The sequence below is a fragment of the Mercenaria mercenaria genome, chromosome 11 (assembly GCF_021730395.1).
Source record: "Mercenaria mercenaria strain notata chromosome 11, MADL_Memer_1, whole genome shotgun sequence".
Lineage (NCBI taxonomy): Eukaryota > Metazoa > Mollusca > Bivalvia > Venerida > Veneridae > Mercenaria > Mercenaria mercenaria.
In genome coordinates this window covers 68250711-68322799 of record NC_069371.1, presented here as the reverse complement: position 1 = coordinate 68322799, position 72089 = coordinate 68250711, and the positions used below count along the sequence as shown (strand labels likewise).

The 72089-nt window shown below is 35.8% G+C and overlaps 3 protein-coding genes across 3 annotated transcripts; all 3 read right to left on the bottom strand.

The window, feature by feature from the left end:
* Positions 1 to 24873: 24873 nt before the first annotated feature.
* On the bottom strand, positions 24874 to 58856 carry LOC123531078 (uncharacterized). Its single transcript, XM_053518172.1, has 45 exons — positions 58699 to 58856; positions 57994 to 58115; positions 57368 to 57622; positions 56638 to 56936; positions 55829 to 56416; positions 54965 to 55361; positions 54236 to 54534; positions 53427 to 54014; positions 52635 to 52959; positions 49325 to 49473; positions 48391 to 48525; positions 47671 to 47806; positions 47235 to 47336; positions 46730 to 46956; positions 45715 to 45853; positions 44471 to 44676; positions 43410 to 43526; positions 41905 to 42061; positions 41619 to 41713; positions 41118 to 41187; positions 40719 to 40877; positions 40104 to 40247; positions 39126 to 39281; positions 38426 to 38476; positions 37759 to 37923; positions 37457 to 37535; positions 36998 to 37149; positions 36462 to 36570; positions 35786 to 35832; positions 35274 to 35438; positions 34399 to 34569; positions 34052 to 34171; positions 33347 to 33479; positions 32884 to 32927; positions 32154 to 32229; positions 31347 to 31543; positions 30600 to 30767; positions 30147 to 30305; positions 29687 to 29839; positions 29023 to 29225; positions 28373 to 28477; positions 27799 to 27859; positions 26319 to 26487; positions 25516 to 25649; positions 24874 to 25136 (listed from the first exon to the last, which is right to left on the bottom strand). The coding sequence occupies exons 1-45, from the start codon at positions 58854 to 58856 to the stop codon at positions 25111 to 25113; spliced, it is 7710 nt and encodes a 2569-aa protein (XP_053374147.1). The 3' UTR covers positions 24874 to 25110.
* Positions 58857 to 59352: 496 nt separating this feature from the next.
* LOC128546815 (uncharacterized) lies at positions 59353 to 60342 on the bottom strand. Its single transcript, XM_053518171.1, has 2 exons — positions 60157 to 60342; positions 59353 to 59700 (listed from the first exon to the last, which is right to left on the bottom strand). The coding sequence occupies exons 1-2, from the start codon at positions 60340 to 60342 to the stop codon at positions 59353 to 59355; spliced, it is 534 nt and encodes a 177-aa protein (XP_053374146.1).
* Positions 60343 to 65025: 4683 nt separating this feature from the next.
* LOC128546814 (uncharacterized) lies at positions 65026 to 69478 on the bottom strand. Its single transcript, XM_053518170.1, has 4 exons — positions 69184 to 69478; positions 68376 to 68962; positions 67512 to 67908; positions 65026 to 65318 (listed from the first exon to the last, which is right to left on the bottom strand). The coding sequence occupies exons 2-4, from the start codon at positions 68625 to 68627 to the stop codon at positions 65026 to 65028; spliced, it is 942 nt and encodes a 313-aa protein (XP_053374145.1). The 5' UTR covers positions 68628 to 68962; positions 69184 to 69478.
* Between the last annotated feature and the right edge of the window lie 2611 nt (positions 69479 to 72089).

Below are 72089 nucleotides of genomic sequence, written 5' to 3'. Positions count from 1 at the left end.
TAAAAATGTTTTGTACTTTTATGAAACTAGAAATTACCCTTTGAAATGTTCTGTAGATCTATGCATGATTTATGGTTTTACTTCTTGTGATGGGTGGAAATATTCATTATTTTGGTTATAAAAGGGACTACAGACGATGGGCGTGAGTAAATCGATTCTGATTTCAATCACTGTAGCAAATTTCTAACCTAAATTGTGGGTTGGCGTTGTAAAAAGACATAATTAGGTAATTAGTATACCAGACATTTAGTTATGCAGAAACTTTACGTAATTTCTTTAACAAGCAAACGCATGTGTCAAACGGGATCGGAAGCAGAATTTATAGTTTACGCATGGTTTTGAATTATATTGTCATTTATAAATTTGAAAATGAAGTGTTAAAGTCGCATGATATATTATGTTGTAAACCAATACAGATCATCTTGTACGATTACTCGTTTTGTCACAACCATCCCCCACCACTCCGCCACCATCCTCATGCCCCCAACACCACCCCCCCCCCCACACACACACACACACACCTTACTCACCTACCAAAAAAAACTATTTTGGCATGGATTATCTCTGACTCATTGTTACGAGTAAGAGCAAAGAATATTTATATAAACCTTAACTTCAACGCGTTTGTTTTTCTGTTTGTTATATGTTAAACGCCGTTTTACAACAATGTGCCGGTTATGTAACGGCGGGAAGTTAACATACCAGTGTTTCCTGGATTCTGTACTACCTTAAACCTGTTTTCCATACGTAATTATAACTCATCCGCATAAATCAGAGGTGGAAGAATGATTTCGGACACAATGTATTTTAACAAATTGTCACTGAAAATATATGCCTCGCTCGGGAATCGATCTCATGACCCCGCGATCCGTAGATCTGCGCTTTCCCTATTGAGCTAACCGGGCGAGCTTCATTGAATGCGTCGTTATGTACTTTCCCCGTGTATTTGTGTTTATATGCCAACAGATGGTTCATAACATTTGCTTACAGGTTGAAATGCATCTGATATTTGTTCTGTTTTACCAAACACTATTATACAACAATAGAATATAAGATATGACATTAGGTAAATAACACAAATAAATATATAAATATGAAACAAACTGAGCTAATACCGAGTAAATGTATATGGCAAGTTCCCATTATTGCAAGTTATATCGAGACTATACAAGACTTTTAAATTAGTCATACATAACTACACACGACCTTTTCTGATTTCATGGCTTAAACTCTGATGCTTTCGAAATTCAGGGTTAAATGAAAATCTAGAAAATGGTTTGAAACTATGTAATTGTCTTACGGTAACTCGAATATTTCATAATATCCAAAAACGAATAATTGTCATTAGTTAAGTCATTTTCTATTGGCTTTATTGCTTGTCCTCTGGCAGAGGAGTTGGCCTTCGGCTATGTGTCTGAGGAGTCCGTTGAAGTGTGGTTAAGATCAAGGTCTTGCCCCTTACCGATGTTGGTTCGAGCCTAACTCAGGGCGTCGCGTCCGTCATGTGAGGAAGCCATCCAGCTGGCTTACGGATGGTCGGACGTTCTACCAAGAGTGAAAACTTGCGTCTTCCTCCAACATCAAATATAGAAAGTCGCGATATGACCTATAATTGTGTCGTTGTGATGTTAAACCTAACAAAATAAAACATACTTGCTTTAGGCCTAGACGACAACACTTTGATAAGTAACAATGCCAAATTTCAAATCACTATGAGGACTATGTTATATCTCGTTATGGAGTTTTGATATTTAAACATCTTATAGCTTTTTTCTGAAATTGCAAACCTTGATGTTCAATATTATTCATGCATTTCGATGATAAACAAAATGCCTACAGGAGATGTAATGCAATTTCAGATGCTTCATTCATAGATCTTAAATTTTGTCCTTCCTAAATAAATTATTTGCCGCAGTTTCTGTGTAACTAAATCATTTTTCTCGACATAAAATAGAAAAGCTCCTAAGCAATTTCTAAAACATTATACATTTTAACCCGACTTCTGAGTCACCAGTTCCGTTTCGTTTAGCTTCATGAATACAAAATACAATAGTAAGATGTGAATGTATTGCAGCCAGACCATACTTACTTATTGCAAAAAAAATATTCTAGACTTCCTTTTTGCTAATGCATTTCGGACATACGCAGTTTGCAAATATCTCTCTTGGGATATTACTAATTTGTCTGTATATTTCTGTTGTCAAAAAGTCTGATTAATGTGTTCATAGTAATATTTACGGTAAAGGTAAAGGACTGTTAGACACCTTTTCGTGGCAGCACAGACAGTTTATGTTTAAAAAAGAATGCTCTAATGTCTCTAAAGAACTTGTTTTTAAGACAACAAAAACACAAAATATGACCCTGCCACTGTTTGCGGAATATCGAATAGCATAAAAGATATCTTTATTGCCCTGCAGTATGATAGAAAAGATTAAAAATCATATGTTGCCAACCAATACTAGGAAAAAAACAAAAAAAGATATTATTATTATTGATTGTACTGCAGTATAAGGAAAAGCGTAAAATATATCATTTTTCATTCTGCAGTGCGATAAAAACATAACAGAATATCTTATCATTGCCATGTAGTACTATGAACAGCAAAATAATGTTTCTTTATTACGATCTGATAAAAAGCAAAAATTAAGAGCATTGTCCTGCAGTATTATGGACGCCACAATATATCTCATTCCTGTATTGCAATTTTATGAAACACACATAAAATCACATTATTGCTGTGCAATAAGATTGAAAAACATAAATGATCTTATTATTTCAAGGCAGTGGAATAAATAGCAAAACAAATATTACTAGCACTGCTTTGTTGTATAATATATATCATATACCAGTTGTTTGTTCAACATACACGTTTCCACATAAGCCAAACAATTACTTGATACTGTCTACGTCAAACGAAGATTATTTTGAAATTCCCGACTGTACGACTGTTTCACAACGCATAATATTAAATTTACTAAAATAATTGAAATAAAAGATTCATAATAAAGTCAGAAGGGACAGTAAATGCGAGTTTTAAATCTCAATTATAGAGATCAAAATGTTTAAATGGAGATTGAAATTATCCATATAAGACACTTAATGAGTTTTTAGAAGAAAATGAGCATTTGCTCTTTTTATTATCTGCCTCCCTCTTTTAATCGTTCCATTAGCTGAAACCTTAAAGCAAGGGCGGTTTAACTGCTGTTTTTGCATCCATGTTGCACAGTGTTTTTGACAGTTTTTGTGTTAAATTACTCTTTTGCAATTATAAAAATGCAATTAAAAGTACTTGAATGTGATATCAAAATTAAGATTCAGAAAAGTTGTATCAAATCAAGATAACTCTGTTATGTCACAAATATTCATTAGTTTAATTAAACGATTTAAGATCTTTCTCTAATGTCATTTCCAATCCAAACAAACAACGGTCCTCTTTGAATAACTGATTACTGTTTTCAAAACCCTGAGAGAGTACGCCGAAAGAAAAATTAAGGGGAGCGACAATTACGAAGGTCGTTACATGTCACTCAAGACCCTTATTCTTTGCTCTTTTACAAACAACTTTGTTTTAGGCTTTTGCTGTGCATTCTGCTTCCGGGAAATCTATTCTTACCTTTTAAGGCTAAATATCTAAATGCTAATAATAAAACAGTGTGTGGTAATGTTGCTAAACGATCTTGAAATCACTCGATGCATGTCACATTAGACAAATATGTTTATGTTGCAGAATAGAGAGCTATGCAACACGCATGATAGACAATCTTCTATCTAAAGACTTTAATGCATACTAATCTAGTACATTAAACCTAAGTGCTAAACGTTTAAGTGACAAACAAACCAATCAAATTAACAGTGGCTCGATACAACTCAGACAGAATAATTGTAAAATTTAAATTGGAGGCATTTATTAAGCCATATTTCGTAAACATATTCTTATACTACATGTGGGAGGACGAACAATTGATATGAAGTACGGACTGATTAGTATTTCAACTGGATCTAGTAATTGACTAATTGAGAGGTCTTTATAAAAGAATAATCTAAATCTTTGTAATGCAACAGTGAGTCAGCTAAACCTTTAAGTTCTAGCAAATAACGTTCTACTTGTATTATGCTCTTTATTTTTTGCTTGATATGAACCTATAACTAAAATAAGTGCTGTTTATATTTTTAATACTGTCTTGTTTTAATTTTTAAAACATCTTATGAAATTTGACAGGATAAGTACTAACAAACGGTGTTCACTGAACTATTTCGCTCTACCTTGCAAGAGAAAAGCTGGTACTATTTTTGTTATTATTATTTATCAGATTTTTATAGCGCTCTTTACATCCATAAAGTAAACGTTTAAAAGCGCTGTACAAACTACATATCACAGAATGATATGGACATACAATAAAACACAAAAAAAGAATATACCAACAATAAAAGGTATTTAGCCTGAATCAGATTTTACTCTACATTTTAATTGTACTAGATATTATAAAGAATAATAAACAACAGTAAATAGTTTCTATTGCAAAGTCATATACTGCTTGTTTTCCAGTGCAAAGTGCAGCTGATGAAAATCTACGATCACCGTTCCTCACAGTTTTGCTTTTTGCATGATTAATTATATATATATATATATATATATATATATATATATATATATATATATATATATATATATATATATATATATATATATATATATACATGATTAATTTACCGTACTCAATAGTTAAAGTTCAAGATATACACACTAAAAAATTCTGTATGAAACAAGGAATTAAAGAAAAATATGTCTGCTTTCATATACATGTGTATCTTTCGTAAACGAAAGTACTGTAGAATACAAGTAAGAATATCTCAAGAAAGCTCGACAATTTATTCCTTATACTATTCAATATTTTACACGAGTTTTGTTATATTGCTTATTTATCTGATAGAATAAAGAGATGCACCGGTTTGCTTATCTATTTTATCAACACAAATACTGGGGCAGTATTAATCGATATTCATTTCAGATTATTAAACATGTAATGATTTCAGGTATATACATTATAACCCGACTTCCTAATTCAACAGTATTTTTTCGGTATGTTTCATTAAAATTTTTGCATTACAGCATGTGTTTTCTTTCCATTTTTCAAATCCTTATCTGAATTCGAAAGCGCACGAATACAGAATACAAAAGTAAGTTATTTGTGGGACTTTATTACAGGCTGACTGTAGTTGCTTCTTGCACAAAGGCATTCTAGACTTACATATTGTTAATGCATTTCAAACATATATACGTTTGCAAATATCTTTCGTGAGGCATAACTAATTTGTCTGTATATAGCAGTTGTCAGAAAGTCTGATTAATGTGTTCTTAGTATTATTTGAGCCGTGCCATGTGAAAACCAACATTATAGGTTTGCGACCAGCATGGATCCAGAACAGACTGCGCATCCGCGCAGTCTGGTCAGGCTCCATGCTGTTCGCTTTTAAAGCCTATTGGAATTGGAGAAACTGTTAGCGAACAGCATGGATCCTGACCAGACTGCGTGGATGCGCAGGCTGGTCTGGATCCATGCTGGTCACAAACCCACTATGTTGGTTTTCTCATGGCACGGCTCATTTACAGTTACTTCTTCGTAGCTTCACAGACAATTTATGTATAAAGAGGATGTTCCAAAGCCTCTAAAGGATGCGTTGATCAGAAGAAAAAAAAACATAATCCGGTTATTGGTTTGCAGTATGAGGAGTACCCTGCTAACAATCGAGTGGGAAAAAAAGAACTGCTTAAAGTTGAAGGTAAAAACTGAATGTTAAGAGCTAAGTGTTTGCTATGTTATATATTTTTTCAGATGTTATCTGCAATGCTTTCAGCATACCGTGGTTTTTAAAGTGAATGTAAACGAACTCCTGAATAAATTTCAGTGTAGAATACAATGTGTAGTTGATTTGGCTTATACCGAGGATAACACACTTATATGAAGCCCTTTCTACGACTTTTACCGAAACTGGGTAACAAAGGAAAACGGCTCTGCGAACGAAGCAAAAATACTCAATTTTCAGTTTCTTGATGAAAAATCTTCTGATCAATTATGCAAGCGATATCTTGTGTCCAAGTGTTTCGGTGACGTGAAAGGTAAATGTATATACACATAAATACTACTTCACATGACAAGTATCTTATTTAGACCTTGTTATACTGCACCTTGTCATACTACACTGTGAAATCTAACAGGAGAAAGGTATGAAGAGCGGCAAAACATTTACTTTGATATATGAAGAGAATTGACGGAACAGCACGACGTACAAATGATCAAAATTCATTATTTTCTTGGTAATAAATTAGCAATTTCCTAACGTTCAAAATCTTCTTTACCTAAAAGTCATAAACAGCGATTATTTTGACAGGTGAAGCATTCTGGATTTAGATTATTTTTTACGAACCCATTTTTATCAAATATGAAATATGTAGTGAGAGCAAGTGGGGGATAAATTTCGATTATGATGTCTGGAAATACTGTCTATATGTGAAAAAAATGGATCATTTGGGAAGTTGTCTAAACAATATAATACACAAGAAAACAACAGTATGTATTCGATAAGTCATCAGCATACAAAAAATTACTACATTAAAATGTAATTGTAAATAATAGATAATATTTCACTATATACAATGTACATACAGTTTTATGTTCTTTTTTACTTAATATAAACCTAAAACCTAAACTAGTGTTGTTAATATTTTAATACAGTCTTTTTTCTTGTTAAATCGTATGGAAATGTTCTTTCAGTTCAGTTGCAGAAAAACGAATCACCGGCATTTGGGATCTTCTAAATACCTAAAGCTATGACTGTGTTAGAATTTAGCCTTTTTAGGTAAACAAATACATTTCTTCATAACATCAAGCTAACTCCCTGAAAACAACGCATTATAATTACTGACATGACACTTTGAAACTTTTTTAACAATTTAGAAATGAATAGAATCAATAAAAATAAAGCTAGAAGGAGATTTCTTTAAAGTATATAAGGCAACCAATAATAGCAGTCTGCTCATTGAAGGCAATGGAATATGCAACACACCTAGCATCGACTTAAGTGGAATTCTGTTACAAAGACTAGAAAATGTAACAACACTTCCAAGACTACGAAATCGACGAATTGTTTTCAAGATGTAATGTTTATTCACTTGATTCGATTTTATAGATTTGACCTTAAAAAAAGCTTTTTTATCTTCAAATAAAGTTACATGGAATTTTTAATCTATTTCTCTGGTAGATTGCTGATGTTAAATAAACTTATCTTCTTAATTTGACGAAATGAGCTACTCTGATGAATGGTCACGGTAGATTTTTGTAAATTTTTAATTGCAAATTCCACAAATTAAGACCAAACCATAGTCATAAAGAATTATTTATCCGGTGTATTTGGTAAATGTATTCTCCTGTTATAATAATATACACTTCGTTGTTTGTAGGAGTACAGTGAGTGGAGATGTTCTACATAAATATGAATGTCGTCAATAATATAAATGAAGATGACAATGTAGTCGCGATGAAAGAATAAGAAAGTTTATAATAATAGTGATGATTCTAGTGATAAAGATGATATAATGACGGTGATGATGATGACAATGAAAAATTATAATGGCCGAAATTATGCTGCTGACTGTGCTTACAATCAAAATGATTATATAACAAACGTCGATGCTGATAAAGCTGATGGCAATGGTATTCATGATGATGTAGGTCATAGTCATGATGACCATAAATGAAGATAATGATAATAAAGATAAAGACGAGTTTGATGATGACGATAAAGATGATGCAATTCTCAAAGAATCTATGCAATACATTTTGACTGTTTGCAATAGCTTTGACTGTACCTGACAAAATATGAAATAAAACTTTGAGGCGTCACAATGTTTCGTTTTCTATTTTCAAAATTCATGATTGTTCTCTTTTTGAAACAATTAAGTGTTTTATAAACAATTTTATCAGGATTGAAAAGATTTTAACTATAAACATACAGTGTAAGAATGTTCGTTTGTTTTATTATAAAATTATAAACTTACATGTAAATTAGCCCTTTTCTGAAGTATCGTTAAATGTGATTTGTACCAGGAAGAGCAAGATGAATATGGAAATGCGATTTCATCAATTTACACAGTTAATTTAGCAGTTTACGTTTGATACCTGATTGTAATCCTATGTTACCAACAAGTACTGTATGAAATAAAATGTCATATGACATTGAATTGGGATTTCTTTTGAGAAAAATGTAATGTGGAATGAAATGAACAAATAAGACTTGAACTGGCTCTCTCTTAGCATACTGCACATACCGTAAAATTTGCATGTATAATAGTCTCTCTCCGGCTTTCAGTCGTGCTTCTGTTGTTGTTATATTAGCCATATAGCTATATTCTAGTAATATGAACGAAGCGTTACGGGCACAATAATAAGACTTTAACTATAAATGTAAAAATTGTTATTTAATTGGATCGAAACTTATGACAAAATTATGTAACCAGCTCGAGTTCAGTACTCTTTCTTAAATAAATACGTGGTAACAGTTTGACGAACTAATCATCTGAGGAATCTAACACTGACAATGAATAGACTATGAGAAAGATCGATTGCGATTAAATGATAGATGGTGTTCGTAATTGAACTGTTGAAGAGAAATACAGCAAAGATGCACAATGATTTATGTTAATATCAAACGTCACTTTTTTGGCGGATGTCTTGAGCATGAGAAAAGCACTACCGAGACATCACGCATTAGGATATGAAAACATTGGTGTATTTTTCATCAAAAAGGAAAGACTGCTGTATGGAACACTTACCACCTCCGCAAATTTAAATGTGTAGTCTCAGAACCAAAATAACAATGCACCGACAGAATCTAATTCCTCAAATCATGACAAGTGATAGACAGAATATTACCGATATATTTGGAAAATTGTTCATCTTCTACTACATCAAATATATCTATATCGTCATAACTACTTGATAATTTTAGACGCTTTGCTTTCTGGAGAATTTCAAAAGGGATTAGAGAGCAGTAAACCCGTCCGTCTGTCCGTAAATTTTATGTCACAAAGTTAAGGCTTGGGTTTCTAAATAGCGTAAGTAGTCAACTTACCAATTTCAGTCAATGCTTGTCAAACACATTGAATTTCTTAGTAGCAAAATAGCTTACATGTCTCTTTTATAACTAGATGCATGGTCATGGTACATAAATGTTAAGAACTAAATAATTGTAGGAATAGGAATACATCTATTCTCAAGTCCATCATCTTCTTGGCAAATCCATCTCCCATCAGTAATGAAGAAAAGTTTACAATTTCAGTAAGAGATTATTAAATAAATACGAGTTCCTCTTCGTAATAATAAGTTTATCCGGTCTCCTGTTTCTTCTAATTTCGGCACAGATTTAATAATACAGTAATGGTGTGCATTATTGCGGGCGACACAGACAAAACATCCTAATGTAGCTTTAGTTATTATATTTGGCAACAACCATACTCGCTGCACTTCGTTAGAACATTCATAACTAGGGTCATATAAGGAAAACCAAAACTACTTTTATGTATGGGCTTAAATTAAGTTTCGACTGAAATGAAAAAGCAATCATAGCTGTACAGATAAAAATCTACAATCCGTGAAGTTCATTACTACAGTTCATTTAACATTTGAACATACATTTAGAAGAAGTAAAGTTTTGTTTATGTTATTAATGGTCTTCATCAAGAAACATGAGAAATCTATACAGAACAGATGCGTGTGCAAGTTAACAATTAGCAAGCTATAGTGAATTAAAATGCACACGTTTTGTAAAACATGACCGGGAAAAATGACAGTAACGTTTGACGTATTTCTATTTGATCGCATTGCCTCTGAAAATAACTACCTGACAAGTGAGATTCATAGTATTCCGTCCCTAGCAAGATAAACCCCAGTTCTCCAATTGGATGACTACATTTGTAATAAAATAACGAATTAATGTACACTGAAGAAAGTCATCTATTTGTTTGTATGAATATTATGCTCAATATGTGTTTACAGCTGATCATTCATTCCTCCTATACCGCATATGACTCATACTATTCTGCAATATATGTAAGTTCCGCGGCATTGTAATTGGCAATGACTATGTATATGATTTGGCGTAATAAAGTTTGACTTCACTCGCAGTTTGACTATTGCCTCTTGGTATGATAAAAAACATAAACTTTAAGGCGATATCATTTTGTCAGTCAATATATGGAACAGTAAAAAAAAGATCTCATTATATTTTCAGATTGTATGAGGAACAACGTAAATCTTCTCAATATTATACTGCAGTACAATAAAAACATAAAGGTGATCTTATTGTAGCCCGCTAGTACTATGAACAGCATGAAATTCTCATTATTTCCAGGCAATATAATGAAAGCAGAAACAGAGCATATTGGTATTCAGTGTGGCAAACAGCATTAAATAACCCATTATTATCATGCAGGATATTGAAACGAAAACATAAAATATCCCATTATTGCAAGGCAGTGAGTCGAATATAATTGCTTGATGTACAACATATATAAAGTGTCTATACACTGTTCGCGTCCCCACAAAAGCCGATCCAGTAATTCTATGTTTAGTTACGTTTGCAGGGTTATACAACAATAACTTATGCAAAATTACAAGACTGCTCCGGAAGCAGATAAAAACATTGATAACAAAAAGGTAAGAAGGGGCACTAAATGCGCGTCTTTCATCTCAATTATTGAGCTCGAAATGTTAAAATAGAAATTAAAACTAATTAAATTCCAAAAACCAAAACTCGTTTTGTCAAAGATGGGTTTTACAAGAACAAGAATTAAATTTTCCATTTCAAAAATTTCGAACTGAATCAATCAGCTTTTTAGAAGAAAATGAGCCTGTGCTAGTTAATTACCAAGTTCTTTTAATCATTCCATTAACTGAAACCCTGGCTTTAAGATGTTTAAATTTTGTGTTAATGTTGTGCAATGTTTTTGATAGCATTTGTTTGAGTTCCCCGTTGGAAATAAATTGATATGAATATAATATCAAAATAAAGTACATTATATAAATTCAAGATAACTCTGTCTTATGTAACAAGTATTTCATTTAGTTTGCGAAACAATCGGCATGGAATAACAGATCAACGTTTTCAAAACCCAGAGACAGTATGCCGAAAGAAGAAACTTAAAGTGAGTGGCAAAAACAAAGGTCGTTACATGTCACTCCACGTCCATACTACATTTGTATTTACTCTTTACAAATTTTACGTTAGGCCTTAGCTGTGCTCTGTGTTTCCGGGAAGTCTAATTCTCTATAGTATTGTTGCAAAAGGTTTTGAAGTCACTTGATACATTTCACGTAAGTTATGTTTATGTTGCAGAACTGAGAGTTACGAAACACGCAATACTTAAGTTTAAAGGACATGATAGTCAATCAAGTGCATACAAATTACCAGGAAACGCTCAAATCAAATAATTCTAAACAAGCGTAAACTGACAAAACAATTAATCAAACAAGAAGTGACTCGATTCAGTCGGCATGATTGCATAATTTAAATTGAAATGGAATGCAACTACTTCATTAATCAGAGGTTTTTATAAAGCTACGATCCGTTCAGAAAGGAGGAGAAAAACTACAGCATGAAGTATTGATTAATTAATATTGCTTCAACAAAATGCATTTTGTAATTTACTGTACTAATTGAGAGACTTTATAAAAGAATTCTGTCAATTTGAAAGCTAAATAATGCAGGAATGAATCATCTCTATAATTACGTTTTAGCAAATAGGGTTCTTTATTTAGAAATTTTTAAAACCAGCACTTAATGTCAACCTCCATAATTTTTCAGACTTCTTTATGCAATTGTCGAATTTTACGTTCTGCAGTTGATGCAGAAGTATTGATGTGTCATCCTTTTTTTTTGTCATGTTTGTCCTTCAAGATGCATACATTATTTGATTTGCGTTAAAACTTATCAGAAAGGAGATCTTAAAATATAGATATAGTCTGTAAGAAAATAAAATGATAACAGTTACGTTGGTATGAAACAAAATTTCCAGAGATTCTATAAATCACAGTCCACGGCTAGTGCTATTTGACTACAATTTTATTCGGCTCAAAAATCAAATAATGAATAAAAATATTAAAAAGTAGTCTTTGATATAACAGTTCATTTAATAAGTTTAATAAGTTTATCCGGTCTGCTGTTTCTTCTAACTGCAGCTCAGATTTAATTATTCAGTCATGGTGTGCTTTAATGCGGGCAACATAAACATTAGGTAATGTAGCTTTAGTTGTACTTGACAAAAACCATACTCGCTGCACTTCGTTAGAACATTCATATGATTATGCTACATAAGGAGAGACAAAACTATTTGTATGGGCTTAAATTAAATTTCGATTTAAATGAGAAAGCAAAGCTGTATGTATAAAATTCCACAGACCGTGATGTTCATAACTACAGTGCATTTGGCATTTAAAAACAATGCATTTAGAAGTAGAAAAATTTTGTTTATCCCCATAAGTAACAAATGATAACTATACAGAATGGATGTGCGTGCAAATTAACAATTTGCAGTTTCGTTTTAGATATCATGTCTAAAAGCATACTGAATTAAAATGCACATGCTTTGTAAAACATGACTGGGAAAGCTGATCGCAATGCCTCTGAAAATAATTACCTAACAAGTGCTATCGGAGTCATTAGAATCCCTTCCCGAGTATGATAAATCCCAGTTTGCACTTGGATGACTACATTTGTAATAAAATAACTGAATGTACACTGAAGAAAGTCATTTACTTGTTTGTACTTATGTATTTATATTATTATGCTAAATATGTGTTTACAGCTGATCATTCATTCCTCCTATACCGCAAATGACTCATGCTTTTCTGCAAAAGATGTATGTTCCGCCACATTGTAATTGGCAATGAATATGTATATGATTTTGCGTAATAAAGTTTGACTTCACTTGCAGTCTATTGCCTTCTGGTATGATAAAAACATAAAGGCGATATAATTCTGTCAGTCAATATATGGAACAGCATGAAAAAGAACTCATTATATTTTCCGGTTGTATTGGGAACAACGTAAATCTTCTCATATAATACTGCAATGCAAACAAAACATAAAGGTTATCTAATTGTTGCCCGCTAGTACTATGAACAGCATGAAATTCTCCTTATTTCTAGGCAATGTAATGAAAGCAGAAACAGAGCTTATTGCCATTCAGTGTGGCAAACAGCATGAAGTACCTCATTATTATCCTGCAGTATCATGAAAAAACGAAACAAATATCCCATTATTGCAAGGCAGCGGGACGAACAGCAAAACGAAATTATAATTGTTTAATGTACAACATATACAGTGTCTATACACTATTCGTGTCTCCACAAAAGCCGATCAATTCATTTTATGTTGGGTTATTCAGCAATACCTTATACAAAATTACTCGACTGCTCGAAAGCAGAAAAACATTGATAACAAAAAAGTCAGAAGGGACACTAAATGCGCGTCTTTCATCTCAATTATTGAGCTCGAAATGTTAAAATAGAAATTAAAACTATTTAAATAATAAAAAAAATAAAACTGGTTTTCGTCAGAGATGGGTTATACAAGAACAAGAATTAAATTTTGCATTCAAAGAATTTCAAACTTGATCAGTGTTTTAGAAGAAAATGAGCCTGAGTGTGCTAGTTAATTACTTTTAATCATTCCATTTACTGAAGCCCTGACTTTTAAGATGTTTAAACTTTGCGTCAACATTGTGCAATGTTTTGATGGTATTTGTTTGAATTCCCCTTTTAAATAAAAATGAAAATATTGCTATGTAATATTAGAATAACGTACATTTTATCAATTCAAGATAACTCCGTCTTATGCTACAAGTATTTCATTTAATTTGATATGAAGAGCTTAATCTTCATATCAAATCCAACAGAAAACGGCCAGCATTAAATAACAGATCACCGTTTCCAAAAAAACTGAGACAGTATGCCGAAAGAAGAAAATTAAGGTGGCGACAAAAGCAATGTCGTTACGTGTCACTCCACGTCCATACTATTTACTCTTTTACAAGCAATTTTGCTTTAGGCCTTAGCTGTGCTCTGTATTTCCGGAAGTCTAATTTTCTATAGTATTGTTGCAAAAGGATTTGAAGTCACTTGATACATTTCACATTAGATACTAGATATGTTTATGGTACAGAACTGAGAGCTACGAAACACGCAATATTGGAGCTTGACGTGCTCGAAGGACATGATGCATACAAATTTACCGGGAAACATCAAATCAAATAATTCTAAACACGTGTGAGACAGACTGACAAAACAATTAATCAAGTAAGCAGTGACTCGATTCAGTTGGAATGACTGCATAATTGAAATTGAAATTGAACGCAACTTCTTCGTTAAGCAGAGGTATTTATAAAAGCAATGATTCAGAACACATTCAGAAAGGAGGAGAAAAAACTATTACATGAAGTATTGATTAATTAATATTGCTTCAACAAAATGCATTCTGTAATTTACTCTACTAATTGAGATGCTTTATAAAAGAATCCTCTCAATGCTAAATAAAGCAGGAATGAGTCATCTTAATAATTACGTTCTAGCAAATTGGGTTTTTTATTTAGAAATTGTTAAAACCAGCACTTAAAGCCAACATCAATAAATTTCCGACCTTTTTGTGCAATTGTGTAATTTTGCGTTCTGCAGTTGATACAGAAGTATTGATATGTCATCCTTTATAAAGTTTGTCCTTCAAGATGCTTACATTTAAAACTTATCATGAAGGAGAATGGTAAATTGCTTAGTACAAGAAACTATCTTCAAGTTTATTTATGGTCTGCAAGTAAATAGTTGATAATAGTAACTGTGGTATGAAACAAAATTACTTCAGGTTCTATAATTCACTGTTGCATTCTTGACTTAGTGGTACATGTGAAAAATGAAACATTAAAATAATACATTCACTGATTTATTGCAATGATAATATAAATTGTATTTCATTGATATAATCCAATATTCCACTTAAAATTATCAAATATATAGACATCAAAGACAAAGACCAAATAAAGAATCACATTGGGTTGTATCCTCTCTGAACTTGATAAAGAAAAAACATAATTATATGATAACTTATGCTGCGTTTACACATAGCCACGATGTTCACGATGTCCACGATTCGAGTGAAGCGTGGTAAGCGTGGGGTCGTGGTATCGAATAGCGGTGATCTTGAGGGAACTTGGTGGAATCGTGATGATCGTAAGGATCGTGACAAAATTTTTGGCAGTCAAAAATTTGTCCACGATTATCTCGATTTTCGTTAAATCTTGAGAGAGCGCGATAGAACGTGGAAATCGTAGTAGAGCGTAGTACAGCTTAACAGACCTTAACATAGAGCATCCGACCTTGATGCTCCATCGTAGGGGATCTTGGTGAACTTGGAAACACGATTCCTTAAGTTCAAATAGATCTGGAGGCATCCTTGCATAGTTGACACAGGAACCATCATCTTCACACCTGAGTTCTCTTTTGAGCAGTAGAGGGTATTATCCCAATTGGTGCCTTCGGTTTACAATTACTCAAGGTCTTACCCTGCAGGTCCTAGGCCTTCTATTTCTTCGTCACCTTCCTCTTTCACGGGGGAGGAAGTGTTACACGAAGGGCGGGGTTCTTCTGACAACCTGTCATGTTTTCTTCTGATACCTGTTACGGAGTTCCTGTAAAACGTTACTTCTGATATCTGTATGACAAAACAAGGAATCGGTCGACAAAATGGTAATTATTTATCTTTAAAAAGAGAGAATGGGGTGTAAAACTAAAGTTTGATGATCAAGGTTGCCTAATGTTTTGTGCTATGCGTCAGGAAAAAAACAACTGTTTAGTCTACTAATCAGTGCAACTTCTTTGAAATCAAGACATTTTGAGTAAAATATCCAAATAGTTTGATTATTCATACATAATAATCTACTCATTCACGTTCTTCATCCTCACCACACGCAATAGCCTAATTTTAGTGTAAAGTTGCAAACATAAACTACTATCTAACAATTTTATGCCTGATTTTTCAAATGTTATGGAGTTCAGGTGATAATTCTGAAGATGTCACAGAGTTCTTATGATAACTTTTATTACTGCCAGGGTGTTTCTTGAGCTATGTTAATATACTTTTTAGCTAATTTTATTATTTAGAAAGGGTGTTAATCATGTTCTAACGTAAGATATTTATACAAGGCACAGTATTGTGGTTATATAATGTATGATATGAGTCTTTTGTAAAGTTTAAAACTATGTGCAGTATAATGACAAAAATCGTACAACATCGGAAACAGCAAAAACATCTTCTTTGATTTATGACACAGCACAAAAAAAAATTCCTTTCATTATTGTACAATTGTCATTTCCTAATGCAAATTTCACAATCTTCTTAGGTTAAAAGTCATAAACAACGGTCATTTTGACAGGCAAAGCATTGTATATTAGTCGACTGTTGTTTTCCCGAAGTCTTTTTTAATCGAATACTACAGACAGAACATGGGATTGGTAGTGAGATCCACTTGAAGCTTAATGTTAAATAAATGGATGCCAGAACAATATAATACAAAAATAAGCATCAGTATGTATTCGTAAGTTATCAGCATAGAAAACAACTTAAATGTGTGTTACAATATGTAATGATATAAAAAAAATTAAAGTATAAAACAATTATTAGTATTGTTAAAATATAGTCGAACCTCGGCACCTCGAGTCCCTAGGCGTCGAGATAATCAAAATTCGACTTAAAATACTATTTTTGAATGTGTTTTAAGAGGACTTGAAATGTCTTCGTCATAGCCGGATATGGTTTGGATAGCGAGTTCCGAGATCCGCCATTTCAACGATTTAGTAAATGATCCGACGCATGAGTAAACAACTAAGTTGGGTTTGCGACAGCATGGATCCGACCAGACTGTGCATCGCGCAGTCTGGTCAGGATCCATGCTGTTCGCTTTCAAAGTCTATTGCCATTAGAGAAACTGTTAGCGAACAGCATGGATCCTGACCAGACTCGCAAAGCCACTATGTTGATTTTCTCATGGCACGGCTCAAATGTGTTTTTCTTTAAATAGTGTTTTAAAATGGAAAATGTTCTTTCAGTTATGTTGAAGAAGAAAAAGTCCTCGGTACCTGCTATCGGATAAACCACTGTACATTGATTTTTGTTAAGTTTTATTCACTTTGATTACGAAAATTTTTTTTATAAGGAGAACATAAATACTGGAAAGAAAACGAAATTATAATTACTTAAACCACACAATGAAATTCTGTTTACAATTTAGAAATAAACAACATGAATTGAGAATAAAATTAAGAAGATCCCATTGAAGCACATATCACAACCAAAAATAAAAATAAAATCTATGAGAAGGCCCCATTGAAGCATATATGTCAACCCAAAAACAGAATAAAATCTGTACCATGGTGGTTCTTATAGGTAAAATAAATCTTGTCGATTTCCTTAATTGGTAGACTAGTCTATAAATTGCACGCTGAAACGTCAAAATCAAGCTATATTTTATAGCATTTGGCCTTTCTAATCCTCGAATAGACTTCAGGAAGATATTCAATTCATTTCTCTGGTATATATGTTACAATACCTTAAAGTTACTTTCTTGTATGATCGAAGCTATACAGAAATTATATAATAACACGCATCTGAAAAGTAAATCCCCGCCACTGATATGGATCTGAAGGGTAACTTTGATTTTAGCTGTGGCTTGACCTTGACTGACATGGCTGATCATGATTCTGCCAACGTTTGATAGTGATCATTTGCCAAGTTTCATGAATAATCCTTCATAGGGTTTAGGAGAATGACCGAACAGATTTTTGTTACGGATCGGAAGGACGAAGCAGACCATTCCTATAATCTCTCCGCCACGGCGGGGATTAATAACGCGAAAGTGGGCAAGTATTCTGTTATCATCTTCAATTAATTGTTCTTTCCTAAACCAATACGGTTATGAGCAGTTTGACAAACCACATATTTGAGCAATTAAGCACTGGATGTGAATAAAATATCTCCTGTGATATTAATTAGAGATGATATCCGTAAATGAACTGAAGGAAGGAAATGCATTGACGAACGATTTGAGCCGTGCCATGAGAAAACCAACATAGTGGGTATGCGACCAGCATGGATCCAGACCAGCCTGCGCATCCGCGCAGTCTGGTCAGGCTCCATGCTGTTCGCTTTTAAAGCCTATTGGAATTGGAGAAACTGTTAGCGAACAGCATGGATCCTGACCAGACTGCGCGGATGCGCAGGCTGGTCTGGTTCCATGCTGGTCGCATACCCACTATGTTGGTTTTCCCATGGCGCGGCTCATTTATTTCTGTATATGATAGTTGAAGCAAACATCACTTTTTGACAGATAACTCAAGCATTCGAACATATCAAGATGCAATATTTTGAGGATATGAAAACTAAATTTCTTATGTCTGTTTATTTATCTTTTCTTTCTTCCTTTCTTTCAGAAAGGACAGGCTGCTGTATGGAACACTTGTTTCTTTCTTAAAGTAGGTGTGCAGTGTCTCAACATTAACATAGCAACAACTCACAGTTGGAATCTAATTCATCAAAATCTGACAAGTGATAGACACACTATTACTGATATGACTAGACTTTTATTCATTTCCTACTATTATATCAGTATATTTACTTGATACTTTTTGACGGTTTGCACGTATCACTTAGTACATGAACATACAAAATACAAAATTTCAACATGATATCGTGGAGATTTAACAAGTTTCGCTTAGTATATAGCTTCAAATATTGGACACCACATTTGACAGCCGTACTTACATAGGTACAACAGAAGTTTTATTTACATTCACTTATATATGAGGCTATGAGGCTATGAGGCTTTTACCAAACTATATGAAACTACTGATTGTTCTGTTATTACGTATGCATCATCTGTAAGGGCTACTGAAACATTTACATGCATAAATGCAGTTCAGAATAGAGCTGCCAGGTATTTTTTAAATGTTGGTAGATATACCCCCAAATACAGCGGTCTGTGGGGATATCGGATGGAATCCAGTTAAAAGTTTATGTTGGAAAATTATTATATTATATTGGTGCTAAATAATAAATATGGATGAGACAAGATTAAATAGAAAAGTGTTAAGTTGGCCAAATAGCAAAAGTAACAATAATGTAAAAATTGTAACTTCCGGATGTGTCAAAGATGGAAAAATATAACTGTGATAGGTCGTATGACATTAATGCTTTTGCTAATAAAAGTGATATCTTAAATGTAATTTTACCTAATATTTTCAATGAATTTGTAGAACAATGACATTGTAATGTAAATCGTGATATTGCACGTAATGATGTAGGTGGAAATAAGCTTAGACTGTATTGTACCTTTAAACAGAATTTTGAAGTAGAACAGTAGGCCTATTGTAATATTGTTTTAAATAAATCATATCGAGGTGCATTGCTAAGTTTAGGATTGGTACTGCTCCAATACAGAAACTGGTAGATACAACGGTCTTCCTGTAAGTGACAGAGTTTGTTTTAATTGTTTTGTGTCGATTCACCGTAAAACCCAACTCACTCACTCACTCCACTACAGTTGAGGATGAACTTCATGTTTTATTACATTGTCCTTGTTACAATACTATTCGTACAGATTTACTGTTAGAAGCCTGTAGAATCAATATAAATTTAACAACTTTAAATGATACAGAGAAAGTAGCCTTTTTGCTGACAAATCCAGAAATAGCTTAACTATGTGCCAAAACCTGTTTTAGTATTTTAAGTAGGAGAAATCTTTTATATCATTGAATAAGTATAAATGTATAAATACGTATATATAGTGTACTAACTTGGTTGTACAGTTTTTTGTTTTTGTTTTAAATTACTAACACTTTTTATGCTTATAAAAGTTAGTATGAAATTCTTAAATATTTTAGCTACTTGTGAATAGATTATAGTCTCTCATATTTCTGATTAGAAAGGTTTGCATGTTTTAATGTCTGATGTTGTTTTAATATCTATGTGTATAATTATCATGCAAAGTGAGACTTAAATAAACATATCTTATCTTATATATATTATATTGCATCGTTATGAAGACCTGCAATTACACCGCTTCAGATTGCAATGATAATGTTAATAAATTAAAAGAACTTGTTCATTAGGTACACAATACATATTTTCAGATTATGTTTGTAGCATGTTTGCAAATTCAAGTTATAACGTGATGCAAGATTAATTCGAAGTTGTAAATTGGCGTTGTCTCTAGTCCCTGTGTGTGCAACCTGTAATAGATTACTTGTCTGAAGCTGCCGGAATTGTCTAAGTACATATACACCTTAATAGTCCTGTTGGAACATGTTTTCCAAAAAAAAAAAAAATGAAAATAGAGTTAGTCATTTACAAAGGTAAAATGTGAATTTTAAACATTGGCAGCCCTGTCGTCAGATACCCAAGGGACGGAAAAGATAGGTCATGGGTACCTGGCGATGAGGCAATCTATGCAAACAGATGTACATAATTGTGATGACACTTGATTACTGAGTCAGCAAAATTTTGTTAAATTTCAGACCCTTTTCATGAAATACTTGCTTAAAAAATTGTCACCGGAGTTGTCGAGTCTGGAAGTTTACGACTGCCTAGTATGAATTCAGATTAGACTTTTAACCAAACAGCAGGAAATGTGCAGTTTTATCTGTAAATGCAATAAATTGCAGAAAAATGTCTTTGAACATCAGTAAACCCGGCTATTCTTTATTTTATACAAAATCCACTAACTTAAAAACGTTAACGGTATTTCGACATTTTTAGAATATCACATTTTTAGAGACTAATATTCCCATATACCTATATCACTTCTATAAGATTATAAAAGAAAATTGAGTGTTAACCGTTATATAAGACAGATAATTATTCTTTATAAATTTAACTAACATAATTTATTTCAAGACGTTAAGTTCTTACGCCACCAATTTTTATCAAGCACGTGACTAGAGTGTTTGCCGATTTTAACAGATACCACAAAATACATACTAAAACGCATCTGGGTAAAAAGAAACACGATGCTATTGAGAAAGAGCACGAAGACAGGAGGAAGGATTCAGACTATTTATGCTTGGATGCGTATGGCATTGCTTACATTTACTTTGGTAGTAATGCGAATATAAGTATACAAATGTAGATATATTTAGGTGTAATAATTACAGATACACCAACGTATGTTGTAATTCTGCCTCTAATTACTCAGTTTCTTTTCCCTTTTTTATTTTTTTTTTTGTCTGCGTTATCTAATATGTGATGGACAATAATCTATATAATACATTAATATGACAAAATTGAAGACTAATGTATTACCGTCTGACACAGTAAGTGAATTACAGCCCAATTACTGCAAGTACCCGAACCCACAACCTTCCCAACTCAAATCGGGCGTTCTTCCACTAGGCTACCTAGGCAGCATTCGTCAGTTAGAGGTTTGTATGAGTTTATAAACACATGTGTATACACAAGTCTTGCAAGTGTCTTGCTATAAAGCTGTGCCTGTAACACAAACTAGAAACGACTTCATTGAAATGAAATATTATAATCTGTCTTTGTATATATATTCTAGCATAAAACTGCTGTTCTGGTCACTTTTCGGGAGGTAGTTTTAACAAGATAGAAACGTGTGCTAAAGAGAGATTATTTCGCGTCTGCACGTGCTGTTAACTTTAGAACTTTTGCTTTTTTTATATTGCGCTTCCGTTGGCCAAGCGTCAACGTTTTTTCGGCCCAAAATTACGGATAATTCAATTGGAAATGACTGTAGCGTGAAAACAACTCAGATTATTCCCTGCGCAATTTCTTGAAAATTTAATGACCGTTTGCGGTAGAAGTTTAATAATTTATTAGGGTTTTTTTTTGCGTTTTATCTGAATGGCGTTAGCGCATGTTCATTTGTTGTTTTATAACATTCTTCATAATCCCTCGGATAGTTGGTACCCTCGCCTAAGGCTCGTGGCACCAACCATCACCTCGGGATTTGACAGGACGTTATTACACGTCAAAACATGCGTTTATGCCTACATCATTAGCACTCCCAGTGCTATAATCACTTTGAAATGCTTCTGTTGCGCGCTGATTGATTTACTGCAATGGTTTATTGAATATATAAGCGGCCATGAGAAACCCAACTATGTGGTACTTCGACCAGCATGGATCCAGACAGCCTCGCATTCCGCGCGTCTGTCAGGTCCATGCTTGTTCGCTTTTAGACCATTTGCAACTGAGAAACTATTAGCGAACTAGCATGGATCCTGACAAACTGCGCGGCATGCGCCATGCTGGTAATGGAATCCATTGCGGCGTCGCATATACTCACTTGGTTTTCCATGAAAGGCTCCATTTATTACTTGTTTAAATGTAAAACAGTTTAACTTTGATAACGACTGGTTCGTCCGTTTTTCTGTACAAAACGATATTTGTTTGCTATTAAATTTGAAGAAAAGTCTATCAATAAAAACTGTCAGCAACATGTTCACAATCATTAGAATTTTTGAAAGGCTAAGTTTTATCAGAAAAAATATACCTAAAATGTAAGCCATAGCACATTTATGCTGAACTTTTTAGATATTTTATTAAGCTTTTTTAACATATATGCAAACGGCTGTTTTCTCACAACATTTTGTATGTGATGGTCTTCATGTGGCACCCGTTTAATCTGTCTGTCCGATAAAAAAGGTAAAATCTTATTGTTCATAGTGTTCAATAAAAATGTTAAAAAACATGTATTTTGGTTTCTTTAAAAAAGAGCCATCTGATGTCTGCATCAATAATTTTCTGTGATTTTCCGTCTCATTCTGTTCAATATTTACCTATTGCATGAAACAATTAGGGAATCGTACGCTCGTAAGAATGATTTTTGTTTTACCATCCCAAAGATTCTTGCATTTTATTGGTTTAAAGGTGGTCACGACTGATGACCCCTACATTTCTGTGGAAGGTCACTATATATTCATGTCAGTCTAAGCTATAATTAAGTGTTTGTTAGTGGTCCTCCACGGAAATATGTGGGGTCAGTATGATAAATATTGGGACTCGGCTAACGCCTCGCTCCCCATTATTCATACTGACCCAACCTATTTACGTGGAATAATGAATGAATGAGTTGGGTTTTACGGCGATATTTACGTGGAGGGTTACTAATAAACCCAATAATTCATAGTGTCTCTCCAATGATTGTTCGTCAATACCTAGAACATAGAATTGTATTGTGTGTCTTGCATTTGAAAGAAAATGTTTAACTTCATTATGAGACAGAATCTAATATATATTATCGTCAGTATATCCATAAGTTAAAGGAATTCACGCGACTGTCAGTTGCCGCTATTTCTTTAAATGACACAAACAACTTTTTTTAAATAAACGTTTTAGCTAACAAAAGCAAGATAAAAGAGGGTACTTTTTTGTCAAAACCAAAGACACACCAAACAATCTAAAGTTCTTGTGTTTCATAGGCATTTACTGTAGAAACATTTAAAACAATCATCTCGGGAGACATAGATCATTCTAACGCACGACAAAGTAAGATATGCTGTTCACGAAAAGTAGATATTTTAAACATGCATGTAAATTCATTTATAGAACACCAGAAAGATACAAAATTGTATAAGCTTTATAATTATTCATTGCCCAGATAGTCCATAAAGTAAATTAATCCCCAGAGATACTTATATTCGTCTACAAATGACATTTGATTCAACGATTAGCATATATATTGGAGTGAGTACGCATTTTCCTTTTCTTTCGCTTTTTCGCTTTATTTTCCGGCAAACGCATGTTTTATGGCCTTGCTGCCGTGTTGTATGCTTAAAATAATATCAAATCCATTTGTTTTAGTAACACTGTTGGTTGGATGAGAAAGGAGCTTTTACTGATATGTGAGCCTCAATTTTTATATTAAATGCGCCACTGACACCAGTAATACCAGATTTAACAGCGCCATTTTCTTGTTAAACACGTTCAAAGGGCGCTTAACATAGCGCAAAGGCTACCACTCATGGCGCCAAATTCATCATGTACTTGTCAGAGGGGCCTCCGTGGCCGAGTGGTTACGGTCGCAGACTTCAAATCACTTGCCCCTCACCGATGAGGATTCGAACTTCACTCGGGGCGTTGAATTATCATGCGAGGAAGCCATCTAGCTGGCTTACGGAAGGTTGGTGGTTCTACCCAGGTGCCTGCCCGAGATAAAATAATGCACGGATAGGCATCTGGGGTCTCCCTCCATCATGAAAGCCGTCTCTCCTGGGAGAACCAGTACTGGTGTCTTAGGGTGGGAGAAACTCAAGAGCATCTATGAAATTTCCGGTGCCTGTGCCGGGATTCAAGCTCCGGACCTATGGATTGAAAGTCAATCGTGTAACAACTAGAACAACGTGTTAAAGGTGACAAGGTGACCGTGACTTAGTCACTCATCAAACTTTAAATACTGCACTTTGTGATAAATTGAAACTGTCTGTGAACTGTTTCCGTTTTGTGCACAGGGTGCGAGACCTCCGGTTGTCTATTTCTGCCAACATAGTCTGTTCTCACCTCTTTTCGACGTTTTCAAATGAAAATTAATTTCTCATGTATGTCATAAAATGCTTATTGATTGGCTTGCCGGTCATTGGTAAAACTAATGGTCCTTTTACCCTTTGGCTCTAGGGACAATAGTTCAGATTGGCCGGCAAGCCAATCAATAAGCGTATAATATATAAAGACTATACAGTTAGAATGTTTTAATGTAAGATGCCACGATTGAAAGCCAAGAAAAAATAACAACAATTCTTTTATTTTTTTATTTTTTATTATTTTTTTAAATCATTTTTATAATGCCATCTTTTCATTTGTATTTTCTGTAACATTTTTTTTTCTATTTACACAGTTTATTTTTATCACGGGGGATTTTTTTTTTGTATTTTTTCATTTTGCAAGGGTCTATTTACAGGACAAAGTTTTTCGCATTTCATTTGGTCGGCATCAATAAAGTCATCATAATTATAAAATTGGCTAAAATCGTCGTCGGTTAAACGTTCCGAGGTTGGTCTATCGTCCTTTGACAATCGGGTTTTCTGAAAAAGAGAAACAAATGACGTCATACATATCTCGCAAAATGTTATTACATGTACATTAAATTGTAAATAAAACGTGGCGTTGCTTTCGAGGTTTATTGGTCTTATCTTTTATTACTTTCTTTGCGGTACATTCATGTACATGTATCGAAGACAAAAAATACAAAGAATAAAAGGGAGACGACATACACAATGAACAGTTTTACACAAAATCTTGTCACATTAAGAATAATGTAAACGTACTAGTACGTAACGTAAAACAAATTTAACATGGTACATAGTGTATCCTCAGTCCAAAAATACGGTTCTTTACGTCAATTCAGTTAACCCATTATTACGCTCAGGTGAAGATCTATTGAATCTGAATGCAGTGACTTACCTGTAACTTCCTGGCACGGCTGACATCTACAACCGACTATGACTGGAACAAATGCTGTCTTTAAGCTCTGGTTCATTCCCTCGCCACACAGAACATTCACCTCATCATAATGGCTTACATCAGCTGTACAGCATCTGTGTAAACAAAACAAAAAGAACTAAGATACGTGCTTAGATCGTAATGATTCGTCCATTTAAGTAACAAGCTACTGATGCCTCAATGTGTGCGTCATTAACAACAACAAAACTCTTAGGTGGATATTAATGGAAGACAAATTAAACCACCAATTTACAGTTACATGTATCTACTGTTTGAACCACTAAATATGTGGCAAGGTTTATTTCTGTTAATTCTGGCTTTGTTTGAAGCTGGAACTAGATACATCTTAAATAAAGTCAATTTTATATCCTTGTGGAATTTTTTTAATCATGAAAACATTTCAAAAAAAAAATATTCAAGGAAATTTTGCTACTAAGCTAAATAAGTCAAGATATCATGTAGGTTCTATAACAATCAAACAGACTGAAATAGAGTCAATACTGAAATGTAAGCACATTTAACGTACATTGGAAAATATCAAATTAAAATTTTTGGCGACAAAATTTAAAACCAGTCAAGAAATTTTTAAATTAAAAACAAATCTTTAAAGACCATTCTAAACCTTTACAATAATTACCATATGAAGTGTATTGTCTCATAATTAAGAGAAATCGAAGAAAAACTTTACTACGTACATATAACGTAATCAGAATATCAAAGGAAAGTTTTTATCCACGTAGTATTGTTTTTTGTGTTTTACCCACCTGCAGTCATTGTCTAGCATGTTATTGTTAGGCTTGGAGAATAACATAGGCATGGATGTACTGTTACCGCAGGAGCCCTCACAATATGAGAAGTCTATCTTGGATACAGAGCGACATTTATGGGCAGAATCCTGCAGGAAATCTTTGCGTGTGTACCGTCGGCAAGAATCTGAAATAATAGACAATACATTAGAACAAAGACAGCGAATCTGGGTTTTAACTGTAGATTTTATACGTATTATGCTGCTTACATATACTGAAGTGATATCAAATGCTCATTTTTTTCCCAGACAAACTTCTACCAAATGTGAGTGCTTACATGTTATTTTTAGCTCATCTGATTTTTTGGGGAAAAAAGTGATAAGTTATTGTCATCACTTGATCGGCGTTGGCGTTTGTGTTGCCTGGTTAAGTTTTATGTTTAGGTCAGTTTTTCTCCTATAAACTATCAAAGCTATTGCTTTAAAACTTGAAACACTTGTTCACAATCAACAGCTGACTCTGTAAGCAAGAAACATAACTCCATCCTGCTTTTTGCAAGAATTATGACCCCTTTTGGATTTAGAAAATATCAGATTTCTTGGTTAAGTTTTATGTTTAGGTCAGCTTTCCTCCTAAACTGTCAAAGCTATTGCTTTGAAACTTGCAACACTTAAAACATAAAAGTAAAAACAGTAAAAAACATAAAAAGCCTAGACTTAGAAAATCAGATTTCTTGGTTCAGTTTTATGTTTAGTTCAACTTTTCTCCATAACGGTCAAAGCTATTGCTTATAAAACTTGGAGCAGTTTTTCGCCATTAAAAGCTGACTCTGCACAGCAAGTACCATAACTCTTCATTGCTTTTTGCAAGAATTATGGCCCCTTTTGGACTTAGAAAATCATGGGTAGGACAATATTTCTATTATACAGAGACAAAAAAATCAGATGAGCGTCTGCACCCGCATGGCGGTGCTCTTGTTATAATATATAAAGATTGCTAGGACAATTATGTCTTGCAACAAGTAATATTTAGGTGTAATGTCCATCTATCATTAGACGACATTGCTTCACACGTCAATATTGTTAAATGTCTTTTTCTACACTTGAGCCGCACCATGAGAAAACCAACATAGTGCGTTTGAGACCAGCATGGATCCAGACCAGCCTGCGCCTCCGCACAGTCTGGTAAGAATCCATGCTGTTCGCTTTCAAAGCCTATTGCAATTAGAGAAACAATTAGCGAACAGAATGGATCCTGACCAGACTGCGCGGATGCGCAGGCTGGTCTTGATCCATGCTGGTCGCAAACGCACTATATTGGTTTTCTCATGGCGCAGCTCATTTGTTCTTCCGCGGAATAATATTCAGCTCATAAAGCTGCTGCAGAGCTCATGCATATTTCTTGACAAAAAATCTAATAACCTATAAATTAATATGCTTCAAAAATTCCAATTGATACTAATGAATATTAATTTTAAAAAAGTCAAGCCACGCCCTACCTGTACGTTTGACACATCTTGGACAGCAAGGGTTTGGTCCTTCGTAGCTGAGCGTTTCATCCTAAAATTAAAATTAAAAAAAAATGATATTACCTTAAAAGTATCAACACAGAACCTTTTTATAACATTGTCCTATGGATATTTTCTATTATTTTATGATGCGCCAACAGTCCTTTCTTAATTATTGACATTTCATTTATTGGCAGCGAAATTGCCAATGAAACGTACAAATTTTGAACATTTACAGAGATATACTATTTCCCATTAAATATATAGGGCATTCCTTAATGGTTAGAAGTTTAATAAATCTGATAAGTATTTACAAGTTGAGCCGCGCCATGAGAAAATCAACATAGTGGCTTTGCGACCAGCATGGATCCAGACCAGCCTGCGCATTCGCGCAGTCTGGTCAGGCTCCATGCTGTTCGCTTTTAAGCCTATTGGAATTGGAGAAACTGTTAGCGAACATTATGGATCCTGACCAGACTGCGCGGATGCGCAGGCTGGTCTGGAACCTTGCTGGTCGCAAAGCCACTATGTTGGTTTTCTCATGGCCGGCTCATTTATATTTTACCTCTTCACATGTAGGTATTTCACAAACTGGTGAGCATTTTACAGCTCCAGCGATACACTCGCATGCAGAACACTCATTCTCTCCGGAAGTCCATGTTTCGCCAGGCTGCAACACAAAACATTTATTAAAAGGACGTTATATAATATATACCATTTCTATCTGTTATTCTGAAAAGAGGTATCTTTTATATTTTTAACGCAGCACCTTAATCTATTTTGACAATTTCCGGCTAGTAACAGGGCCGAGTGGTTAAGGTCGCTGACTTCAAATCACTTACCTTCATCGATGCGTGTTCGAAACCTCGACTATATGTCTTCCATGTGATGATACAGCCGACTTATTTAAGTTCGGTTCTTCCGAAATAATGCTTGGGGACACTTTGGTTCTTCTTTCACCATCAAAATTATAAAGGGCAACATCTCCTATTATTGTGTCAGTGTGACGTTATACCTAAGGTGGCAAATCATGGTTCCCTGGGTCGTCCAGACATTATGACGAACTCCTCGCGGATAATAAAATGCAAAACCAAATGTTGTACCCTGTACATTAAAGAAACCATTAGAGAGCATACGTTACTTAAAATAAATAACATGAACGCACGTAATTCTATGATTTTTTATATATATATATATATATATATATAGAATTACCTTCTTGTATTCGCCGTCGACGTAGCATTTATCACATTCGTTCATTTTCACGCAGTCGCCGTTTTCATCTCTGTAATAATCGTCTTCGCAGATACACCCGTCTTTGAGTTTCTCCTCACAATCTGCTGGTGGTCCATCAAATCTGTTAGCGCAGGTGTGCTCACATAGGGTGTGATTAGAGAATTCCTCGTTTGGTCCACAGCCTATTTTACAAAATTAAGTAATTAGGCATAAAATATTAGTAAAGTATTTATGATGTCAAAAACTGATTTTTAATATCACATTTTGCAAACAATGCGAACGTGTTTCACGTAATGAATGTGTTTGATAAAAAGTGCAAAGTTCAATTATACTGGTTATAAATACCATAAAACACATCCTTGATTAAAGTGCAATACAATGTTCAAGTATTAGAAACAAAAGCCCTGGCTTCTTATCTTAAGCTGTAACGTGTACATTTTCGATAAGTAAAACAAAAAAAAAACATGACTGAATCATTTTTGAAACAAGTAATGGAGATTTTCGCATCCGCTTATTTTAGCGATCAGGGCACTGAACACACGTGTTCAAAAATTATTATGCGTCGCGAAATCGAAGTTATGCAAAAATAAAAAAAAATACAGTACAAACCAGGAAAGAAAGATAACAACAATCTAATACTCACGACAAGATTTCTCATAGCATACAGCTGAGTCTGTGAGATCTGGGCAGTCTGGGAATTTGGGTCCTCGTACATTCCTCGTTCTCGTTTTTCTACCAATACCACAATCCTCTGAGCAGTCAGACCACTCGGACCACTGACTTACATTGCACTTCACTGTAAAAAAAAGAGTAACCAGTTTTTAAATCTGCCAAAAATTTGGTATCGAAAATGTGAGTGACTTTTTGTGTAATCTTTGGCAATTATCGCCCCATTCGTTTCATCTGGATATCAATTTTGGATCAAAAATGTAAACAAGTCACGGCTGTTGTGAAAATACCTATAACTTTAGATGCATTTTCCCCAAAAATACCTAGGAAACCGTTGTTTACAACTTTCCGATAAACCCAGTTGTTTGGCAGTACTAGCGACCCCTTTTTGTGTTGGTAAATTAGATGTGAATGCAACATATGCAATAACTTACTATCGCACTCGTGTTCAAGACAAGTCTCCGTTTCTTGCAGCACTTTATCGCACACACTGGTATCGGCTTGGCTCTTGTAGGCACGTTCACGTGTCCTGGTTCCTCTGTCACATGTTGCAGAACATTCAGACCACTGGCTCCAGGCTGTAACTTCACAACCTGTTGCATAATATCCAATAATAAATATGGAACATTTATGGTCAACTTTGGTCTTAAATTTCCAAGAATTCACGACATAAAAGTATATACTTTGCGAGTGAAAATGTTGTCATGAAAGCTTATTTCTAAAATAATTTCAGTACCGAGTAGTGCTGACAGCCTGCCTTTCGACCATCTGTACAATACCTATATGAATTCTATCAAAACTAGCTTTTATTAATTAACATTTAATTCTATAAAGCTGTTTTTGAAAATGTCTTTATAAACTATCGATGAAAAAACGACAGCACTTACAGGAAACATCATTGTTACATGGTTTGGTATCAGAGTTTCGGCCCTTGCATGGCGCACCGCCGCACTGTGGAAGTGGATCATTACATTGTCTGTATCTATTTGTTACGCCGCCATCACATGACCTACTGCACGTGCTCCATTCGCTCCAGTCAGACCAGTTTCCGTCAACTGAAAGTTATATTCACATGCTAAAATTAAAACTAGTTATACGGTATACCTAATTTTCCAGGACAGACTTGACCGCACTTATCATATATTGGTTCAGAGGTTAACGGCCAGAAAGGTCATTTACGCGCTATTTATTGACATAACATTTCTATTCATTCCATCAGCATAACCACCACTATTCAGTTAATCAAATTGTTCTTTGAATACGATCTTCCATCAAAGAAATGACAAGCCTTCCGCCAAAAGTCAGATTGTTGACACACTTTGATAAATTTATTCCGGAACATTTCCTAATTATCTGTCAACAAACTCTTTGACTGGTTGCCAACAGGACAGTTCACAGTTTCCATCGTGTCAGCTAGATTGCGACTCTGTACTTCGGGAATATCAAAACTGATTTATTAACACTATTCATTGCTGTCCCGATGTCTGATGTTGCCAATGTGTCACTTAAAGTAGGCAGAATGAGTTATTTTGTGCCTTTAAGAGATCTATAGAAATTTTGAAAGCAAGCGATCACCGCTTTCACTTTTTCTGTATAAACTTATTTATATAGCTTGTTTTTTACAGAGTACCTACCAATAGCATGTGTGTCATTTTCGCACTGTTCGCCCTGTGTTGTGCAGTGACAGACCGCGCAACCTTCTTCCTTTGTGACGTCACCAATGTGGTATGGAACGCCGCGTATCTTACAATCAGCGGGACATGGTTTGCGTGGGCACTCGCCAGTATCGACCTTCTCGCCACAACTGTATGGATCGCCGTTCAGTAAAACTCTGAAAGTCATAAAAATACATATGTGTTATATGTTTTTCTAAATAAATATTTTGTTCTAAATTGGAATCTTATGAATCATTCTTTAACCCTTAGACTGCTGGCGGCAAGTGATTTTGCCTTTGCGACCAGTGCAGACCAAGATCAGCCTGCACATCCGTGCAGTCTGATCATGGTCTGCACTGTTCGCCATTCAGTCACTATATTTTTTGATAAGCACCCTTTTAACAACTAATGGTACTGTCCAAATTGACAGATGGACAAGTTCATTATAGAAATTTAGCAGGGTAAGGGTTAATTACGCCAATCTGTGTTACTGTCAAGCCGTTCAAAATTTTACAACAGCAAATTATAATTTATACATTCAGAGGTACAATTCTATAATTAAACTACTGCCATAACATATACACAAACTGCTTTATAAAAATGGCATTTTTATTAACTTGATAACAAGCTGAAACTGAATAACATATCATACAGTTCTATAACGAATCGATAACGAGTAAGAAAAAATATATGTTATTCTACAGTATACGCATCTATTTCCTGAGAAAAAAATCTTCACTCCAAACTAATATATATTTCATGTTCTATTTCATATGATGATGATACCTGTATCGGTTTCTGGTAGCCTCGCCACATGTATCACTACATTCTCCCCAAGGTCCCCAGGTCTCCCACTCGCAACCTGAAATGCGATTCGCGTACTTTGTTTCAACATAATTTATGTAGTTTGCATGAATACGGAAGAATAACATTCTGAAACATACGTCACACGTACATGCACTTAAACCTATTATAATAACTGATATGTAAAAAATCGCGGATGACATGTGCTTACTGCTTGCTCTTATTTGGATTCGTTCCAGCGACCTCCTCTGGAGTTACATATCTAACGTGTACGTCAAAATCAATATGAAACACTTCTTAATCTGAACATAGTTGTATTGTTGACCTGAAGCAGTAAAAATATCTACTGCTTGATTAATTAAAGCAGATCGTAGTTCAAACTAGATACCAGTTCAAGTTAGAACTTAAGTTTCATCTTCCTACATAGACGGCGAAGTGTAACAAACGGAACGAATCATTCGAGCTTTTGCTGAGATTTATGCCTATGGCATAGATAATCAGACGACTTTATAATCATTTTTTTTTAAATCAAAGTCTACTTATTTTATAAGATTATGAAAATAGGGGTTGCGTTATTCAAAATTCTAAATGTCTTTTCCTACTCTGCTAACATTTAATTCAAATTTCGGCGACTACAGAAAAGAAATGGGTGCCTTTCCTAAAATCATTTTCTAATCAATTAAGGAATTCAGAGAAATATCAATGTACTTACAGTCTGGTTCTTTATTACAATCCATTTCTCCGTTTCGACAGACGCTGTAAAAAAGTAAAGATATTTAAATCGTAAATCGTGACACAGACTATTTTAATGGCGTTGTGCTTGCAGTCAATTACAGGCATTTCCGGAAATCACACTATTTTGACATTTGAATGTGAAAAATCTATTACAATAAAACCAGCTGTCGGCTTTGGAAGCGTTAAGTCTGAATTACAAAGATTGATCAGAGTTAGCAGGAGATTTGAAACTGCATTTAGATAAAATACTGTGATTGTGAATTTCGTTTGGACCGTAATCCTGAAAAAGTTTGAAAGGTATCAATTTGGAAAAGTAAGAGATATATTTACAAGGTGCACTTTACCGCAGTATTCCTAAGTAAAGTTATTTAGAATACTTCAAGGTTTACCTTTTTTGTTAACGCGACATTCATAAAAAGGAATAACGTGTTTACACATACCAAGTTTCGCATGGTCCAATATTTACTTCAAAGCCTGGTAACACAGCGTTTCCGTCTTCGTCGTAACAGGGGCACTTCCTCTCGGGCACACACTCCCCGTCATACAAAACTTTCCCGTCGGGACATGTGCAACCTAAAACACAAAGAGTACATATATGAACCTGATGATCACCTACATACATTTGCAATCTGATGAACAAGGCCTAAATACGGTTGAAAACAATGAGAAGCAAATGTTTTCACGATTAGGGCACATTAGAAAATATCTAATAAGAGTAAAAATTAGAATAATTTTTGACACAATTTAGTACATTTATCTAAAAGTCATTTTAAGATTTCTAAACGTTTTATTTTATTGCTGAATCGGATATAACATGTTATAAATTGTATTTAGTGTAATGCAGAAAGTTATCTGAACAGAAACTGTTTTAACAGCTGTTGGACCCGTAATGACACTCGGCAATTTCCGTGTGATAACATATTCTCGTTAGACAACTCGGGTTTCTTCGGTTGTGAAGTAGCTCAACGCGCACACAACTTTCCGTAAGACTTGGTAAACTGCCAAAACCGCGTACGAAGAATACGTGATTTGCCGACTGTCTTTTCGGGTCCACTACCTTAGGTAGCACGTACAATTAGTTTAATATTTTCTTAACCTATATATCGCAAATAAAAAATAAACACGCAAAGTTGCGACCATATTACCTGGTACGCATTCGTCATCGTCATCTTCAGTGCACGTGCCAAGTCTTACATCAATGCACGTGTGAGGACATCTGTTTCCGCACTCGCTCCATACCATGCCGTTTCCGCATTGTGAGGGTGCTGAATATAAATAACAACAATTAGAATCTATAACTTTTACAAAAATATATTTCTTAAACAAAGTGCATGTAAATCAATCAGCACACCTATCAGTTGATCTTTGCACTTAAATATGACATAATGCGTTGTTCATGTTGATATTTTTAATCGAAAAGTAAAACAAAAACAGCAGTGTCATTGCATTATTTTCAACGCCATAGACATTATACATGTACATGAAATCTTACTTGATGTGCACGGGTTTTCGCAGGGTTTCGTCTCAATGGAATCTCCGTAGCAATTAGTATTTGGTTGTACAGAACACATCCTGTTTCTCTGTCTAGTTCCAAATGTGCACGGCCTGTCTGGTGTGCAGTCACCCCATGGGGACCATGGGTTCCATTCCGGAGGAACATCAGCTGTAAAATGCATGAAGATTTTGATCAGGAAAGCTTGTTGGGACTTTATAATTTAAAACTGCCAAATTAGAGTTTCTTTAAATATGAAAAACAAAACTATATAAAATAGCCAGCTTTTTAGGCATAAAATAAGAGACTATAAAGGTATACTAGACCCAAATTTTATATTTGAAAATACAAATAATTACTACATACAGTTTATGTAAACATAAAATAACAATAATAAAATTAACATTTTGTGTGCATTAGCAGGAAATTTAATCATGAATGTAGCTCTGCATACAGAATTAATTCATATATTCATGTATTTAATAAATTTAAATACATCTGATTAGGTTTTTCTATATTTGAAGTAAAATATATGAGCCGTGCCATGAGAAAACCAACATAGTGGGTTTGCGACCAGCATGGATCCAGACCAGACTGCGCGGATGCGTCAGGCTCCATGCTGTTCGCTTTTAAAGCCTATTGGAATTGGAGAAACTGTTAGCGAACAGCATGGATCCTGACCAGACTGCGGGGATGCGCAGGCTGGTCTGGATCCATGCTGGTCGCAAAGCCACTATGTTGGTTTTCCCATGGCACGGCTCATATAAAGACGAAATATTTGGGTGAAAGATGGTCACTGGATATCTTTTAATACAAGGGTGGAATGAACGCGAGAAAATCGTGAACACATTTATAAAGACTTGTAAAAGACTTACTTGGGCATGGATCTAAATTACAGTCCTGTCTGTCAGTGACCACTGGCTTGCATTTAGACGGTCTCCTTGAGGAGTTGTTTCTCAGACGTCGAGTTCTCTCCCTTTGTCCAACGTCACATGACTTGGAACACTCGCCCCATTCAGTCCATTTTGAGTATGTGCATTCTAAAATTATACATAGTTGCAAGCATGTACTGTGAATGGTAGATTCAAAACGATACGACTTTGTGCATGCCTCAAATATATAATTACAAAAATATGATTGCTGTTTTTTGTTTGTTTTATATTGCATGTGTTGAAGGTAAATTGATGCCATTGTCCTTTATTAAAAAATGACATAAAGAACAACACTGTTGACAATAAAAAAGTCTTGTTAAAAAACGATCTAAGTTTACGTTGAATCTTTATGATTTCTATTCAGTTGTATACAAGCATGTAAATCCGCACCAGTTGCAAAGAACATGAAAATAAACCTTATAACTTTAATTCAATTCAATAAAGTAGTAAGCTACCTTCGCATTCACCAAGCTTGCAGTCAATGAGACCTTCGTCACAAGTACTGAAATGCAAAACAAAGACAACATAATATTACTACTGACAGGTTGTTAGTCTCTCCTTCTGCTTCCGCTTTTTAATGCGAAAATCCAGTCAGAATTGATTGACTACAAAAAAACTTTGATAATACGAAGCAAATATTTCAAATGATTTTATTACACTGTCACTGCATTCAGAAAAAAAACTTGTAAAATTTGAAAAAAAAATGTAACTGCATAACTCATAAGTCTGCCTGAATAAAATATTTTCTTCGAAATTTCATTGACTGGTCATAATTTTACGAACTCACACAACGTAAAAAAGACGCACGATCATCTCAGAATTAGTACATTGATATCCATACCATTATAAAATCATTTCAATCCAAGATATATTGATTTCGACCATTAATGTTTTAACCTGTATCATGCTTGACACAAATGATTCGCCTTTGCGACCAGTGCAGATCATAATCAGCCTGCGAATCCGTCCTGTCTGATCATGTTATGCACTGTTCGCCATTCAGCCGGTATCTGTTTTGCATGCATCCCTTTTAACAATAATTGGCAATGTTCAAATTGAAAGATAGACACGTTCATTATAGGAATTTAGCTGGGTAAGGGTTAGGCTTATGTGCAAAGGCATATATCTCACCAGTTACTGCAGTCAACGTGTACCACTACACCGTCTTCAAACGTATCATCAACATAGACATCTTCCTCTGGACTGGTCGGACCGTATGTGCCATCACTTTCAACCCAACCTGGAGATGACATATATTGAAAATGTATGTACTATTTGAGATGAGTTACGTCCCTTGCAGTTTTCAGCCACCATTTGCAAGATTAAGATTTGTACATTCTTTTATTTAAGATATTGTTATATTCATTTCAGATTTGATACGATAGAGCGCCTAATCGATACAAAAACGAAATAAAGAAAATAATGCTCCTAATTAACGAAGTTGCACTGTAACAAGAATGACAAAGATCATATTTAATACCACCATATTCCTAACAAGGAAGGTAGTTTCTTTGATTTTGGCATGAATTGTTACAATATGTTATTGCCAATGACACGATATATGACTAGAAAAATATGAATGTTTTCTGTCTTTAGAAAAGACCGCGAATTTTAAATATTCCTTCACACGAACGGGAATCGGCTGAACATGTATTACCAAAATTTACCTATTTGATTGGACGGTTCGTAACCAAATATGCTTTCAAATCCAGACATGGTAAATGTACACTCGCATGGACGCTCAGTACAGATCTTTGTATCGCTGTATAGTCCTGGGCAGTTTTCTTGGCCAGGTCCTGGTGCTGGACTGTCACAAGCCCTATATAAACACAAGCCAATGTTTTCTCATACAACATTTTTAGTGAATGTCATAATAAACTATGCAACTGACTTTAGACTACCCGTTAGTCCTAAATCATTACATTTCTTTATACATACTGTAAGTCAAGTTATCAAATTTTGAAATGAACTATATTTCTGATTTATTCAGAATTTGTTACATAATATTTGATAAATTTCAACCAAATAAAGCTATAAGTAACCAGAACTGTAGATAATAATTAGTTGATAGAACTCGTGCAAATTTTTGTTTACAGGTCCTGCATGAAATGGACAAAAAACCGAACCTTGTTCTTGCTCGCATGCCAGTTCCACAGTGGACATCGCATTCTCCCCATGGCGACCACGGTGACCAATTGGGAGGTCCTGAAAATAGGTAAATCGTTTAAGAGTTGTTCATTTTTATTACGAAACACTGACAAGTCGTTTCTTACTAACAGCATGACATATCAAATGTAGCGTACATTGAGGCTTTCGATTAAATGTGTTCCTGCATTTGAAGCGTTCATTGTCAGCGTTGACTTTCAATTAAATTTTTTGACATTTGATATAATTTTTAAAATCTAAGATCTGGTGATATTTAGTATACCTTGACAGTCCTTCTTTTTACATTTCCTTGATTGGTCGTCTGCGCCTTTGCATGGCTTACCACCTGGGCCTGGGGCGGGGTCGTTACATCTTCTGTATCGGGTCTCTTCTCCTTCACCGCATGACCTGGAACATCGGGACCATGGAGACCACGAGCTCCACTCGCCTGTAGGGCAGACGACAACTTTACTTTTAACACATTAATTACGAGGTATATGTATACGTCACTGTATACGCTTACTGACTTTTTAAACATTCAATAAGTGTTTATAACACAGCACGTGACAGACATTTTAATATTCTCCCCCAATATTTGACTTTAAATTGCACAAAAAATTAATTATTTAATACTGGACGGTCATATACATGCTATTCTACTGCTGACCGGAATTTAATCAGTGCAATATGAGTCATGTATTTGCCGCATCAACTATGAGGGTTAAGGCCTTACATGAAATATCATATAAATTGAACAACTGTAGTTTAACTATAATTATTCATGATAACAATTAACACTTTCGCCATATATGTTCTTCTAATACTCATAAACACTTCAGTATTGATGAAATATGTAGTATAAACAGTCAAATTGCATCTATTTAATAAAACAAAGTTTTTCCTCTTCATAGTTATCTTTATTACTATTAAAATACGGAAAATTATCTAACCGTCAGGTCCGGATGGCGTTCCTGATGTCGAGTAGTATGGAGTTGGAGTAACTAAAAACACACAGAAGTTTCGTATTAAAATGTATCGAACAGAGAAAAAAACTTGTTAATGTTCAGAAGTAATCCATAGCACTCTCTTTATACAATATAGTGTAAATGGTAAGATCGGTGTTTCGTTTTGAACTTTTACTAAAGTACAAACTATTAAAATATATCAGGTTTAAAAAAAACTGACGCTGAAGAGCGAAAGTTTGTTGTAACGTCAAATTCAAAATACGGATAAAATACATCTTTTACGAAATATCAGACGTGCACACTTAATTATGTGCTACATGTTTATTGTAGTGCTTACACCTAGATCTACAGGAGCAGACGTGATTTTTCCTAGGTAAAATCTGACATATATCTATGTAATCAGTCCTTTTAAGGCACTTTACCGCCTCGTACAAATATCTAATGACCCCCACAGAATGATTTACAGTGTAAAAATGTTCTGATCTATTTTGATTGACCATTAACACTTTCTTTAGGATTATTTAACAAACTCAATGTACTTTCATTTAATCATTCACACGAGCTTGTACTGTGGATTAGGAAATCTTAATGCCAGAATGTTTCTTCCATAAGCCTTTAAACCTTTATAAAAACAGGAGGAATATGCAAGAGGCATTTTTTAAAATACATTGCAAGTCAAAATTACCACGACAGTCTCCTTCATTACACTTCCTGCTGTCCATATTATTCTCAGTACAGTCTCTTATTTGGTTCTTGCTGGTGCAAGTACGAGATCGAGTCTCTACGCCGTCACCGCAAGTCTGTGAACAGGAGCTCCATTCGCCCCAAGGAGTCCAGAAATCTGAAATATGTTCAAAAATTACTTTTTAACGATTGCAGAGAAAATGGAATAAGAATTTCTGTGAATTACACTTAATGACTTAGTTACGGGTTTCTAACGAATATACACTGTGGTAGGTTTTCGCTTTTACTAGGACTCGAACCGGAGACTTCAGAGTTTCGAGTCAGAAACTCTATCCTTTCGTCACTTAAACCAAAGATCCGGTCACATTTGATTGGTGTTCTTGCTAAACTCCGTCTACATATTTTGAACAGCCAATAAGTTATTTGCAGTCAAGAATATTTATCATGGAATATAACCTATATGTTAACAGCAGGCACCACGAGTTAATTTTAGGTAAAATCACACATGTACACATTGCCTACACGTCTACAGCAGGCATCGATAAAGTACACGTGTAAACATTGCCTAAAGGTCTACATACCAAGAGTCGATCGTGGGTAAAGTACACATGTATACATGGCATAAAAGTCTAAAGCACAAACCACGAGTCAATCGTGGGTATAGTACACATGTATACATGGCATAAAAGTCTAAAGCACAAACCACGAGTCAATCGTGGGTATAGTACACATGTATACATGGCATAGAAGTCTAAAGCACAAACCACGAGTCAATCGTGGGTATAGTACACATGAATTCATTGCCTACTGATCTACACCAGGCACCATTAGTCAATCGTCCGTAAAGGACTCATGATAGATCTACTACAGGTACCACGAGTCGATTGCGGGTAATGTACACATATATTCATTGCCTGAAGGTCTATAGTATGCACCGGAAGTCGATCGCGGGTAAAGTAAATATAATTGTATATATTACCTATAGGTCTACAGCATGTACCAAGTGTAGATCGTGGGTAAAGCGTACATGTATCGTTCTTCTTCGGACACTTTTCATTTACAAAGCCTCCACACGTGACTACCTCTCCGTCCTCCATTACTGGGGCGTATCCTTTGTCACATTCTGAAGGTACATAAATATATGTTGCAATGTATTTCTCTAAATGATGACATACATACCTATAGCTTCAACCGCTGTACGAACTGTATGTATTTTTGCATAACTAACACGTATATATGTTGCACACATTATGTACTAGCAAATATGTTTCATTGTAAGTAACTATTTTTCATTTGGCATAGGCCCATGTTGGTCATACGTTACAGTGCTGCAAGGTCGTCACGACCAATTAATTACTTTCCATTTCAGTTATTGATTTTTTTCAGTACATATAATATATGTATATAAGATATGCAAATTTTAGGTCGGCGAAGTATTACTACATATAGTATACAATAACTGAATTGCTTGCCGGTTAATAGTCAAAACTATTCCCTGAGGTACGGGGCCAACATTTTTGACTATTGACCGACAAGCTATTCAATAAGATCAACAAGCTATAAAATATCCTAATGATCTATAAATAAAACGCACTGTCGCATTTGTCTGGGCGATCACAATCTATGGTCTCCGCTGAATTTCCTTTGCAGTATTTCCCGCCATTTCTTGGTCTCGGATTGTCACAGCGGCGCACGCGCGTTTTGGTTCCTTGACAATTACATTTGCTCCACGGACTCCATGAACTCCAGCCACCTAAAGAATCAGAGCAAAAATATATTTTGTTTTCTGATAGAAAAATGATTATAGAAAAGGTATTGCGAGGTATAAGGAGGTAAATGAAATGGATTCAGTTCAAATTTCTGTCTTCATAGTATTAGTGCTAGAATTAAAAATTAAGAACCAACCATGAGGCGCTGAGTCATATAAAGGACTTACTGTCATAATATTATGATGGGGGCGTGGCTAAGCTTAAAAGACAGTATTTTTTCTTACCATCAGGTGTTGGGGGCGTGGCACAGTCTTCATCCGCACAATCATAACAGTCACAGTTTCCGTCGCATACCTAATCATTCAAATAAGTGTACTTTATTTAGTTTTGAATGTGGCTGATGTCGAACATCTGTTACAAAGGAACCTGATTTGTTAATTGAATCTGCTTATTTTTAAGAACTGTAATCGTCGGATATCATGATGGCTTTGAGAGATCTTTTTAAAAAAAAACATTTTATTACCTAGGACAAAGTATAAGTAAAAACTGGTAAAATATTACGTTGTTATTAAAATTTAATGTCTTTGTTATAACGAAATATCTCATCTCAATAAACCGCTGAAAATTACATTTTGCTCTTTTTTTTTGCATTTAGAGCAAAAAAAGTAAAATAAATAAAACAGAATGTACATATCTCGCCTGCAGTTGCCACATGACGCAGCTGCTAATATATACAGAATCCTTAAATAAAAGAGCTTTTAATTATTTCAAAACAGACAATATACCTTATTTTCTGAAAGGCACGTGTCGCCACCATCACACGTGAACTCACAGTACTCCAAGGTCGTAGAGCTTGTGTACGGCGCGGGAGTGGTTATCGCTGTACGATTAAAACAAAAACATACAAAATCAGATTTATATGTACGCCGAAAGCCACATTAGCAAAATATTTATTTTCATCTTACCAAATTTAAATGAAAGTTCATAGAATGAAACATTATACTTGCAGTAATCGCTTTTTATTAACACTCTTTTAATGTCATAGCTGGTTAAAATAAAAAAAAATCTTACCCATTTCCTCTTCGAAGCAGGCATGTATCTGGACATTGCTGATCTGTGGTGGCGACTTCTTGACAGGTTGTACATAAATGTAAATCATGCTTCCGGTTTGACCGTAGAAGTTGTATGTAATGTGTTTGTGATGAAGTGGGATATCGCATTTGATTTTCTGGAATAAGAATGGACACGATTACATTCGCGAGAGCCGATGCAAAAGAGACAGATTTCGAAGAAACTCGGGGAACTTTGGCTAACTGTGGCGTGGGGGTGGAGATGGGTGGGGACCAGGGGCGACACAATCGGAAAAAAGAAGACGTAAGTGAAAGAACAATGACTGACAAACACGTGCATATAGATGCACAGGCGATCAGATAAACGTGACTGGCAAAAAATGGACACGACAATTACCCTCTCTTTTCTTTTTACTCATGTCATATTCTTATATATATTAAGCTTTTCCGTAGATACAATGCATTTCCATTTTTAGCTGTTTTAAATCGAATCAGTAACCTAAACAAAAATGATTCATCCTGGTAAGATGGAGATGGAGAATCTTGTTGCATTTTCTTTTGCGAAATTACCATCTTGTTACATTTTCTATCTTTCTACATTTTCTATTGCAAAGTTATCATCTTGATAGCTGTCCTTAACTATGCTGTCACAGTTTCCTGTTTTACAGGTGCAACCTATTTTCTTTTCCCGCTCGTTACATTTTCTGGTTTTGAATTAACAGTCTTGTTACTTTTTCCGATTATGACAGACCCATCTTGTTACATTAAATCTTTCTGTTTTTTGCATGACCATCCTATAGCATTTTCTGGTTTTTGACAAGACAATCTAACAGTATTTAAGTTGCCTGGTTTCAACAGGGCCATCCTTTTACATTGTCTGGTTTTGACAGGACCATCTAGCTTCATTTTATTGTGTTGGCATTTTTCTCTAGTTAAGGTAGTGAACCCGTTATAACAATCGGCAATTTCCGTTCGTTTACGTATTCTCCAAATTCGATTTCGGCATTCTGCGGTTGTTACCGATTATCATAAAGGATCCATTACCTTAAATAGTCCATTTACATTTGTTTTGAATTAATACCTACATGTAACACCAAAATGACTAACAACAAACCCTAGGTACAATAACACATGCGGCAAGATGGTCTTTTATAGCATGCCCTTATATGGGCAGATTTATAGGTTATTATTTATACTACACCGTAAAAAAAGAAATGCATATATATATTTCAATGCAAAACTGATAATCTTTTAATATCATAAACATCTGCAATTATGTTTAATACACAGTTTAACTTTGGTCAGAACTAAATTGAAAAATATGGCTATTTATCAACTTCGTAACGCGATGTCACCATTGAAATGACATCACAAAGAGCATCACACACCGATATGAAATTTGAACGTCAAGACGGAAAACACTGACGTTTCTGGTTCCACAGAAACTTAACAAAGCGTAAAATGATTAAGAAATTAACATGAATACTGGATATACATATTACTTACATCGCTCGTGTCTACATTCTTGCCGTTCTTGTTGTACAGGGTGATGATGACGGATTTTGAGAAACGTGATGTAAATGATACTTGATACACTGATGCTTTGTCATCCTTGGCCATAATCTGGAACACAAAAATAACAATCAATGATGAAATAAACTGTAACTGTAAAAGAAAAGTAAGTTTTATCTTCATAGTGATTTGTTCACATTTCTTTATTAGCTAATATGTTGCTAATGCTGTAAAAAGTATCCATTGCCTCGGATAAAACATGTCAAATGTTTCTTTCAAAACCGCACTTATCACCCCTGCTTTTGAACAATTAAAGAAACTTTCATAACAAAAAGTTAAAGAGAACTGAAAGTTTTTACTTCAGTTTTATAAAAAGGGGAGCATGAGTAGTTACAATATATATTTTTTCAGCGTGCGATATCCTTGCCTTTGAGTAACATTATGTGTCACACTATTTACCTAACATAGTTTGTGCTAAAATATTCTTTTATCTAAGTCTGTTAATTTCGGTCTATCAATGATGTTATTATATGTGTAACAGACTGAAAATATTTCAGCACTGACCGCCAATCGAACCCGCAACCTCTCTCACTTACGGTGAACACTCTACCAGGTCGCTATTAACTCAATAGCAAGGAATAATTAGTGCTACCTTATACTCAACCCTACTACATATACCCACTTCAGTTTAGAATTCGTCCTCGAATTCTAGGAGTTTGAACCTCTCTGGGAAGTTCCAAGGCCACAATTTAAATCTACTTGTGAATTATTTACGTTGGACACCAAATATAACAAACTGAAAATAGTTCAGCCATGACTGGTAATCGAACCCGGGACCTCTCACACCTGAGGCGGACACTCTTACCATGCCGCTATAAAAGCTAGCTCAATAGCAAGGAAATGTAAGTGTTCCCTTATAATATACCCTACTACATATGGTAAAATACTTAAAACCATAAAAATATCATTAAAACTAACGAAATGAGGGTGTTAAACCAAATGCATTCAAACAAACGTCTACTGACACTGATTGTAGAAAATTATTACTGTATTACCTGGAAAAATACATATGGCGAAACCTCCTTATCATTCTGCCTTGGAGACCAGAAGGCGTTACTGCCCTTAAGTGCCATAACAGGGTTGGCCGCTGGCATCTGAGAAGAACCGCCGGTGATAACATTGTCGGAATCGTAGTCTAGAAGTTTCTGTTCACACGCAAGCGGTGTAGATCCAGTTGAAGATGTAAATCCTGGTGTAGTCACTGTTGAAAGGATACGCAGTTAATTTCATTAATGAGCGGTGCCATGAGTAATCCAAAATAGTGCGTTTGCGATTAGCATGGATCCAGACCAGCCTGCGCTTCCGTGCAGTCTGGTCAGGAACCATGCTGTTTGCTTTCAAAGCATATTGCAATCAGAGAAACCATAAGCGAACAGCATGGATCCTGATCAGACTGCGCGGATGCGCAGGCTGGTCTGCATCCATGCTGGCCGCAAACGCACTATGTTGGTTTTCTCGTGGTGCGGCTCATTTCATTTATACAAAATCTTTTCTTTGCTTTAAGAAAATTTAATACTCATGAAATTTTGCCGAGTTTTATCAAAATCTGTACAAATTTAAAGGTATATTAGTTCTAAATTTCATATTTAAAAACAGTAACAATTAATTCTTATAGTTTATGTAAACAAAACTAACAAGTTTATGTGCATTAACAGGATTATGCATTAGGTTTAAAATAGTACACAATGTATACATGTATATACACAGTATAGATGTGTACATAGATAAACACAGTATAGATGTGTACTACCACTATAAAACTGGCTATTTTTAACAATCAATAGTTACTTGTATGGCATTTTAATTATGAATGTAGTTCTATATGCAAACTTCATTCATATATTTAGTAAAGTTAAATGCATTTAATGAGGATTTTATGCATTTGAAGTAAATATCTAAAGGTAATATTGTTTATCGAAAGATGACCACTGGCTACCTTTAACAATGGCAGAGCAAAAAGAAAATTTAGATTGCCAAAGTCTAAGTCGAAATTTAAGATGAAACTCAGGGGTCCAATTTATTTAATATTTATTTTGTTGGATTTAACGTCGCACCGACACAATTATAGGTCATATGGCGCTATTTCAGCTTTAATGGTGGAGGAAGACCACATGTGCCCCTCCGTGCATTATTTCATCACGAGCGGTCACCTGGGTAGAACCACCGACCTTCCGTAAGCCAGCTGGATAGTTTCCTCACATGAAGATTGGGGGTCCAAAGGTGTGGAAGATGTACTTACTGATATCGAAGCAGGCCCAGATATTAATGGTGATGAAGATGGGTTGAGAGGGCACTAACTTCTCAATGACAATAATGATAACTTGGCTAGCCATGATACCGCTAGGAAGCTGGATGGGTTCGTCTGTCACTCGAATTGCCTATAAAATAAATAAAACCGTATTACGTAAACATATGAATTATAAAAAAAAATCAACACTTACTATAAAATAACAGTAATATTCAACAGTCTACTTTTGCGGCAAAGAAGTTGACAATGGTCGATACTATAAAGCTTCCTTTGCTTCAGCCATTGAGGACAATCATATTGTATATATTATAGGCTGATCACAACCAAAACAAATGTAAGCCTCCGCTGGTCTAGTCACATTTAGTCCAAATGTAAATAGTGTTTATCTTTGTTTCCTTTCCTAATGCTCTACCGCGTGTCAGTATGTATCCCTTTGCATTCTATTGAAATCGGCATGCTCCTATCGCATGCCAGGTAAAAATGGCGGCGTAAGAAATTATTGCCTCCAAAAGAGAAATTGAAAGAAGCGAAAAGTAGTAAATTCAGCTGGTTATATTTAACGAACTGTAGTTTTCTCATATAAAAGTTAGCACCCTCTTTTCTTTTTGTTTTTCTAAAGTAGCGATATAGTTCCTTATGGGAATATAAGTCTGTGAAAATCTGATATGCTAGAAAATGTTGAAAACTCGTGACTAAGTAAGTGGATTTTACATGAAATAAAGAACAGTCAGATTTAGTGATGTTCAGCCTATATATACATATATCGTATATTGTGTGATAGTGAACTATACGGAAAAGTCTGCATTAAGACACCATTTTCAAGCATTGGTATTAACTTCGCGGACTGTTTCAATTACATCAGCGTCCATTTGTCATTTATCAATCTTAGGGTGAAAAAATAAATCTTATTAAAAACAAAACTAAATGAAATGTGGAGACCTAACTTGAATATCTACCTATATGTTAAGATGACTATTGTTTTTTGCTTATTCTATTAAAATCTTACCACACCGCCCATATACGGTATTAGATTTGACTCCCCTGGTAGCAAGATCATGATCTGGATGGTCAAAATGTTTGCATGTGTGGGCATCTGTAATTTGTCCAGGGCAGCGCCACCGCTAAATTTGATAGTAATCTTAAGGTTTTTCAGATAAGATTTAGCAGGTCCGTTCGGCTTTCCGGGAAACAACGAGTCAATGTCTAAACTCTTGTCGTTTGTCTCCAACGAGTCTGTTGTAATATATACATACATTGTATACACATTTTAAAAAGTAAAAAAAAATCTAGAAATGATTATAATTTTGCTGCTGAGGTAACTTATACAAAAGAACTTACCGATAATTAGGTACGTGTCAGTGTGTTATAAGTAAATGGTTATACGACTCTAGAACTACAATTATAATTGCATGATATAGCGAACTGAAATTTTTAGCCATGTTGGTTTCTAGCTTTTAATTTTCTTGAATGGGTAATTTACGTTTACAATGAGATGTCTTTAAAAGCTTTACCTTTTGGTAAATAAATTGACTTGTCAACCATACTTTCAGCATCACATGGTACACTGACAGAGGAATACATGCTTGGGGTTGTTATGTACTCGGTTGTTGTCCCTACAACCATAAGATATATTTTCATGAATAACTTTTCCTTCATAAAAAGAACAGAAAATTCTTAAACAAATCAATATCATATCTTAGGCCTACGTTTTCTTTTCGCTGAAAGGTCAATAACTTGGATTGTACATAAAAGTTATTTATGGTCCACAAGGGGACTACTTCTTCATAACTAGTAATAATTATCATTTCTACTTTTCAAACCAAATATGGTATTAAAGGGAATATAATATTACAGCGTTTTCACGTAACACCACGTGATCAGACTAGCAGACGACATTATTTGGAAAAAACGCGCTTCGAAGAGCACAGTCTAGTCTATTTATAGTACCTGGAACGAAGCATCCCCATATCTGGACTGTTATACGGATTGCGTCTTCTTCAATGTATTTCTGGACGACCAGGATCACCACGCGAGTGATGGGGACACCCCTCGGCATTTTCACGGGCTCGTCGGCAGGAACAGGCTATGTGTATACAAGGAAAAACTGAAATTACCTCGGTCCCCGTTCAAAACATTCAACATGTCAAAATCTCATAAACTTATATATATATTTATATATATTATGCTACGAGTTTTTAATTTGATATTATGTTAATGCTGTTAACTTATTAATACCTTCATAAACTCAAGAATGTTGTGTGTATTCGGGTGTTTTTCATGTCAACAGTAATGCATGTAATTGTATTACATATATATATTAAAGATAAAATTACTGGATTGTCAAGTTTCTTTATTTCAAAAAGCAATTAACAGATTTTGACAAATACATTTTAAGTACAAGTGTATTTAAAATCTGAACGAGAAAACAACTGGATTATTCAACGTCCTCCAATCGTATTGATAATAAAAAACACAAGCTTGGTGAGGAGCATAATCATTTATTCTCCGACTCTGATTTTTTTCTGCGCCTACAATTTAAACTTTTTTAAAACTCAAAGTGTCTATTTTGTTCTTTGCTCAAATGAGACCCATTATTCAATGTAATGTTTAATATTCGAAGATTAAAGACTCAAACTAAAATTATAGAGAATAAAGACCCGTATATACCTTGTCATCGTTAATAGGTAAAAGGGAATTACGTCCTTCGGGTGTATAGTACACTTTCACTGCCTTGATGTTGTTATTGTCCGGAAGGGTTACTCTGTCTATTGGAACACCATCAGCCGGAAGGTCTATGGTAACCTGGAACATTAAGATATACACCAACATATTAAAGTGTATTAAGGTATCCTGCTTAATTCCTTAACCCTTATCATGCTGGACAGTACACAGCTTCTTTGGACAGTACCACTAACTGTTACAATGGGTGCTTACCAAAAGGATACTGACTGAATGCCAAACAGTGCAGATCATGATCTCCACTGGTCGCAAATACAGAAGCAGTCGTGTCCGGCACGGTAAGGGTTAAATCTATATTACCCTGGCTAATTATCTAGCAGTTTTAAGAAAGTTGTGAAAATAAGAGAAAAGGTGTATTTTAACAATGATATTAAATTAAACAGAATAAGTAAAAGGACTTTTGAGAATTGTGCCGACCATATTTGAATCGTAGAAGTGGCGAAGAGGATAATCTTTGAATTTGGATTAAAGAAGAAAGAAACGCAATTTGATATTTATTATATAATATCTTTTTTGCTTAACTTTTTTTCAGAAAGTAACATAAAAGCTTTGTTTATTTTCTTATATCAACAGTTCTTGTATTTTGGCTGTGACTCCACCACGTTGAGAGTGCGTGATCCGTAAAAGGCGGAACTATGAATTTCTATTAACTATGTTTGTACCACTTCATGGTTTAATGGACAACGGCTTTTCTCTGTTTCGATATGATATGAAAATAAGCTGGTTTTATTTTTTTGAATATCCCTCGCTTGTCATTGGATAAAATGAATAACTGAACTATATGAACTGTAATTTATTTCAAATATGCCTTACAAGTCCTAACCTGGTTGCGTATTTGAACTTGGACAATATCTAGACTTACTTTAAAGTTTGGTTTGTGGCTCCTTGCCGGGTTCCGGTGTTCGGGTCTAAGCCTGTTTATTTTCTCGTTCACATTCTTGTCATTTGTTTTTATATTTTTGTCTGGAATATCCGAATGACTGTCCATTCCTCTGCTTATGATACAAGCAGCTGAAAAATTATATAAAAGCAACCAATGTTTCTCATTACAGATTTGGTGCAGCCGTTCTGCGCATGCCCGGAATGATTATCCATTGGAGCGCATGGCAAAAATACACATTTTTTTCAAGTCCGCACGCATTTAGTGTATAATATGTATAATTTACTGACTAAAGGTTAGGGTTACACTTAAGTTATTTTTTGTTCAAAATGCTTGAATCCGGTATATACCGGAGTCTTTAATATATCACAGGCGCACCAGATCTGTTTTTAGTCACAGAAAAAAAACAACACGCTCTATAACCAGACATGAATTTAGAGAATAATATCGTAGACATCCTTTGGAAGTTCAGAAAAAGACAGCAGGCTAGGTTTATCTGAAAGGACACACCGACTGCAGACAGAGGAAGATGATCCTTCATTTCGATTACACATTTTTTTTCATATTGGCTAACTAAAGTACGCCGAACAATGTGCTTAACCTATAGCCTGCTTGTGGCAAGTGATGCTGCCTTTGCAACCAGTGCAGACCAAGATGTGCACGCCGATCATGGTCTGCACTGTTCACTTTTCAGTTTGTAATTTTTCAGTGAACACCACTTTGAATGGTAAGTGGTATAACTCAAACTGAAATGATAAACCTGTCCATTTTAGAAATTTAGCAGGGTAAAGGTTATACACCACTGACTTTAAATTTTACAAAGCTTCGGTAATATTGACCTTCTATGGCAAATAAAATGTTCGTTTCTACTTTTTCAGTTCTTTATATATATTGTTTTTATTATTTTTTACAACAAGTGAGTGAAGTATTGCCATGCAATACAAAGTCCCTTGCTGGAAGGCAACTTATTTTCTCTACCACAGTATTACATCTGTCAATGATGTATAAACAATATTGTACAATACATGTATATACAACATGTTATAACATAACATTTGGATTAAAAATTGCATATACAAAAATCTACATACAGTTGTCAATTGCTTACAATATCTATAAATATATAAAAAAGATATTTAATTTAAATTTTGATTAACATTTTATTCTGAAATTGGTGGGAAAATAGGAGAAAACAATGTAAGACATCGCCATATTAAAGGGAAGTAATTCTGAAGAAAATACACCAATAATGCTTTTTTAATTGGGTCCATATGACACATTAGCTTATACTGAAATATTTTACAGACTAGACAGGAAAAGAGCAATGTTGGCTTTCGACCTTCAAATATGAGTTGACCATTGAGCTAAGGATCCTGGTATCACATATGACACACTGTCTCATTATGGGGAACATTTGTGTCAAGTAATATTAAAATTCGTACTAGGTGACAGCGTTTTGGACCAGAAAGGGAAAAAAACCTACTGACCTTCAACCTCCAACTGTGACATTGACTTTTGAGTTAGGGATAAGGGTTTTGCATGAGACACATTGTCTTGTTATGGAAAACATTTGTGCAAAAAAATAAAATTCCTTGACGAATGACAGAGTAATTGACCATACAGAAAAAAATCCCTATTGAAATCTGCTCTCAAAGTGTGACCTTGACCTTTGAGCTAGGAGCTTGGGTGTTGTGCATGACACATAGTCTTATTATGGGGTACATTTGCGCCATGCAACATTAAAATCCCTCCAAGGATTGTTGAGTTTCAGACCAGACAGGAAAAAAGCTCTGTTGGCCTTTGACCTCAAAGTGTGACCCTGACATTTCAGCTAAGATCCGGAATTCGTACATGACATGTCGCCCCATCCTAGGAAATATTTGTGACAACTAACTTTTCAATCCTGTTTTGCAAGACAAAGTTATGGACTTGAAAGTGAAAAAGCTCTATTGACATCTGATCTCCAAGTGTGACCTTGACCTTTGAGCTAGTGGTCTGGATGTTGCGCATGACATGTCGTCTGATTTTGGGGAACATTATTACAATGAAATAATAAAATCCCTTGATAAATGACGGAGTTATGAACTGGACACGAAACAGACCCTGTTCATGCCATACAAACATCTGACTGCCAAGTGTGACCTTGACCTTTAAGCTCATGGGTCTGAAAGTTATGCATGACACATCGTCTTATTATGGGGTACATTTGTGCCAAATGATATTAAAATCCCATCATGGATTGTTAAGTTACTGACCGGACAGGAATAAAGCACTATTTAAATTTGACCTCCAAGTATGACCTTGATCTTTGAGCTATGGGTCCGGCTTTTAAAAATGACATGATTTCTCATCTTTGGAAATAGTTGTGCTAACTAATATCTGAACTCTTTTTGCATTACAAAGTTATGGACCTGAAAGGAAAAAAACATATTGACATTTGATCTCCCTCCAAGTGTGACCTAGAACTTTCAGCTAAGGGTTTGGGATTTGCGCAAGACACGTTGTCTGATTATGGGGACAAGTAATATTAAAATTCCTTGATGAATGACAGAGTTATGGACCGGATACGAAACAGACCCTGTTCATGCCATGTTAACTTATGACTGCCAAGTGTGACCTTGACCTTTCAACTAGGGGTCTGAAAGTTGTGCATGACACATCGCTTTATCATGGGATACATTTGTGCCAAGTAATATCATAATCTCTTTATGGATTGCTTAGTTACAGAACAGGAAAAAAGCCATGTTGACTTCTTAGCTCCAAGTGTGACCTCAAGCTTTGAGCTTAGGGTCCGAGTTTTGTTCATGGCATGGCATCTCATCATGGGTGCCAAGTAATATTAAAATCTACTGATGAATGACAGAGTTATGAGCCGGGCACGAAATTACAGGCGGACGGAATGACGGATGAACGGACAGACAAGCGCCATCCTTAAGTCCTCGAAACTGGTTTGCAACCAATATGGGACTACATATCTCCTCAGAGTGAGAATTAATTTCATTAACACGATAAAACAAATGTTAATTCAAGCGCTATTGTGATTTTGATGAGTGCTTTTGGTGGGAAAGTAAGTAAAACTGACTTTCAAACAAATGCATTAAACTAATAAATATATATTATATACGTAATAACTTTCAAATAAAGTACTGATTTTATTGAAAACAACAGCACTGTATTACAGAAAACAATACTTAAGTACATTAAACAGTGGTAAACAGCGAAAGGATAACTTCAAAACAATGACATTTGGAATGAATATCCAATATGTATTAATGTAAATTCGAAAAAATACCTGAGGATGTCGTAGAAGTGTAAACAGAAGATGAGCTGCTTGTAGAACCAGTATACACAGAGCCTGAAGATGATGTAGACGTGTAGACAGAGGATGTAGAGACCGGTCCTGTTTGGGTGTACGGCGAACTGCTTGTTACAGAGGTGGTAGATGGCGAGGATGCTGTCGGAACTGAAGGCGTCGTCTCAGTGACAACTTCAAAACATGCCCATATAGATACTTGGAAAGACATCGGTTCGTTGCGATCGTCTCTTGTTACCTTGATCACTACCTCCACAGCATATGGCTGTTGCGGGAAACGTACAAGCTTTTGCGGCTTTTCGTCCTGAAAACATATGTGACTAAGCTATCATGTCCGGTTTTGAAAGTCAGTTATAGTGTAAGTATACAATTGTTTTAATTTTTCTCTTAATATCTACATCCTGTATCTGTTATAAACCAGCTAACCTTTAATACAATAGTACTGTATGTGCTCAAAGGCACTTTGTGAATGGCTACGCATACCAGATAAAACCTCAGAAAAAACAATGTATTCATCTTGTACAGAATTTCGTCTCAGTGTATAATGCACAGACAGTATATCTGTTAGAAAAAGTGAAAAGTTTCAGTTACAGATTGTGCAGTCTTGATAAGGAAGTTAATGTAATAGAGAAGATTTTAACCTTTCCAATCCAAGTCCTCAATATATATTACACATGTTATTCAACTACAATGAAACAGTCGTGTTGACACAGCTACAAACAGAACGTATGTTTATATTATACATTTGAGCTAAAACACACACACACTTACCTCAACAACAGGTTCTGGCCTGCTATTTCTCGGACTTATATATGTAACTGTGATACTGTCCACGTTGTTAGGTCTAATCATTTTCAACGATTCTACTGGAATAGCCGGGTTAAAGACGAATCGTATCGTGACTGTATTCCTGTCTACAGTAAATGGATTTTTGTTTCTTGGTCTCAGATTATCGGCATCTTTTATTGGCCGATTATCATTGTCCCTTATGTTTCTATCTGGTATAAATTTCGGTTCATCCATGCCTTCGTCTACAGTACACACGGTTGTCGGTGTCAAATAAACGCTGGTTGACGGGACACCGGAAGTAGAAACTGAAGTGCTTGGAGAGCTTGTGTAAACACTGCTTGAAGAGCTCAATGAAGATGTAGACGAGGGAACAGAGGACGGTATGGATGTTGTCGCACTGGAAGATGAACTGGTTGAGTATGGAGTCGTTTCTGTTGCCTCTTTGAAACAAGCCTTTACAGAAATTCTGAATTTCATGTCCTCGTTGGGATCTTTCCTGTTTATTTGAATTATAACATCGACAGCTTCAGGCATGTCTGGGAATCGTACAACGCTCGTCGGTGATCCATCCTGCAAGAAAATTATGTTTAGTTAAACCGTTCTCAACTTTCTTTCGAAATATGAACTGGAGAATCAGTTTCTAAATGTAAAAGACAGAGTGAATAAAGTATACTTCTTCTGGTATGTTTGAAAGAGAAATAACGTACAGTGGTATACCGTAGAAGCAGTTCTTTTCTACTGATCATTTTATATAGTCATGCTTTATTTTTGCAATACGTATTTGACCTTACCTCTACAACTGGACGTTCTTTGGACGTTTTTGTTGAGGGCTTGATATACCACACTGTAATCGAGTCGACGTTTTTGGGATTTATTAACTTAATCGATGCAAGTCGTACAGCAGGCATAAACCAAATCCTGAAAACAATCCTCTTTCGCCTCTTGTCCACAGAGAATGGTCTCTTACTATCAGGTCTCAGCATTTCAACGTCATCTTCAATTTTCTCGCCGTCGTCATCTCTAATGTTCTTTTTTGGAATAAACTGCGGTTCGTCCATACCTTCTGATACCTCACACACCGTTGCAAATTCTAATATAAGCGAAAATAATAATGACATTAATATTACTATACTGGATTTAATCCAACTTATCACTTTCGCATTTTCATCGCTTGTTTGATATCGATTTCCAATTGGATACATCTTGCAAAGTAAGGTCTTTTGCCATTCTAGGGTATACTTTGGACAAGAATTTGAGTAAAAAGTCTATCCGATACTTGTGAAAAATATGAGCCGTTCTATGTTTACATCTTTAACTGGAAAGTTATTGTTACTGCATTGTAAAGTATGGCCCGTTCAGAAAAACATTACTCTTACCACGAAAATATTGTTAAACTATATTACACAATGGTAAACAGTCAAAATTTAATAGGCGGAAAAGGACATTCTGAGAATAAATCTGCTTAAAAGGACATTCCGAACAAATATGTCACTCGTATCGTGAAAATTCTACAAAAATACCTGACGATGTTGAAGGAGTGTGAACAGAAGGTGAGCTGCTTGTAGAGCTTAAAGACATTGAAGAAGTGTAAGTAGGTGAGCTGCTTGTAGAACCAGTATGAACAGAGCTTGAAGACGGTGTAGAAGTGTAAGGAGACGAGCTGCTTGTAGAACCAGTATAAGAAGAGCTCGATGATGGTGCAGACGTGTAGACAGAGGATGTACTGACCACAGAGGTGGTAGATGGCGAGGATGCTGTCGGAACTGAAGGCGTCGTCTCAGTGACAACTTCATAACATGCCCATATAGATACTTGGAAAGACATCGGTTCGTTGCGATCGTCTCTTGTTACCTTGATCACTACCTCCACAGCATATGGCTGTTGCGGGAAACGTACAAGCTTTTGCGGCTTTTCGTCCTGAAAACATATGTGACTAAGCTATCATGTCCTGTTTTGAAAGTCAGTTATAGTGTAAGTATACAATTATTTGAATTTTTGTCTTAATATCTACATCCTGTATCTGTTATAAACCAGCTAACCTTTAATACCACAGTACTGTATGTGCTCAAAAGCACTTTGTGAATGGCTACGCATAACAGATAAAACCTCAGAAAAAACAATGTATTCATCTTGTACAGAATTTCGTCTCAGTGTATTATGCACAGACAGTATATCTCTTAGAAAAAGTGAAAAGTTTCAGTTACAGATTGTGCAGTCTTGATAAGGAAGTTAATGTAATAGAGAAGACTTTAACCTTTCCAATCCAAGTCCTCAATATATATTACACATGTTATTCAACTACAATGAAACAGTCGTGTTGACACAGCTACAAACAGAACGTATGTTTATATTATACATTTGAGCTAAAACACACACACACTTACCTCAACAACAGGTTTTGGCCTGCTATTTCTCGGACTTATATATGTAACTGTGATACTGTCCACGTTGTTAGGTCTAATCATTTTCAACGATTCTACTGGAATAGCCGGGTTAAAGACGAATCGTATCGTGACTGTATTCCTGTCTACAGTAAATGGATTGTTGTTTCTTGGTCTCAGATTATCGGCATCTTTTATTGGCCGATTATCATTGTCCCTTATGTTTCTATCTGGTATAAATTTCGGTTCATCCATGCCTTCGTCTACAGTACACACGGTTGTCGGTGTCAAATAAACGCTGGTTGACGGGACACCGGAAGTAGAAACTGAAGTGCTTGGAGAGCTTGTGTAAACACTGCTTGAAGAGCTCAATGAAGATGTAGACGAGGGAACAGAGGACGGTATGGATGTTGTCGCACTGGAAGATGAACTGGTTGAGTATGGAGTCGTTTCTGTTGCCTCTTTGAAACAAGCCTTTACAGAAATTCTGAATTTCATGTCCTCGTTGGGATCTTTCCTGTTTATTTGAATTATAACATCGACAGCTTCAGGCATGTCTGGGAATCGTACAACGCTCGTCGGTGATCCATCCTGCAAGAAAATTATGTTTAGTTAAACCGTTCTCAACTTTCTTTTGAAATATGAACTGGAGAATCAGTTTCTAAATGTAAAAGACAGAGTGAATAAAGTATACTTCTTCTGGTATGTTTGAAAGAGAAATAACGTACAGTGGTATACCGTAGAAGCAGTTCTTTTCTACTGATCATTTTATATAGTCATGCTTTATTTTTGCAATACGTATTTGACCTTACCTCTACAACTGGACGTTCTTTGGACGTTTTTGTTGAGGGCTTGATATACCACACTGTAATCGAGTCGACGTTTTTGGGATTTATTAACTTAATCGATGCAAGTCGTACAGCAGGCATAAACCAAATCCTGAAAACAATCCTCTTTCGCCTCTTGTCCACAGAGAATGGTCTCTTACTATCAGGTCTCAGCATTTCAACGTCATCTTCAATTTTCTCGCCGTCGTCATCTCTAATGTTCTTTTTTGGAATAAACTGCGGTTCGTCCATACCTTCTGATACCTCACACACCGTTGCAAATTCTAATATAAGCGAAAATAATAATGACATTAATATTACTATACTGGATTTAATCCAACTTATCACTTTCGCATTTTCATCGCTTGTTTGATATCGATTTCCAATTGGATACATCTTGCAAAGTAAGATCCTTTTGCCATTCTAGGGTGTACTTTGGACAAGAATTTGAGTAAAAAGTCTATCCGATACTTGTGAAAAATATGAGCCGTTCTATGTTTACATCTTTAACTGGAAAGTTATTGTTACTGCATTGTAAAGTATGGCCCGTTCAGAAAAACATTACTCTTACCACGAAAATATTGTTAAACTATATTACACAACGGTAAACAGTCAAAATTTAATAGGCGGAAAAGGACATTCTGAGAATAAATCTGCTTAAAAGGACATTCCGAACAAATATGTCACTCGTATCGTGAAAATTCTACAAAAATACCTGACGATGTTGAAGGAGTGTGAACAGAAGGTGAGCTGCTTGTAGAGCTTAAAGACATTGAAGAAGTGTAAGTAGGTGAGCTGCTTGTAGAACCAGTATGAACAGAGCTTGAAGACGGTGTAGAAGTGTAAGGAGACGAGCTGCTTGTAGAACCAGTATAAGAAGAGCTCGATGATGGTGCAGACGTGTAGACAGAGGATGTACTGACCACAGAGGTGGTAGATGGCGAGGATGCTGTCGGAATGAAGGCGTCGTCTCAGTGACAACTTCATAACATGCCCATATAGATACTTGGAAAGACCCCCCCCCCCCCCCCCCCCCCCCCCCCCCCCCCCCCCCCCCCCCCCCCCCCCCCCCCCCCCCCCCCCCCCCCCCCCCCCCCCCCCCCCCCCCCCCCCCCCCCCCCCCCCCCCCCCCCCCCCCCCCCCCCCCCCCCCCCCCCCCCCCCCCCCCCCCCCCCCCCCCCCCCCCCCCCCCCCCCCCCCCCCCCCCCCCCCCCCCCCCCCCACTGTAATCGAGTCGCGTTTTTGGGATTTATTACTTAATCGATGCAGTCGTACAGCAGGCATAAACCAAATCCTGAAAACAATCCTCTTTCGCTCTTGTCCAAGAGAATGGTCTCTTACTATCAGGTCTCAGCATTTCAACGTCATCTTCAATTTTCTCGCCGTCGTCATCTCTAATGTTCTTTTTTGGAATAAACTGCGGTTCGTCCATACCTTCTGATACCTCACACACGTTGCAAATTCTATATAAGCGAAAATAATAATGACATTAATATTACTATACTGGATTTAATCCAACTTATCACTTTCGCATTTTCTCGCTTGTTTGATATCGATTTCCAATTGGATACATCTTGCAAAGTAAGATCCTTTTGCCATTCTAGGGTGTACTTTGGACAAGAATTTGAGTAAAAAGTCTATCCGATACTTGTGAAAAATATGAGCCGTTCTTGTTTACATCTTTAACTGGAAAGTATTGTTACTGCATTGTAAAGTATGGCCCGTTCAGAAAAACATTACTCTTACCACGAAAATATTGTTAAACTATATTACACAATGGTAAACAGTCAAAATTTAATAGGCGGAAAAGGACATTCTGAGAATAAATCTGCTTAAAAGGACATTCCGAACAAATATGTCACTCGTATCGTGAAAATTCTACAAAAATACCTGACGATGTTGAAGGAGTGTGAACAGAAGGTGAGCTGCTTTGAGCTTAAAGACATTGAAGAAGTGTAAGTAGGTGAGCTGCTTGTAGAACCAGTATGAACCACACTGTAATCGAGTCGACGTTTTTGGATTATTAACTTAACGATCAAGTCGTACAGCAGGCATAAACCAAATCCTGAAAACAATCCTCTTTCGCCTCTTGTCCACAGAGATGGTCTCTTACTATCAGGTCTCAGCATTTCAACGTCATCTTCAATTTTCTCGCCGTCGTCATCTCTAATGTTCTTTTTTGGAATAAACTGCGGTTCGTCCATACTTCTGATACCTCACACACCGTTGCAAATTCTAATATAAGCGAAATAATAATGACATTAATATTACTATACTGGATTTAATCCAACTTATCACTTTCGCATTTCATCGCTTGTTTGATATCGATTTCCAATTGGATACATCTTGCAAAGTAAATCCTTTTGCCATTCTAGGTGTACTTTGGACAAGAATTTGAGTAAAAGTCTATCCGATACTTGTGAAAATTGAGCCGTTCTATGTTTACATCTTTAACTGGAAAGTTATTGTTACTGCATTGTAAAGTATGGCCGTTCAGAAAAACATTACTCTTACCACGAAAATATTGTTAAACTATATACACAAGGTAAACAGTCAAAATTTAATAGGCGGAAAGGACATTCTGAGAATAAATCTGCTTAAAGGACATTCGAACAAATATGTCACTGTATCGTGAAAATTCTACAAAAATACCTGACGATGTTGAAGGAGTGTGAACAGAAGGTTGAGCTGCTTGTAGGCTTAAAGACATTGAAGAAGTGTAAGTAGGTGAGCTGCTTGTAGAACCATATGAACAGAGCTGAAGACGGTTGTAGAAGTGTAAGGAGACGAGCTGCTTGTAGAACCAGTATAAGAAGAGCTCGATGATGGTGCAGACGTGTAGACAGAGGATGTACTGACCACAGAGGTGGTAGATGGCGAGGATGCTGTCGGAACTGAAGGCGTCGTCTCAGTGACAACTTCATAACATGCCCATATAGATACTTGGAAAGACATCGGTTCGTTGCGATCGTCTCTTGTTACCTTGATCACTACCTCCACAGCATATGGCTGTTGCGGGAAACGTACAAGCTTTTGCGGCTTTTCGTCCTGAAAACATATGTGATAAGCTATCATGTCCTGTTTTGAAAGTCATTATAGTGTAAGTATAAATTATTTGAATTTTGTCTTAATATCTACATCCTGTATCTGTTTAAACCAGCTAACCTTTAATACACAGTACTGATGTGCTCAAAAGCACTTTGTGAATGGCTACGCATAACAGATAAAACCTCAGAAAAAACAATGTATCATCTTGTACAGAATTTCGTCTCAGTGTATTATGCACAGACAGTATATCTCTTAGAAAAAGTGAAAGTTTCAGTTACAGATTGTGCAGTCTTGATAAGGAGTTAATGTAATAGAGAAGACTTTAACCTTTCAATCCAAGTCCTCAATATATATTACACATGTTATTCAACTACAATGAAACAGTCGTGTTGACACAGCTACAAACAGAACGTATGTTTATATTATACATTTGAGCTAAAACACACACACACTTACCTCAACAACAGGTTTTGGCCTGCTATTTCTCGGACTTATATATGTAACTGTGATACTGTCCACGTTGTTAGGTCTAATCATTTTCAACGATTCTACTGGAATAGCCGGGTTAAAGACGATCGTATCGTGACTGTATTCCTGTCTACAGTAAATGGATTGTTGTTTCTTGGTCTCAGATTTCGGCATCTTTATTGGCCGATTATCATTGTCCCTTTGTTTCTATTGGTATAATTTCGGTCATCCATGCCTTCGTCTACAGTACACACGGTTGTCGGTGTCAAATAAACGCTGGTTACGGGACACCGGAAGTAGAAACTGAAGTGCTTGGAGAGCTTGTGTAAACACTGTTTGAAGAGCTCAATGAAGATGTAGACGAGGGAACAGAGGACGGTATGGATGTTGTCGCACTGGAAGATGAACTGGTTGGTATGGAGTCGTTTCTGTTGCCTCTTTGAAACAGCCTTTACAGAAATTCTGAATTCATGTCCTCGTTGGGATCTTTCCTGTTTATTTGAATTATAACATCGACAGCTTCAGGCATGTTGGGAATCGTACAACGCTCGTCGGTGATCCATCTGCAAGAAATTAGTTTAGTTAAACCGTTCTCAACTTTCTTTTGAAATATGAACTGGGAATCAGTTTCTAATGTAAAAGACAGAGGAATAAAGTATACTTCTTCTGGTATGTTTGAAAGAGAAATAACGACAGTGGTATACCGTAGAAGCAGTTCTTTTCTATGATCATTTTATATAGTCATGCTTATTTTTGCAATACGTATTTGACCTTACCTCTACAACTGGACGTTCTTTGGACGTTTTTGTTGAGGGCTGATATACCACACTGTAATCGAGTCGACGTTTTTGGGATTTATTAACTTAATCGAGCAAGTCGTACAGCAGGCATAAACCAAATCCTGAAACAATCCTCTTTCGCCTCTTGTCACAGAGAATGGTCTCTTACTATCAGGTCTCAGCATTTCAACGTCATCTTCAATTTTCTCGCCGTCGTCATCTCTAATGTTCTTTTTTGGAATAAACTGCGGTTCGTCATACCTTCTGATACCTCACACACCGTTGCAAATTCTAATATAAGCGAAATAATAATGACATTATATTACTATACTGGATTTAATCCACTTATCACTTTCGCATTTCATCGCTTGTTTGATATCGATTTCCAATTGGATACATCTTGCAAAGTAAGATCTTTTGCCATTCTAGGTGTACTTTGGACAAGAATTTGAGTAAAAAGTCTATCCGATACTTGTGAAAAATATGAGCCGTTCTATGTTTACATCTTTAACTGGAAAGTTATTGTTACTGCATTGTAAAGTATGGCCCGTTCAGAAAACATTACTCTTACCACGAAAATATTGTTAACTATATTACACAATGGTAAACAGTCAAAATTTAATAGCGGAAAAGGACATTCTGAGAATAATCTGCTTAAAAGGACATTCCGAACAAATAGTCACTCGTATCGTGAAAATTCTACAAAAATACCTGACGATGTTGAGGAGTGTGAACAGAAGTGAGCTGCTTGAGACTTAAAGACATTGAAGAGTGTAAGTAGGTGAGCTGCTTGTAGAACCAGTATGAACAGAGCTTGAGACGGTGTAGAAGTGTAAGAGACGAGTGCTTGTGAACCAGTATAAGAAGAGCTCGATGATGGTGCAGACGTGTAGACAGGGATGTCTGACCACAGAGGTGTAGATGGCGAGGATGCTGTCGGAACTGAAGCTTGTCTCAGTGACAACTTCATAACATGCCCATATAGATACTTGAAAACATCGGTTCGTTGCGATCGTCTCTTGTTACCTTGATCACTACCTCCACAGCATATGGCTGTGCGGGAAACGTACAAGCTTTTGCGGCTTTTCGTCTGAAACATATGTGACTAAGCTATCATGTCCTGTTTTGAAAGTCAGTTATAGTGTAAGTATACAATTATTTGAATTTTTGTCTTATATCTACACCTGTATCTGTTATAAACCAGCTAACCTTTAATACCACAGTACTGTATGTGCTCAAAGCACTTTGTGAATGGCTACGCATAACAGATAAAACTCAGAAAAACATGTATTCATCTTGTACAGAATTTCGTCTCAGTGTATTATGCACAGACAGTATATCTCTTAGAAAAAGTGAAAGTTTCAGTTACAGATTGTGCAGTCTTGATAAGGAAGTTAATGTAATAGAGAAGACTTTACCTTTCAATCCAAGTCCTCATATATATTACACATGTTATTCAACTACAATGAAACAGTCGTGTGACACAGCTACAAACAGAACGTATGTTTATATTATACATTTGAGCTAAAACACACACACACTTACCTCAACAACAGTTTTGGCCTGCTATTTCTCGGACTTATATATGTAACTGTGATACTGTCCACGTTGTTAGGTCTAATCATTTTCAACGATTCTACTGGAATAGCCGGTTAAAGACGAATCGTATCGTGACTGTATTCCTGTCTACAGTAAATGGATTTTGTTTCTTGGTCTCAGATTTCGCATCTTTTATTGGCCGATTATCATTGTCCCTTATGTTTCTATCTGGTATAAATTTCGGTTCATCCATGCCTTCGTCTACAGTACACACGGTTGTCGGTGTCAAATAAACGCTGGTTGACGGGACACCGGAAGTAGAAACTGAAGTGCTTGGAGAGCTTGTGTAAACACTGCTTGAAGAGCTCAATGAAGATGTAGACGAGGGAACAGAGGACGGTATGGATGTTGTCGCACTGGAGATGAACTGGTTGAGTATGGAGTCGTTTCTGTTGCTCTTTGAAACAAGCCTTTACAGAAATTCTGAATTTCATGTCCTCGTTGGGATCTTTCCTGTTATTTGAATTATAACATCGACAGCTTCAGGCATGTCTGGGAATCGTACAACGCTCGTCGGTGATCCATCCTGCAAGAAAATTATGTTTAGTTAAACCGTTCTCAACTTTCTTTTGAAATATGAACTGGAGAATCAGTTTCTAAATGTAAAAGACAGAGTGAATAAGTATACTTCTTCTGGTATGTTGAAAGAGAAATAACGTACAGTGGTATACCGTAGAAGCAGTTCTTTTCTACTGATCATTTTATATAGTCATGCTTTATTTTTGCAATACGTATTTGACCTTACCTCTACAACTGGACGTTCTTTGGACGTTTTTGTTGAGGCTTGATATACCACACGTAATCGAGTCGACGTTTTTGGGATTTATTAACTTAATCGATGCAAGTCGTACAGCAGGCATAAACCAAATCCTGAAAACAATCCTCTTTCGCCTCTTGTCCCAGAGAATGGTCTCTTACTATCAGGTCTCAGCATTTCAACGTCATCTTCAATTTTCTCGCCGTCGTCATCTCTAATGTTCTTTTTTGGAATAAACTGCGGTTCGTCCATACCTTCTGATACCTCACACACCGTTGCAAATTCTAATATAAGCGAAAATAATATGACATTAATATTACTATACTGGATTAATCCAACTTATCACTTTCGCATTTTCATCGCTTGTTTGATATCGATTTCCAATTGGATACATCTTGCAAAGTAAGATCCTTTTGCCATTCTAGGGTGTACTTTGGACAAGAATTTGAGTAAAAAGTCTATCCGATACTTGTGAAAAATATGAGCCGTTCTATGTTTACATCTTTAACTGGAAAGTTATTGTTACTGCATTGTAAAGTATGGCCCGTTCAGAAAACATACTCTTACCACGAAAATATTGTTAAACTATATTACCAATGGTAAACAGTCAAAATTTAATAGGCGGAAAAGGACATTCTGAGAATAAATCTGCTTAAAAGGACATTCCGAACAAATATATCACTCGTATCGTGAAAATTCTACAAAAATACCTGACGATGTTGAAGGAGTGTGAACAGAAGGTGAGCTGCTTGTAGAGCTTAAAGACATTGAAGAAGTGTAAGTAGGTGAGCTGCTTGTAGAACCAGTATGAACAGAGCTTGAGACGGTGTAGAAGTGTAAGGAGACGGCGCTGAGACAGTAAGAAAGCGATATGGGCAGAGTGTAGACAAGATGTATGACCACAAGGTGGTAATGGCGGGATGCTGTCGAACTGAAGGCGTGTCTCAGTGACAATCATAACATGCCCATAAGATATTGGAAAGACATCGTTCGTGCGATCGTCTCTTGTTACCTTGTCACTACTCCACCAATGCTGTGCGGAACGTACAAGCTTTTGCGGTTTCGTCCTGAAACATATGTGACTAAGCATCATGTCCTGTTTGAAAGTCGTTATGTGTAAGTATAATTATTTGAATTTTTGTCTAATATCACACCGTATTGTTAACACTAACCTTTATACCACGTACTGTATGGCCAAAAGCACTTTGTGAATGCTACGCATAACAGATAAAACCTCAAAAAAAACAATGTATTCATCTTGTACAGAATTTCGTCTCGTGTATTATGCACAGACAGTATACTCTTAGAAAGTAAGTTTCAGTTACGATTGTGCAGTCTGAAAGGAAGTTATGTAAGAGAAGACTTACCTTTCCAATCCAATCCTCAAATATATTACACATGTTATTCAACTACAATGAACGTCGTGTTGACACGCTACAAACAACGTATGTTTATATATACATTTGAGCTAAACACACAAACTTACCTCAACAACAGTTTTGGCCTGCTATTCGGACTATATATGTAACTGTGATACTGTCACGTTGTTAGGTCTAATCATTCACGATTCTACGGAATAGCCGGTTAAAACGAACGTATCGTGACTGTATCCGTCTACTAAATGGATGTTGTTTCTGGTCCAGATTATCGGCATCTTTTATGCCGATTACATTGTCCCTTATGTTCTATCTGGTATAAATTTCGGTTCATCATGCCTCGTCTCTACACACGTTGTCGTGTCAAATAACGCTGTTGACGGGACACCGAAGTAGAAACTGAAGTGCTGGAGGCTTGTGTAACACTGCTTGAAAGCTCAATGAAGATGTAGACGAGGAACAGAGGACGGTATGGATGTTGTCGCACTGGAGATGAACTGGTTGAGTATGGATCTTTCTGTTGCCTCTTTGAAACAAGCTTTACAGAATCTGATTTCAGTCTCGTTGGATCTTTCTGTTTATTTAATATAACACGACACTCAGGCATGTCGGGAATCGTAAACGCTCGTCGGATCCATCCTGCAAGAAAATTATGTTTAGTTAACCGTTCTCAACTTTCTTGAATTGAACTGAGATCAGTTTCTAAATGTAAAGACGAGTGAATAAAGTAACTTCTTCTGGTATGTTGAAAAGAAAAACGTAAGTGGTATACCGTAGAACATTCTTTCACTGATCATTATATAGTCATGCTTATTTTTGCAATACTATTGACCTACCTCTACAACTGGACGTTCTTTGGACGTTTTGTTGAGGGCTTGATATACCAACTGTAATCAGTCGACGTTTTTGGGATTTATTAACTTAATCGATGCAAGTCGTACAGCAGGCATAACCAAATCTGAAACAATCCTCTTCGCCTCTTGTCCACGAGAATGGTCTCTTACTATCAGTCCAGCATTTAACGTCATCTCATTTTCTGCCGTCGTCACTCTAATGTTCTTTTTTGGAAACTGCGGTTCGTCATACCTTCTGATACCTCACACACCGTGCAAATTCTAATAAGCGAAAATAATATGACATTAATATTACATACTGGATTTAATCAACTATCACTTTCGCATTTTCATCGCTTGTTTGATATCGATTTCCAATGATACATCTGCAAGTAGATCCTTTGCATTCTAGGTGTACTTTGGACAAGAATTTGAGTAAAAGTCTTCGATACTTGTGAAAAATGAGCCGTTCTATGTTACATCTTAACTGAAATTATTGTTACTGCATTGTAAAGTATGGCCCGTTCAGAAAACATTACTCTACACGAATATTGTTAACTATATTACCAATGGTAAACAGTCAAAATTTAATAGCGGAAAAGGACATTCTGAGAATAAATCTGCTTAAAGGACATCCGAACAATATTCCTCGTATCGGAAAATTCTAAAATACCTGCGATGTTGAAGGAGTGTGAACAGAAGGTGAGCTGCTTGTAGAGCTTAAAGACTTGAAGAAGTGTAAGTAGGTGAGCTGCTGTAGACCATATGAACGAGCTTGAAGACGGTGAAGTGAAGAGACGATGCTTGAGACCATAAGAGAGCTCGATGATGGTGCAGACGTGTAGACAGAGGATGTACTGACCACAGAGGTGTAATGGCGAGGATGCTGTCGGAACTGAAGGCTGTCTCAGTGACAACTCATACATGCCCATATAGATACTTGGAAAGACATCAGCGAATCGTTGGCGTATTCGTCTACATAAAGATTGTTCTGTCTCAATTGACTTTGCGTTAATGTCCCTATTCTTCTGTATAATTCGTCATCATCTTCGCTAATACACGTGTCGGTCAATAACCTTACACACCGAGTAACGAAGGCTTGAGCTGTGAACTTGAGACAATGAGATGTACAGAACGAGGAGGTATGATTCGCCTGGAAGATACTGGTGAGTATGAGTCGTCTGTTGCCTCTTTGAACAAGCTTAAGAAATTCTATTTTTCCTGTGGGACTTCGTTTAAATTAAACATCGAAGCTTCAGCATTTGGAATCTCACCTCCGTGTCCACTGAGAAAATTTTAGTAACCGTTCTACTTTTTATAGACTGATCATTTTAAATGTAAGACGAGAATAATATACTTCTTTGGTATGTTGAAAGAATAACGTACAGTGGCCGTAACAGTCTTTTACTGATCATTTATCGCATTTTGCAAACGTTTATCCTCTACAACTGGATTTTGGAGTTTGTTAGGCTTGAATACAATGAATCAGTCGACTTGGTTTTAACTATGATGCAAGTCGTAGAGCATACAAATCCAAAACTCCTTTGCCCTTGTAAGAAGGTCCTTACTTAGTCTCAGATTCAACTCATCTAATTCTCCCGGTCTCTTATGTTCTTTTGAAAAACGGTCTACTCTAACCTAACGTTGCAAATCAATTAGAAATAAACTTATTTAACTGGATTCCAACTTATCACTTCATTTTCATGCTGTTGAATCGATTCATTGGACTCTTGAAAGTAGATCCTTGCCATTTAGGTGACTTTGAAGATTTATAAAGCTATCGATACTTGAAAAAATGGCTTCTTTACATCTTCTGAAGTTTTACTGCATTGTAAATTCCGTTCAAAATTATTTACACGAAAATATTGTTAAACTATATTACACAATGGTAAACAGTCAAAATTTAATAGGCGGAAAAGGACATTCTGAGAATAAATCTGCTTAAAAGGACATTCCGAACAAATATATCACTCGTATCGTGAAAATTCTACAAAAATACCTGACGATGTTGAAGGAGTGTGAACAGAAGGTGAGCTGCTTGTAGAGCTTAAAGACATTGAAGAAGTGTAAGTAGGTGAGCTGCTTGTAGAACCAGTATGAACAGAGCTTGAAGACGGTGTAGAAGTGTAAGGAGACGAGCTGCTTGTAGAACCAGTATAAGAAGAGCTCGATGATGGTGCAGACGTGTAGACAGAGGATGTACTGACCACAGAGGTGGTAGATGGCGAGGATGCTGTCGGAACTGAAGGCGTCGTCTCAGTGACAACTTCATAACATGCCCATATAGATACTTGGAAAGACATCGGTTCGTTGCGATCGTCTCTTGTTACCTTGATCACTACCTCTACAGCGTACGGCTGTTGTGGGAAACGTACAAGCTTTTGCGGCTTTTCGTCCTGAAAACATATGTGACTAAGCTATCATGTCCTGTTTTGAAAGTCAGTTATAGTGTAAGTATACAATTATTTGAATTTTTGTCTTAATATCTACACCCTGTATCTGTTATAAACCAGCTAACCTTTAATACCACAGTACTGTATGTGCTCAAAAGCACTTTGTGAATGGCTACGCATAACAGATAAAACCTCAGAAAAAACAATGTATTCATCTTGTACAGAATTTCGTCTCAGTGTATTATGCACAGACAGTATATCTCTTAGAAAAAGTGAAAAGTTTCAGTTACAGATTGTGCAGTCTTGATAAGGAAGTTAATGTAATAGAGAAGACTTTAACCTTTCCAATCCAAGTCCTCAATATATATTACACATGTTATTCAACTACAATGAAACAGTCGTGTTGACACAGCTACAAACAGAACGTATGTTTATATTATACATTTGAGCTAAAACACACACACACTTACCTCAACAACAGGTTTTGGCCTGCTATTTCTCGGACTTATATATGTAACTGTGATACTGTCCACGTTGTTAGGTCTAATCATTTTCAACGATTCTACTGGAATAGCCGGGTTAAAGACGAATCGTATCGTGACTGTATTCCTGTCTACAGTAAATGGATTGTTGTTTCTTGGTCTCAGATTATCGGCATCTTTTATTGGCCGATTATCATTGTCCCTTATGTTTCTATCTGGTATAAATTTCGGTTCATCCATGCCTTCGTCTACAGTACACACGGTTGTCGGTGTCAAATAAACGCTGGTTGACGGGACACCGGAAGTAGAAACTGAAGTGCTTGGAGAGCTTGTGTAAACACTGCTTGAAGAGCTCAATGAGATGTAGACGAGGGAACAGAGGACGGTATGGATGTTGTCGCACTGGAAGATGAACTGGTTGAGTATGGAGTCGTTTCTGTTGCCTCTTTGAAACAAGCCTTTACAGAAATTCTGAATTTCATGTCCTCGTTGGGATCTTTCCTGTTTATTTGAATTATAACATCGACAGCTTCAGGCATGTCTGGGAATCGTACAACGCTCGTCGGTGATCCATCCTGCAAGAAAATTATGTTTAGTTAAACCGTTCTCAACTTTCTTTTGAAATATGAACTGGAGAATCAGTTTCTAAATGTAAAAGACAGAGTGAATAAAGTATACTTCTTCTGGTATGTTTGAAAGAGAAATAACGTACAGTGGTATACCGTAGAAGCAGTTCTTTTCTACTGATCATTTTATATAGTCATGCTTTATTTTTGCAATACGTATTTGACCTTACCTCTACAACTGGACGTTCTTTGGACGTTTTTGTTGAGGGCTTGATATACCACACTGTAATCGAGTCGACGTTTTTGGGATTTATTAACTTAATCGATGCAAGTCGTACAGCAGGCATAAACCAAATCCTGAAAACAATCCTCTTTCGCCTCTTGTCCACAGAGAATGGTCTCTTACTATCAGGTCTCAGCATTTCAACGTCATCTTCAATTTTCTCGCCGTCGTCATCTCTAATGTTCTTTTTTGGAATAAACTGCGGTTCGTCCATACCTTCTGATACCTCACACACCGTTGCAAATTCTAATATAAGTGAAAATATTAACGGCATTAGTGTAATAACACTCGCATTAATCCTCATCGTTTGTTTAATATTTGATAACAGCAAGCCAAATATGTTACTGTTGATACTCTGTTGTGTAGTTTGGACAAAAAGTCAAATAAGAAAAAAAGAATAAAAGAAACCGTCTGAATCATTCAAAGATTAAGTGTTAAATTAGAACATTATCTCAATAATGAGAGCCCAGAGCAATGGATAGCGGCTCCGTGCGTTTTATCTCCTGTATGTTTTCCGTGACGAGTGATAAAAGGCATTATGTCTGAAATCATTCGTATTCTATCACTGATGTATTTGAGGAAGTTGTGGTGATACGTACAGATCAAGTTATGTAAGATTCCCGTCGTTACATAAATGAAATACTGTTGAAGAACGGCGTTAAATCTAAAGCAAAAAGGCATATATATTCTTTCAGAATACGGAGACTAACGATTGACATTCTGAAATATACTTTTCATTAAAAGATCTATTAAACATAAAGATGCTAACAGGGACCAAATTGTACAAATCCACACTATGACAGTTGGTTCACAGCAAAGCATTTGTTTCTTTGAGAACAAAAGCACTGTCATAATGGAAAAGACAACGAGAACATTTAGAACGGATATAAAATACCAATTCATGTCAATCTGACAAAAATACCTGACGATGTTGTAGGAGTGTAGAAAGAAGGTGTGCTGATTGTAGAAACAGTATAAACAGAGCTTGAAGAGGGTGTAGGCGTGTAAACAGAAGGTGAGCTGCTTGAAGGAGTAGTATAAAAAGAGCTTGAAGATGTTGCAGATGTTGATGATAACGTATAAGTGCTCGTTTTTGAAGGAGTTGATATTACTTCTGTCGTACCAGTTGTTGTAGCTGTAAGTAAGGATAAGTTAAAAACAATGTCTGTAAATGTACATTTACTCTACAGTCAAGAGTAAATAGTAAAACTTAATAATTAAGAAAGATCTTTCATTCAGATAAACGATAACTAGCTAGAAGCAAAGAAATATAAAATATACAAATATTGGAACACTTTCGAAAACAGTTATCTTAACAGTGAAATTCAACGTCAATAAGTGCAGTGCTACTTGAAAATAATATTGCAGCATTTCTACATATTATATCTGTATACACTGTTTAAACTATTTCAAGAACTCAGTCTTTTCATAGTTTTAAATAACTTCTGATTAAGGCTAACGTTTTGATTTAATGTTTCTGATAACGTAGTTTATACGTATATACTCATACCGAACAAGAGTTCATAACATTCGCACAACGGTTAATGCGCGGACCGGTAAAAGAACATTTTGACATCAGTAATGACGTAAAATTGCTGCAAGACATTCAGTTCATTACTACTCGGATAAATAAAACCCATTATAGTTCTTTGAAAAAAATAATTCAAGGAATATGTAAGAATGAAAACAGTCAAGGCCTTCTTGTTGTTTGTCGTCTAATTTACCACGGTTCATTGTTCAGATGCTTGGATATCAATTTATGTACATCTGAACTCTGAACGGTTGTAAATTAGACGACAAACCACTTGGAGGCCTTGATTATTTGTTAAATACCATATATAAATTCTAAATCAAACTTGATTGAAATAAACATTCTAACAACGTTCATCAAAACTGTGGGGAAGTAACTTTAATAATTAATGCACTTCCACATTTCTCTACTTTACAAGCCAGTAAAATTAATACCACTCTTTGCAGGATAAACTAGAGCTATCACTAAAGGTGATGAATGTACCCCCCGCGTGCACTGACACAGTACATTGCAATTTGACGCACACAAGATTGCATAATTATGTGGACTGTATGTATATAGACTGTATGTATACAGTATAGTAACAAAAAACAAAGTCCCATAACTATGCAGAATATTTATCTAAAAGAATGTAACATGCACCATGCACAACTAGGGTTGGTACTGATCACTTGTGTGAAGTTTCATTAAATTGTGTGCAAGGGTTTGGTAGATTAGGCACGCACAAGATTGCATATGCAGACTGTATATACATAGTATGTTAATAAGAAACAAAGTCCCATAACTCTGCAATTTTTGTCGCTGAAAGAACCTAACATGCCCCATGCACAACTACTGTTGTTACTGATCACTTGTGTGAAGTTTCATTAAATTGTGTCAAAGGGATGAGGAGAGATGGTGCGCACAAGATTGTGTCTATGTATATAGTATAGTAACAAAAAAACAAAGTCCCATAACTCTGCAAAAAAATTTTCTAAAAGAACCTAATATGTCCCATGCACAACTACTGTTGGTACTGATCACGTGTGTGAAGTTTCATTAAATTGTGTCAAGGGAATGAGGAGAGATGGTGTGCACAAGATTGTGTCTATGTATATAGTATAGTAACAAAAAAACAAAGTCCCATAACTCTGCAAAAAAAATTTCTAAAAGAACCTAACATGCCCCATGCACAACTACTGTTGGTACTGATCACTTGTGTAAAGTTTCATTAAATTGTGTCAAGGGGATGAGGAGAGATGGTGCGCACAAGATTGTGTCTATGTATATAGTATAGTAACAAAAAAAACAAAGTCCCATAACTCTGCAAAAAAAAATTCTAA

Excerpts from the sequence above, each read along its gene's own strand:
- LOC123531078 (XM_053518172.1), bottom strand. The coding sequence starts at position 58,856 with ATGGACGAACCGCAGTTTATTCCAAAAAAGAACATTAGAGATGACGAC. Across the intron at positions 56,417-56,637 it reads AAGAACGTCCAGTTGTAGAG|GATGGATCACCGACGAGCGT; the intron begins GTAAGGTCAAAT and ends ATTTTCTTGCAG. Across the intron at positions 36,571-36,997 it reads CGAACCGTCCAATCAAATAG|GTTGGGTTGAAAGTGATGGC; the intron begins GTAAATTTTGGT and ends TGTCATCTCCAG.
- LOC128546815 (XM_053518171.1), bottom strand. The coding sequence starts at position 60,342 with ATGCCGAAATCTGAGACCAAGAAACAACAATCCATTTACTGTAGACAG. Across the intron at positions 59,701-60,156 it reads GGCCAAAACCTGTTGTTGAG|GACGAAAAGCCGCAAAAGCT; the intron begins GTAAGTGTGTGT and ends ATATGTTTTCAG.
- LOC128546814 (XM_053518170.1), bottom strand. The coding sequence starts at position 68,627 with ATGGATGAACCGAAATTTATACCAGATAGAAACATAAGGGACAATGAT. Across the intron at positions 67,909-68,375 it reads GGCCAAAACCTGTTGTTGAG|GACGAAAAGCCGCAAAAGCT; the intron begins GTAAGTGTGTGT and ends ATATGTTTTCAG. Across the intron at positions 65,319-67,511 it reads CACTCCTTCAACATCGTCAG|GATGGATCCGACGAGCGTTT; the intron begins GTATTTTTGTAG and ends ATTTTCTTGCAG.